Source organism: Oncorhynchus clarkii, chromosome 4, assembly GCF_045791955.1.
Source record: "Oncorhynchus clarkii lewisi isolate Uvic-CL-2024 chromosome 4, UVic_Ocla_1.0, whole genome shotgun sequence".
Classification (NCBI taxonomy): domain Eukaryota; kingdom Metazoa; phylum Chordata; class Actinopteri; order Salmoniformes; family Salmonidae; genus Oncorhynchus; species Oncorhynchus clarkii.
In genome coordinates this window covers 70,077,693-70,149,781 of record NC_092150.1, presented here as the reverse complement: position 1 = coordinate 70,149,781, position 72,089 = coordinate 70,077,693, and the positions used below count along the sequence as shown (strand labels likewise).

At 41.7% G+C, this 72,089-nt stretch overlaps 3 protein-coding genes across 4 annotated transcripts in view; 2 read left to right on the top strand and 1 right to left on the bottom strand.

Annotated features, from left to right (window-relative positions):
- The window catches only part of LOC139407208 (GATA binding protein 4), a 12,917-nt gene extending 9,793 nt beyond the window's left edge, over positions 1 to 3,124 (bottom strand). The window contains exon 1 of the mRNA XM_071150772.1: positions 2,273 to 3,124. Within this exon, the coding sequence (XP_071006873.1) occupies positions 2,273 to 2,798 (526 nt within the window). The 5' untranslated portion in view covers positions 2,799 to 3,124. The remainder of the gene's footprint in view (positions 1 to 2,272) is intronic.
- Positions 3,125 to 23,514: 20,390 nt separating this feature from the next.
- Positions 23,515 to 43,596, top strand: LOC139407207 (nuclear receptor coactivator 7-like). 2 transcript variants are annotated; one of them, XM_071150770.1, is made up of 17 exons: positions 23,515 to 23,681; positions 26,766 to 26,896; positions 30,367 to 30,527; positions 34,764 to 34,825; positions 35,291 to 35,398; positions 35,473 to 35,574; positions 35,668 to 35,793; positions 35,874 to 36,058; positions 36,518 to 36,672; positions 36,852 to 37,481; positions 37,562 to 37,724; positions 37,838 to 37,988; positions 38,179 to 38,307; positions 38,436 to 38,588; positions 38,664 to 38,759; positions 38,887 to 38,960; positions 40,178 to 43,596. In XM_071150770.1, the coding sequence occupies exons 2-17, from the start codon at positions 26,859 to 26,861 to the stop codon at positions 40,311 to 40,313; spliced, it is 2,469 nt and encodes an 822-aa protein (XP_071006871.1). In that variant the 5' UTR covers positions 23,515 to 23,681; positions 26,766 to 26,858; the 3' UTR covers positions 40,314 to 43,596. The 2 variants fall into 2 exon arrangements, with proteins under 2 accessions (XP_071006871.1, XP_071006872.1); XM_071150771.1 differs by having other exon boundaries at positions 23,541 to 23,681; positions 36,551 to 36,672.
- An 11,305-nt stretch (positions 43,597 to 54,901) lies between these two features.
- LOC139407815 (adenosine 5'-monophosphoramidase HINT3-like) lies at positions 54,902 to 62,662 on the top strand. Its single transcript, XM_071151681.1, has 5 exons — positions 54,902 to 55,039; positions 61,125 to 61,242; positions 61,351 to 61,420; positions 61,550 to 61,676; positions 62,360 to 62,662. Exons 1-5 carry the CDS (start codon positions 54,902 to 54,904, stop codon positions 62,450 to 62,452), a joined length of 546 nt encoding a protein of 181 aa, XP_071007782.1. The 3' UTR covers positions 62,453 to 62,662.
- The last annotated feature ends 9,427 nt before the right edge of the window (positions 62,663 to 72,089 follow it).

Below are 72,089 nucleotides of genomic sequence, written 5' to 3'. Positions count from 1 at the left end.
GTAATGGTGGAATTTTTTTCTTCTGATATTTTATCTATAAGTTGAATCGTGTTTCATATTTGTTATTTGAACCTTTTTGCTTCTCTCTGTGATGAACCGTTCTGTCCCACGGTTTTTCATTGAGCTTCGCCTCTTGCTTCAGTTTTACTTTGTGATGATAGGGTTATATCCATTCTTAAATAGAATAATCGGCACCACAAGAGTGATATATAATTATACCATTATTGTATTCCCAATAACATGAGACGTTAAGCTTTATAGGCCTATATGCAGTTGTGTCATCGTGCGTAGCATGCGTTTTATAGATCATGAACATGAGACCAAACTAAAACTATTTGATATTTCTGATTGATGTACCATGCATAATGTAGGAGACATCCATTCATCTTGTGGTCTGCTATTGAAATTCTTATCGGTTGAATTGCGATATCAGTTTAGGTAGAATTAAAAGTGCATTCGGTTTTCATTTTGACTCGTTTGTGGCAGATGACTGAAATAAAATAAATATATCCTACGCTACATTAAAAAAAAAGATATGTCAAATTCATATACATTTAATTTTAACAAAGTGGTAGGCTAAATAGGGATCATAGTTTTGGAATGTATTCACATATTATTCGAAGAGAATTACTTTTAAATTTTGCAATCTCTAATTTATGTTGATAATAACTGGGTGGAATTAGACTGCTTTGATTTGAAATGTAATAACATTTCCCTTTGCTTCTTTTAAAATGTTAAATTTGATTTATGTAGGCCTATTTTAATCTGCCATCGACATAGGATGCAGAAATTCCGAATGGAACGAATGCGTCTGTGAACGATAAATAAGCTGTTGGACAGAAGGGAGTAAATAAATAACACTTATTCTGAGAAACGCGGGGATTGACAAAATACATTTTAATTCCCTGAATATTTGTAGTTCTACAAATGTGGATTTTTTAAAGGTCCAATGCAGCCGTTTTTATCTCAATATCAAATCATTGTTGGGTAACAATGAAGTACCTTACTGTGATTGTTTTAAATTAAAATTGTTTAAAAAAAAAACTTCTTAGCAACAATTTCTCAAGCAAGAATTTTGCGAGGACTGTCTGGGAGTGGTCTGAGTGGGGAGGGGAAAACTGAAAAGGTGCTGTTGGCAGAGATGTTTGGAAATTTCTTTCTTATTGGTCTATTAACTAGTTTACCACATGGTGATATCACCATGGAAGGCCAAACTTCCACCAAAACAGGCTGAAATATCAGGCTCTTTTCAAACAGCTCTTAGAATAAAAGGGAAATATCATAATTTTCACAATTTCACAGTATTATTTAAATCTCATAGTGGGGAAATATATATAAAACACTTTATCATTTATTAATGGTAAAGACTCATACTATAGCCTATATCCTAAACTAGTTCTTACACCTGCCCTAGGTAGGCTAGTCTATTTCCAGCTTCTTAAATGGTTTATTATACAGTTAAACTGTGTTATGGTCGTTTTTTTCTATCTTTTCCTTGGTTTGACAAGGCAAAAATGCCCATTACTTGACCATTAAAATGCTTTGCTCAGTCTGAGACCTAAAACCTACAATTAACAGAAATAAAACTAAAATAAAATCCATAAAATGCAATGTCTTGGGCTGGCTATGCAGTTGGATTTTTTTTCAATGCATGCCCCAATGTGCAATATTGTCGAGCCCTAGGCCTATCTCTATCTACCCCGTTGGCCTATTAGTATTCTTTAATATCACAAATGAAAAATGATAACAAATGATAGAAATATCGTAGGATAGGCTACTCATACGATATAACCCTCCGAACGTGTTCAAGCAATGCATTGACTCTGTTTATTTCAAACCATTGATTAACGTTATCATGAATGAGACCTATACAAGTGTTTCCGTGATATAGGGTTGTATTATTTGTATGGCTTTAATTTGATGGAAACCATGTTAAATAAATAACATTATGTCCGGAAGACTTGGAAAGATATACATGTTCAAAGTTGGATACAAATGTGGAGATATATAACCTATATTGTTACGCACAGTTAAACGAACGGTTGTTCAGTGTTGACCTTTGGATAGGCCTAATAACCAACTGAATCAAGTATGACGTTTACCAATAGCTTTAATTCTAGTAATGAAACAACTGAAATATAGGCCTACTCTTGGCAATGTCTTAATCTGAATCTGAAAGCTATTTTTTTAGCAAAACATTTGTTGATAATGGAAAACCTGACACGAAAATGTTAATGGTGGATATTTCTGACCATGTTTTCACCTGTCTTACCTAGGTTGGGGTGCCGTGTCTGGCCCCCGGACTGCAGGCTATGCAGGACGGAGCTGTCGAATGGAGACGTGGCCCAAGTCCCACCCATGTTTGGGCTCATATAGGCCGGGTACGGACTGTGGTAGGACCCGCCGAGGCTTCGCGTCCCGTAATGATCCCTCCCGTTGGTGGAGATGTTGAGCGGACTAGTAAACGTGTTCGTCTCCCGAGCTACGGCGACACCGGATGAGAGAGGTGGGCTGGTGGAGAAGGAGAACCGCGGGGAAACCGGAGGGTGGTGCGCATTGCCGGTGTTGTAGGAGGGCACCGACTCGGAACCCGGCTGCGCCCAGGCCGAGTGGCCTGACACGGGGTTGCTCTGCTGCGAGGACCCGTGTGTCTGGAGGTAAGGCAGCGTGGGGATCATGGGGGTGACCCGGGTCGTGGGCACGTACACCGGTGAGGTTGTGGGGGAGGCATTGTGGAGGAAACTGGGCTCGTACGTCGAGGGTCCGTGGTTGGTTGTCATGGCTAAACCCTGGTACATATCTGCTCCTCTGGGGTGACCATCAGCGTTGATAGTTGGTTATGATAGCAGCTGTGTCCACAGGCTCCTCGCTAACGTGTGAATGATTGCTGGTAATCCAACAGAAATTCTGTCAAACTTCTTCTGTAAACGGACACTTGTCATGTAGTCAAACATAGGCTACCATTTCAAATTATTTTTTTCCCTTCTTCGCTGAATAGACTATAGCCTAGTGTAGGCTACAATAAAATAATAACCATCTCTCCAGAGAGGAGAGGAGTGGGAAGCCGAGGCACAGTAATGGACAAGATTTCTGCTCTCACGTTATCATCTCTCTCGCGCGCACTCTCTCTCTCTCTCGCTCTCTCTCTACCTTTCTCTCTCTCTCGACCCACCCTTCACCGTGACTACTGAAGCCTACTCTACCCCAGTTTTAGTTTGAATTGTTTCCTGAAGAAGATCATACGATTAAAGAGATTGTCTTTGTAAATACCAGAAGATCAACGGCATATTTCTCAGATGAGATTAAATATGTCACCCAAAACAATAAAATACAAGTAGGCCTACAATGTAACATACGTAGGCCTATAATTTGTTGTGAAGCAACTGAGAAATATATACAATATATTTATTATATATAATATAATATATAGATTTTCCACCTATTTATTTCCCCCTTTAGCAAAGTCAATGTGGCAGTTCATGTATGATCATTTTTGCTCAGACTATCACTTTCAGTTTTTCATTGATTGTCACAATTTGTCAAATTATGGAACACAGTGTATCTTAAAAAACGTGTCGAATGATGTAAACATTTTATGAAAAAAAGCTTTTTACAAAGCCTATTACAAATCAACTCGTTGCGCGTGATTGTATTTGTATGACTCTCACATTTCAAAATGGTTTATGACATTTACCGCCCAAGAAAATGAAAACAAAAATATGAGATATTAATAAAACATTTTCTTTAATTTGATTGAATGAGCCTGGACATTCAATAATATGTTTCACTTGCTGAATAATGAAGATCTTTACGATGAACACCTTTATTATTGTAAATTGTGGTGTTAGCCAGTCAATAATAATAATTATAACAACAACAACACTAGGGCTTACCAGATAATAACACTATTATTAATAATAGCAACGCAATAAACAACACAAATACAACAACAAAAATTAGTCATAATAATAACACAAATAATAATCCATCAATAAAATAGCATAAACACAACGTTAAATATAATGCCATTTTTCTTGACCTAACGAATGTTTCTACCATTGTTAGAGATGATGGAGACTGAGTGCTGGCTCGGTTGGTAACCTATAGAGTCACGGACCGGGCCGATGGTCGACGCCAGGCAAGTCTTTAGTCCTCTTCGTCGGATGTGTCGAGCGTTGTTGTTCTCTCGTAGACAGATTTATACCTGTCATCAACACTTGTGAATGTAAACACACGAGGCCACTTCATTGTCCCGCTCTTCCCCTTGACAGTCATACTTTGAATGATGTGGTTCAACGCACTATGCGTGCTGCCAAGTCAATGCCTGCACTTGTGTGTGTGCGTGCGTGTAGATCAGGAGCAACGTTTTGTCGGTTAAGTCAGTCTAATTTCTGTCAAATTTCGTATTTCTTAAACAAATATAAATTATAAACGAATATAAATTGATGTTCACAAAAAACATACCAATATTATGGCTGTGTGTTAACTAAATGTAAATTAATTAATAATGAGCAATGAAAAATGATGTTATGTAATAATAGGTTATGTAATAATAGGGATTGATAGCTAAAAGGTCTGTTGGAGTGTGTGTCTCTGTGTGTGTGTGTGTGTGTGTGTGTCTCTCTCTCTCTCTATGTGTGTGTGTGTGTGTGTGTGTGTGTGTGTGTGTGTGTGTGTGTGTGTGTGTGTGTGTGTGCATACAGTTAGAACATAGCCTATGTGTTGGTGTGTGTATGTGTGTGATATGCATATGCTCGAATACTCCAGTTTCAGTCTTTCAATGTCACTATAACAATAACTGTGATAAGGTGGCAATGTGTAGTGGGAGTCGCAAGACTTCAGTATGTGTATGTATGACTTCAGTGTGTGTATGTATGACAATTTAGGTTTTGTGTCACTTGCCTATACACAATACCCAATAATGTCAAAGTGGAATTCTGAAAGGATGAAATGTTTTGAGCCAATAATTATTAAACCCCTTTGCTTTGGCAAGCCTACATAAGTTCAGGAGTAAAAATGTGCTTAAATAGATAGAACCTCTACAGGACCAAACAGGATGCTCTTGGCCGTCGTTGTGGCTACAGTGAGGGGTGACCAGTCTTTGTGGATCAGCGAAAATAACAAGACACCACCCTCTGTATCTCACAGGGCTTCCTACGCCTCTCCCCAGGGGCCCTCTCCCCAGGGGCCCTGTTCACCCGTAGGCCTGGTTCTGGTGAGGGCTGACTTCGTCCTGCCTGCCTGGCCTGCTGCCTGAGCACACTCAAAACAATGTAGGGTTTGTTTGGTTGACCCAACTGCTGGCTTGCAGGCCTTGGGTCACTTAGTTGGGTTGTTTTCTTTACAAACTGCTGGGTTATTGATGCTGGGTGCTGGGTTATTGGTGATGAGTTATTAAAATATGACCCAGCAGGTCTGATCAGAAGACTGGAGGCATAGTTTAGTAGGCATGTGGCTTTTAAGTAGTTATTTCTAGCCACCGATTAGAGTAAATGTAATTCCTGTTCATCTGTTCTGTTGTATAGTTTTCATATTGGTTCAATGAGGTTTCTAGAACTATATAAGTTCCCCAAAAACCTATGTAAATCCCATTGTTGGGATACGATAAGGAGGTATACCTTCTTATGCAATAAGGGGGTATACCTTATTATAATATGTAAAAAAACATCTTAAATGTGCAATATGCAGAAATCACTACGCAATTTCCTGGTTGCTAAAATTTGAATAGTTTTCCTAATTTCAGTTTGTGACAAAACAAGCAATGTATAATGTAGAAAATCATTGTACCATCTGAACCGCTGTGAAATATCTTTTCAATAACAAAATATATTGCATCTTCAGCTTTTTGAAGCTAGTGTACAAAACCGAATGTAAAATATGCAAAAACAACATTTAACCTATGTTTGGGTAATCCCAATAACCCAACTTGTTAGGTTATTCACACAACCCAACTGGCTGGGTCAAATAACCCAGCGTGCGTTCTGTTCAATATTTACCCAGCGCTGAGTTATCAAATAACCCAAATTGGGTTGTTTTTAACTTAGTATTTTTTAGAGTGCAGAATGTTTCCACATCTAGACAGCCATACCTGTTTGATGTACACTGCTACAGCAGGTATAACTTTTCTCTAAAATATCCAACTTTCTCCCTCTCTACCTCTTTCTCTCAGTCTCCCTTCTCCTATCTGTTTGTGTAGATGACAGGGTGTGCCCAGCGCAGCCAGCCCACTTCAGTCCAGTCCAGCCCGGTCAGCCCAGGGCAGGGCAGCCCATTACAATATTGATTCTCCTGTTCTTGGCCCCTGGAGAGTCAAGGCAAATAGCCCAGTATTGCTGCATTGGAAAGGAACAGGGCATCATCAATGTGTAACTGGCGGGCTGATAAAGCAGCTAATAACTAAGTCTGCAGCTATTAACCCACAGAGCCTCGCTACATGGGGAAACACTCTGTGACGCGTATCCCAGATGAGTCATCAACTTGCCTGGGGTATATACAGTAGGAGGGGATCTATAAGGGAATCTATAGGGAAGCGGGACAAGGTGTTTTGTGGCAACTTTAGCTGATGTGTAGGTTTGACACTGTGCATTACACGATCGGTTCTGACTGACACTTCATTGATTACTTTGTATGGAAATGAACATATTGGTTTGAGTATACTTGGATGTCTCTTGTGCATGAGTGTGTACAATAGGTGTAGCTGTCTGAGTTGTGTACTTGTACATGCCTTGGCCGTAATATCACTGACAGAATGTGACGGGGGCCAGATCTCACAGAGGCTGGATCTGAGACGGAGGCCAGATCTCACAGAGGCTGGATCTGAGACGGAGGCCAGATCTCTATGTATGTCTACTGCAGTGTGTGTGTATGAATTAGGTGTTGGGTGAAGGACCAGATAGAGATGTTGGTGTGTGTGGGGGATAGATGAAGCTGGAGGGGACTGTTATGTGGGAGGTGTATTTTGTGTGTGTGTGTGTGTGTGTGTGTGTGTGCGTGCGTGCGTGTCATAGGCAGCCTGGCTGTGTGGAGAATAAACTGCTTTCCGTATCCATAAGTATCCAGATATCCATGTCCTTTGAAATGTTTGAATCATTCTCAACTATAATGTGATTTGTGGATTCAAATAAAGTATTTTATATGTGTGTGTGTGTGTGTGTGTGTGTGTGTGTGTGTGTGTGTGTGCATGCGCACGCTTGTGTGAATGTGTGTGTGCGTGCGTGCGTGTGTGTGTGTCTCCATCCAGTCTCGAATGAGTCCGGACTCCAGGAAAGCCTGTCCCCGTCTGGGCTGGGGCAGAGACCTTGTCACTGGGGGGGTCAGTGGCACACTGCAGCCCTTCTTCCTCTGGATAGACCCCCGGCGGATCCCCCTGGCTCCAGGAAGAACACTTCAAATGAGGGAGCAGGAAGAGCCGGGCCAGGGAACTCTGTAACAGAGGACCTGGAGCAGAGGCCATGCATAAGAGAACTGACCTTTCCCTGCAGGACTGGAATTAATGCATGTTGCCCAATGTCTGTGATGCAACCATGGTTTGGTTGCCCTGCCTAGTCAAATTTGAGCATCCTGAACTTTATTGAACTCATCTGTTTTTTGCTGAGCATATTTACCTTTTTTTGATGAGCCTCATTGATTTGAGTGTTTGTGTGAGGGTGTGTGACCAACGGTAATCAATGTCAGGTTACAGAGAGGTTGTTTGTCGTGGCGACAGTTCACTCACACCACTCATTCTCTGGGCTTGTCTTAACACAGGGCTATCTATTCAAATCAATTGGCCAATGATGACTGGAGTGGACAGGTACTTGTGTCTGCCAACATATATAAAAAATAATATTTTGAGTGGGCCTTTAATCAATGCTAATGCAGATACCTAGCTAGGTTGTATCTATGTGTCCTATATGGTTCTCTCTCTCTTGCTCTCGCTCTCGCTCTCTTTCTTTCTCTCTCTCTCTCTCTCTCTCTCTCTCTCTCTCTCTCTCTCTCTCTCTCTCTCACTCTGCCTCACATTTTAAAAATATTTTTCTCTCCTACCCCTATCCTAATACATTGGAGTTCTGTTGGACAAATAAAACATAAAATCGTTCACTATGATGCGTGTGTGTGTGTGTGTGTGTGTGTGTGTGTGTGTGTGTGTGTGTGTGTGTGTATGAGTGAGAATGAGCGGGTGTGTGTTATTTTTAGGTATCTGTGTTGTGTTTGTGGATTAACTTTGTTTGTTCAATTTGGGCTAGGGAGTCGGGAGGGAGAGACGTAGGTCTGCGCATACTCTGTTATCCCGGAGTTTGTCTTTGACTAAATAATTAACTTAGTCCTCCAGCTGTAGCTTCTCATGTGTGATAAATTGTGCTGAATAGGAGTTTAGTCACACCATTATAAGAGCTATGTAAACACACTTCAAACACCGGATAATTAATTACAATACTACACTGCTGAATTCTAGAGGAGTCCTTTTCCCCGTTGGAATAACCTCCCTTGTTTTAAAGCTTTTTATACAGCACAATAATGAATTTTATAATGCTGTCTTTGGTGTGAGTAATAGTTGAAATACCACTTCAGCTTTGATTGCCTGTTTATGATACAATACCATGATGTGCCTCATGATCACTTTCACCGCACACTGCTGGGCCAACCCACCATTCACATGGTGGCCAATCGTATGAATCTAGCTGTTGATTGACAGCCCATCACAGCCACTCCATAAACCTATGTATCGAGGGGAGTTGCCCTGCCTTCTGCGTATGTGTGTGGTTTATCAAAGGTGTATTTTTAGTGGTTGAGGCACAGGGATCCCAGGCAGACCCCAGGACCTCTCCCAGTGATAAGCAATGGCCAAAGTCCGCTAGCCTGGGCCTGGAGAGTGAACAGCACACACACACACACACACACACACACACACACACACACACACACACACACACACACACACACACACACACACACACACACACACACACACACACACACACACACACACACACACACACACACACACAGAGAGATAAGATGCTGATAGTGTAGGCCTCAGTGGCGACACTGCGTGGTAGGCAGCGGGGACAGAAGTGTGTGTATGTGTGTTGGGTGTAGAGAGAGGTAAAGTATGGGTAAGAGTGTGATGGGGTTAGGTGGAGGTGAGGTTGACGTAGGCACAACAATCGATTCACGACAATGAGACGGTGGGTTCATGTAGGGTTCAGATACCAGGTTAAAGACAGAGAGATGAGTAAGAGAAGGAGAGAGTGGTAGAGATACACAGAGAGAGGTTGTGTACTTTTATGGTTGTCACTGTTGTTTTTGTTGAACATATTTGCTTTGGCAATTCAAGCCCTCTCACTTTTCATGACACTTTATTAAAGTTTATTGAATGAAAAACTGTTCACCCCTGTCACTTATAGTGCTGTTCCTCCTAATGTCGAAACAGTGAAAAAGACAACAAAAACAGAACAAGGAAGTGAGAGGAGAGAAGTGTTTCAATCCAGAGATAGATAGGAAGTACGTCACGATAAGAGAGGGAATATTCCTGTTGTGAAAGGATGAGCGTATACAGGACAGAGAGAGAGACGGAGAGAGCGAGTGAGAGCGATAGAGAAGGTGAGGCACAGAGACAGAGTAGGAGAGAAGAGATGGAAGCCACAGGAGGAGCAGTGGAAACAATAGGGCTCCATACTGCTCTTTCTTATCTGTCTGGGGCCTTATCCAGAGGGCTGGCTCTGTTAGTGTAACCTCCCTCCATCCCCCTCTCCTTGCGGGCCACTGGACACCCTTATCAGGCCAGGGCTGACGTCAGGCAGGGGCTAGGGAGCAAGGGGGATGGGGGGGGACAGGGGGAGCAGGGGAGACAGGGGGGGCCGGAGACGGACCCTGATAGTGGGAGAGAGACAGCCTCCTCTGGGCTGTGGGAACCAAGAGGCTGGGCCCTCCCCGACCCACTGACCCTGCACGTCCACCACATACAATACACCAGTACCAGGGTTTGGGCTGGTGCAGTGTGTCTGTCAATAGAGCCAGTAACAGGGTAAGGGCTGGTCCAGTGTGTGTCTGTCAATAGAGCCAGTACCAGGGTATGGGCTGGTCCAGTGTGTCTGTTAATAGAGCCAGTACCAGGGTATGGGCTGGTCCAGTGTGTCTGTCAATAGAGCCAGTACCAGGGTATGGGCTGGTCCAGTGTGTGTCTGTCAATAGAGCCAGTACCAGGGAATGGGCTTGTCCAGTGTGTGTGTCAATAGAGCTAGTACCAGGGTATGGGCTTGTCCAGTGTGTCTGTCAATAGAGCCAGTACCAGGGTATGGGCTTGTCCAGTGTGTCTGTCAATAGAGCCAGTACCAGAGCATGTCGGTTGTGTTCGTGTGTTTTTGTCTGACACTTGCCTGTCCTGACTCTGAGCCTGTCCTGACTCTGAGCCCGCCTGCCTGACCATTCTGCCTGTCCTGACTCTGAGCCCGCCTGCCTGACCACTCTGCCTGTCCTGACTCTGAGCCCGCCTGCCTGACCACTCTGCCTGTCCTGACTCTGAGCCTGCCTGCCTGACCACTCTGCCTGTCCTGACTCTGAGCCTGCCTGCCTGACCATTCTGCCTGTCCTGACTCTGAGCCCGCCTGCCTGACCACTCTTCCTGCCCCTGCCCTCGAGCCTGCCTGCCTGACCACTCTGCCTGTCCTGACTCTGAGCCCGCCTGCCTGACCATTCTGCCTGTCCCTGCCCTCGAGCCTGCCTGCCCGACCACTCTGCCTGTCCTGACTCTGAGCCCGCCTGCCTGACCATTTTGCCTGTCCTGACTCTGAACCCGCCTGCCTGACCATTCTGCCTGCCCCTGCCCTCGAGCCTGCCTGCCTGACCACTCTGCCTGTCCTGACTCTGAGCCCGCCTGCCTGACCATTCTGCCTGCCCCTGCCCTCGAGCCTGCCTGCCTGACCACTCTGCCTGTCTTGACTCTGAGCCCGCCTGTCTGACCATTCTGCCTGCCCCTGCCCTCGAGCCCGCCTGCCTGACCATTCTGCCTGCCCCTGCCCTCGAGCCTGCCTGCCTGACCACTCTGCCTGTCCTGACTCTGAGCCCGCCTGTCTGACCATTCTGCCTGCCCCTTCCCTCGAGCCTGCCTGCCGCCCTGTACCGTTTTGGACTCTGACTTCGTTATGAACTCTTGCCTGTCCCCGACCTGTCTTTTGCCTACCCCTTGGACTACAATAAATATCAGAGCTCAAGCCAACTGCCTCCCGTGTCTGCATCTGGGTCTCGCCTTGTGTCGTTATACACACATAAATTATACTGGGATATAAATCGCTGGAGACTGCTGGGTTAAGGAGGTACTTAGCCCTGAGCTGAGGTATGGCTATTGTCACGTTAGAAATGTTGAAGAACGGAGAGAGACTGTGTGTGTGTTTGTTGGGAGGGGGGTTAACAGGTGCAAGTTGCAAAGAGAGACGGGTAGTGGGAGGTTAAGGTGAAAGTGGCAAAATCTCACGTCATTACTTGCAGGTGCAATCCTCCCCAAATACACACTTTCACACAAGGAGGTGCTTGCAATTAACAACTTATGCACTGTCCTTAATCTTTTCAGTGACTATCTCACAAGTCCTAATCACCTGAACACTGAAACAGTCTTCCACAAAGCCGCACAGTATTTTCTGTCTCCCATCATTACACTCCTTTCTCCTCAGTGAAAGGAGTGAGAACATCAATCTCTCAGTCTCTCCATATGTTCAGGCCCAGCTCCGTCCGGGTCTTCGGGTCCGGGAGATGTTTTCGGAGATGGATCTGTCGGATGAACGAACGGAGACAATGTTATCTGTGTGTTGTCCTCGATAAGGGGGAAGATTTGTAACGGTTGCCCTGGTACTGTATCAGTCCCTCTGACCTTTTCAGACAAACAGGGAGGAGGAAGAGAAGTGTGGCCTTGAACAGCTAGCCGGAGAGAGGGAGAGAATATAGAGAGGGGGAGGCAGAAGGAGGGAGGGGAGGTCAAAATACAGAGTAAAAGAGAGGAAAGGCAGCAATTGATAAAGAAACAGAAAGGGGGTGGAGGTGGAAAGAGGTAACAGGGAGGTAGAGAAAGAGAGGGGGAGAGAGGGAAGGAGTTGTGTCTCAGAGCTGCTCATTTCCTCTTCTCCACCTCCACCTTGTTCTCTCTCACTCTCTTTGTCAGCGGCCACCGCGGCCTTGGGTGTAAATAATTGTAGAAGAAGTGAGAGAAAGAGAGGAGGGAACCATAGGAGAGGAAGCAAGGGAGGAGAGAAGAGGTGAACTGGAGGAGCAGAATAGCCTCCTTTTCTTCTCTTGTTCTGTTTCTGACATTTTTCTAGGCGTTGGGCCTCAAATTCTACTGTATCTGTTGTGATGACTAGCAACAGACATCTAAAGGATCCGTTTAGATTTGACAGGGCTTACATGGTATTGTATTTACACGTGCATTGCTTTTGTCTCCTTTTGCCCAAAATCCTCAAGTGGATGTTTATAAACTCTACTTGGTATCCGTGGCATACGTGTGCATTACAAGAATAAAGATTAGTCACCTCTGAATCCACCACCCTCTAAGACCCTCTTTCTGCCTGTTGAAGTGCCCCCTCAATGCACTCTGTGTGATAGGATAAGCAGTGGCCTCATTAGGCTTTTTAATTGGTCGGTTTATTTAGAATGGGCTGTCTGTGGTCAGATCCCGGACCCGCCTGGCCTCACGCCAATCTAAAGTAAACTGACATTACGCAGGCCAACTAACAGATCACAGAGTACAACATCCAAACGTCATAACCACTATAACAAAGGTGTGTGTGGTGCATGGTGTCTCTCTGAAATGTATAGTGGATTATGTAACATTGTCAAAGACATTCCTCTCTGAATGTGTCTTCTAGGCTACGAGGTGACTTGCAATATGTAATGTGTGTGTGTGTTTTAGCGTTCCGTGTGTGCCTGTGGGGCTGTGGCGTCTATAGCTTGCGGGGGATCCATCATAGCTTATCATTGTAAGTAAACATGACAGGCTGGACAAAACATCTTGTAAGCCGGCAGACCTGCTATCTACCCACAAAGCATATCTGTGATGATGGAGTGATGTGGCGCTAGGATTGACTACCCAGAGTCTGAGTGTGTGAGTGGGGAGTACACACAAACACACACACAAACACAGACACACAAACACAAGGAGTTGACAGACATACGCACGTGTACACACATGTAGACACTCAGACAAACAGTAAGTACACACTTATGTTACCTGTAAATCCTGACCTACTACTTTTACATTACATGGAAAGATTAATTATTGTACTGCAGTAAATTCAAAACCCAGTGATAATTCATTTTCTCTGCAGGGATTTATGACTGGGATTTACTAGCCAGCGGTTGACAAGTCTGTAGTTTTACACCTGAATTCAGGTGTACAGGACTTTTTCTCCTGGAAAGTGAACGTGGAGACGGGCCCTTTTAAAAAAAAAATGGGGGATGAGGTTACGCATCATTAGTGACATACGGAGGAGGTCTGGTAGCTTTAGATCATTCACATTAGCCAGCTAGCTAGCGTGATCCTGAGGATGTCTGTACGGTTAGGGCCATCAGAGTTTACAGGCTTCATTTGTCACACTGGAAAATATGGTCTTTTCATAACCAGCTACTGAAAGAAAATCATTGACCTGTAGGCAACTTAGTCCAGTCAAATATGAAACAAACCGAACAACACCATAGGCACACCACAGGTGTGTGTACATGCCTATGCGCTTGTGTGCACTGTGGTAAGTATGTGTGTGTGTGTATCCTGGGGTCAGAGTCTGTGTGTCATCTGCTTGTTACAACACCATTGATAAGCCGGGTAAACAGCATGGCTCTGATTGCTTCACCACCGTCATGTGACCAAGAACACAGAGGGACACGTCGAGACGCCTTGACACACATACAGAGACATTGGGTGTGTGAGAGTGTGTGTGTCTACCTATGGGTGCCTATTTTGTCTCTGTGTTTGGCTGGATATTTTCAAGTGCAGGCGAGGAATTGCCAGTTATCATACAAGACAAATACAAGACATGACTCAGCAAATAATACTAGAAGCAGAACCCAGAGTTAAACACAACAGTCCACAATTCTGCCTCATATTGATGTTTTGTATTTGAGAGGGGGGAACCATCACAACAGTTCCTACAATGTGTCTCACTCACCTGTGGTAGACTTCAAAGAACTACACTCTGGAAGGAATCTGTACAGCGTAGAATTCAATATACATAGGTCACATGCTGCAATGCTTCAGCTGATTGGCAGATTGACGTTTGGGGTCGTGTCACATGTCAGGATACAGTAGGCTTGTATCTGTATCTGTTATGATTAGGTATCTCTCTATCTATCTCTATCTTTTACCATGCACTCCGTCTATGCCATCCCTCTCTTTACTCGCCTATATTTCCCACCTTGTTCTTCTCTCTCTATACATCTATGTGGGTAGTCTGACTGTCTGGTGGGAGGGGGGGGGGGGGGGGGGGGGTCATTGACCCCCTGCTGACCCAGGAGATGCCCCTCTTTATCAGTCAGAGGCACATCAGACAGGACACTCCCAGACCACCGGGGGAAAAAGACCACTATGGTCAATCACAGACTACCTCTCACACTACTCTGACCCACCACAAACCACTGTGGCTCCCTACAGACCACTAAGGCCCACCACCCACCATGAGTGCTTCCACATGTGTCACTCAGGCCTGTGCTTCCACTATGTTTTATCTGATCTATTCAAGCCATTTATCCCTCCCTCTCTTTCTATCTCTAATGCCATATTTACTAGCAGTGTGTTCTCTCTTTCTCACTGAGGGTCTACAATACTGTGTATTTGACTTCTTATCTCACTCCATCTCTCTCTATCACATCTCATTACCTCTGAACACACCACTAGTAAATCTGTCACAGTTGTATGTTTATGTTGATAAGTGGGGCCACACAAACAGTCTTAATAGAAACCCTTGTCATTGGTTCTCCCTGATCCCCTCTTGACTAGGGTAGCGTGTTACCTAGGAGAAGTACAAGAAACAAAGTACACTAATTATACGTATCAGTACGCAATTTTTTCATAGATTTATTTCACACAAACATAATTTCACAGCAATTCACAACATACTGATTGTAAGCATATTATGAAATATGCATAGACTAAATAATTTTACTACAATCTCTACTGGCAATGAGGTTATGAGTATGATTGATTATGGTAACATTGTGACCTCAGTCCTCTTTGTGACATGTCTTTTTGGTCTGTTTAGCTTTTTTTGGCCTCTTGTTGCCACAATGTACTTGAAGTTATCAGTGGCTGTAGTCTAAGCTCTGTGAGTGTGACGTCTGAGGAAAATTATTTTAAAGATTTTCAAGGTTAACATTTCTGTCTGTCTTCCCTGGGCCAGACCTTGGTGTCTATAACATAATGCTTCGCATAAAGGTCATTTTCAGAATTGAGACTTAGATGTCAGGAGTAGTTTTCCACTGTCTCAAAACCATGTACAGCAGCACAGAAGCTTTGAGGTCTTCCTCTCTTCCCATCCTCTCCATCATTTATCTCTCTCTGTCTATCCTTTCTTGAAGAAATGTGATGGTTTCATAATAAAATCCCCAAAGAACATAATGTGCCTTTATATTATCACATGCCTCTATCAATCAACTATCATTCCAGATGATAAAAGAACGTTGTTTTCAGTTCTAAAAAGATGCTACGTTTGCCCTTTTGTCCCCCTGTCTCCCCTTACTCAACTCCACTCCTCTCCTGCAACATAAATTCCTGTGTGTGTATGTATGGCTTTGATCTCATACTGTATTCCCTCGAAGCAATAATCCTAAAACGCTAGCTCTGTAATGGTACCAAGCTGTTTGTGAGCCCTGGTGGGATGGTACCGTAAAATTCAAATATCAGAGCCCACAACAGGACCAGCTGTATGTATACTGTTCTTATGACCCGTGTATAGACATGTGTAGACTAGGGAGGCAGAGAGAGATTATAGGGGAGATGGGCTTGGACTATTGAACAGAATACAGATGTAGGATCTTAATTTGATCACTCTTTTGTTGATGAGAATTTTTCTGCTCAGCAGGAAATTAAAAAATTGTAGTGTATTCAAGGTTTAAAAAGGCTTGTAAGTTTGTAATTTCCACTTAAAAATGTCAGACTTGATTAGTCCTAAGCTAAAATGCATCATATCCATTAATTATAGTCCACATAATGATTAACATTTCCTGTTGTTGCAGGATTCTTTCATGCTTTAGCAAATTGGGTCAAATTAAGATCCTACATCTGTACTGTAGGGGCCACATCTTGAAGGCATTACTCAGCAAAGAGTCAAAAGTTTACAGGAGCTCATCCTTGTATTTTTAGTACTGTTTGCTTACAATGCAGTTGGGCTATGTTCTGGTCTGGCTTTCGCTCTCTCTTTCTCCCTACTTCTCATCTTTATCTCCATGCAGACAAACTATGGTTCAATTGCCCCTAAGGTGCTCAAATGTTTGGAGCCATGAGACAAACAGCAAGAGAGAGAGCATTTCAAGAGTTAATTTATTAATTAAATCTTGACAAGGTGGCAGGGAGAGAGAGGTTTTGGGGGTGTGGTGTGTGTGGGTGGCGGGTGGCGGGGGTGGGGTTATTGTAGGGTGTGGACAGGCAAGGGAGGTAGGGGTGTATGGTATGATTTTTGAAGAGAAAGTCCCAGAGCCCTAGGGTCTTGCCAACACAAACCCTGTTCCCTACCACGATCCCCCACAATCCTCCGCTGCAGTCAGGGGGCTGGCCGTCTGAGCGGCAAGGGGAAGGGACACACCGGCGCCATGGCGATTCCTTAGACAGCTTATCTCCCCCCACCCCCCTCTGTGATAGTGCTGTCAAAATAACTGCCAAGATACATAGCAGTCAGGAACTGGTTAAAACCTGCATGGCTAGCCGACTGTCTATCTCCGTCTCTCTCCAGAATCTGAGGGCTCTGAGACCCAAGTTTCACAAACACAGGGAATCTCTGTCTCAAGGTTACTCTCTTACTGACTGTGGCCTAGGTCTCTCTGTCTCTCTGTCTCTCTCTCTCTCTCTAATGAAGACACTGCTGCTGTGGCAATGATTTCAAACTCAGAGATTGAAGTGATTTAGGAGTTTGTCATTGTTTGAATTTTTAACTAATTTAATGCAATTCTAATCATTTTGCCATGGGGCGGAGAGAAAAATGTCAAGTTGTACAGCTTTTTTCCTGCACTTCTACAAATCTTGCCAAAGGGTGGAGAGAAATATTTGAAGTTTTTTAAATTACTGACCCAATGCTGTTAACTGCTAGGCTACCAGCTGCTCTATACTGGTCGTAGCACTGGTAAATTGACACCGCTCTGATATCCAATAGTCTTTACTGTGTATGTGTATGTAATAACACTTAAGATTTTCTTGGACAACAATGTAATAAATAATACACTAAAAACAAAATACTGCAAAGTTTCCTAAGGACTAGAAGCAAGGCAGCCCTCTTTGTCGGCCCCATTTTATCTTGCTGAGAGTGACTAACAAATTCAGTGGACCCCACAAAGTTTGGTAATTCGATCATGATACAAGTTTAGATAGCTGGCTAGACTAACTTACCAATCTAAAAAAATGAGGCTGACATGGGCTAATTGTGTGACTGGCAGTGACTGACGTAACAAGATAACAACTGCTGATGCACAAACACATTTTGAAATCACACCTTTTGTATTGTACTATTGTAACTCTCAACAGTAAGTTGAGACACCAACTAAGTTCCCCAAAAAATGACAATATACATATATATATATATATATATATATATATATATATAAAGAAAAACCTTTGAATGAGTAGGTGTGTCCAAACTTTTGATTGGTAATATATAGTACCAATCAAAAGTTTGGACACACCTACTCATTCAAAGGTTTTCTTTATTTGTACTATTTTCTACATAGTAGATTACAGTTTTTCTCAATTGCTAAAACACAACTTCTGAAACCTTGCTCCATTTCCTGAAAACATTAAACACAAAACCTCATCTTCAAGCACTATTTACATAACCTCTGACTGACAGTTTTACCTGTGTTCAAAATCAAACACTGCTCTCAAATCATAAACAAAGTGATCAAAATGATATACACTCAGTCAGTAAACAATACACCGAAAAATAGAAAACACATTGTTCAAAACATACAATTCTCAGGGAGAAGTACATTTTTCATCAAAAAAAATATTCACATTTTTCCCTCATTGTCCTTTGATGAACGAAAACATGTTCTATCATAGTAGCTCAAAATTGATCAGAAATTACTACTCTGCTTTGCTCTTTGCAATTTTGTTTTTTGTTCTTCCTCCTCCTTATACCCCTATTTTTACAGTACTGTACCCTGCATCTCACAAACTTGTCCATTGTCTCTGTGATACTGTAATTCTTGTTCTTTGTTGATATGAACCTGCAACCAGTCAAAATCTATTGAGCAGTCAGTACTGTTAATAAATGGAAAGCACAATGTTCAGGGCCATACAATTTGTCCATTGTACAGTATACAGCCTACAATGCACTGTACTACAGTATCCATTCTCAGACTTTCTCCTTCCCACCTTCAACAACCTGTTTGCTCTCTGAACTGGCTTATATTGGTTGTGTTGCATCATTTGAAACAGGTTAAATCAATTTTGAGTGGTTGTGTTCAATCAATGACATATGTTCTCTATTTGTATTTGATTGTTGCCACTTGTGTTTACCAGTATGGATGACATGTGCATTAGAGTGCAGAATGTGTTTTGAGAATGAGAATGTGTTTAGAGTTTTGCTAAAACGTCTAAGTGAGATCTGCAAATTGTGTTTTATCATGTGAAATGGTTTAAGGTATTGACAACAGACTGCATAATTAGCTAAATGAGTCCAGGCAACTGAGAACTTTGTTCAGCCAATGGGTTTTAGTGTTTTAGCAATTGAGAAAAACTGTAATAGTTAAGACATCACAACTAAGAAATAACACATATGGAATCATGTAGTAACCAAAAAAGTGTTAAACAAATCAAATCCACCCTTTGCCTTGATGACAGCTTTGTACACTGTTGAAATTCTCTCAACCAGCTTCACGAGGAAGTCACCTGGAATACATTTCAATTAACAGGTGTGCCTTGTTAAAAGTTAATGCATTTGAGCCAGTCAGTGGTGTTGTGAAAAGGTAGGGGTGGTATACAGAAGATAGACCAAGCCCATATTATGGTAAGAGCAACTAAAATAAGCAAAGAGATACAACAGTCCATCATTACTATAGGACATGAAGGTCAGTCAAATGTCAAGAACTTTGAAAGTTTCATCAAGTGTTGTCGCAAAAACCATCAAGCGCTACGATGAAACTCTAGGAAGACCCAGAGTTACCTCTGCTGCAGAGGATAAGTTCATTAGAGTTACCAGCCTCAGAAATTGCAGCCCAAATAAATGCTTCACAGGTAACAATCAAATCTCAACATCAACTGTTCAGAGGAGACTGCGTGAATCAGGCCTTCATGGTCGAATTGCTGTCAAGAAACCACTACTAAAGGACACCAATAAGAATAAGAGACTTGCATGGGCCAAGAAACACAAGCAATGGACATTAGACCGGTGTAAATCTGTCCTTTGGTCTGATGAGTCCAAATATGAGATTTTTGGTTCCAACTGCCATGTCTTTTTGAGACGCAGAGAACTGTAGGTGAACGGATGATCTACGCATGTGTGGTTCCCACTGTGAAGCATGGAGGAGGAGGTGTAATGGTGTGGGGGTGCTTTGTTTGTGACACTGTCAGTGATTTACTTAGAATTCAAGGAACACTTAACCAGCATGGCTAACACAGCATTCTGCAGCAATACGCCATCCCATCTGGTTTGCTGGCCTCCATAAGCACCTGACCTCAACTGAATTGAGAGGGTTTGGGATGAGATGAACCGCAGAGTGAAGGAAAAGCAGCCATCAAGTGCTTAGAATATGTGGCAACTCCTTCAAGACTGTTGGAAAAGCATTCCAGGTGCAGCTTGTTGAGAGAATTCCAAGAGCGTGCAAAGGCTGTCATCAAGGCAAAGGATGGCTACTTTGAAGAATCTCAAATATAAAATATATTTTGATGTGTTTAACACTTTTTTGGTTACAACATGAATCCATATGGGTTATTTCATAGTTGTGATGTCTTCACTATTATTCTACACTGTAGAAAATAGTCAAAATAAAGGAAAACCCTGGAATGAGTAGGTGTTTCCAAACTTCTAGCTGGTACTTTATATGTATTATTATAAAAAAGAAAATTGGGGTCGGGGACGATTGATCATTCGGCCTTAAATGGGGACTTGCAGCCTGCTGGCTGCCAGTTGCCCATCCCTGGCCTAGATATTCAAGGTCTTTAAAATCAACAATCCAATGTAAAATCATGGCGCTCATTGTCATCAAAAGCTGGGTCATACTTCATATTATATCAACTGTGCAACTTTCTGTTTGTGAATAACAGCAAGGGGACATTTATTATGACTGAATTCATGAGCTCATCAAGCACCACGCATTTTGATTTCAGCCGAGTAGCAATTGCTGTGATTAGACCGCCATCTAACGGTGAAATCTGAAAAGGAGACAAAAAAATTAACCCAAATCCACCGCTGGGTAAAGGGGATCGTACGCGTTTTTCAATGTTCAAGTATGTGTTAGTTATGGTACTAGCACTGTCAAAAGATAAGATGAGAAATTCTACAATAAGCAGCACTACCAAAACGTATATTCCCTGACCGGGAATCGAACCCGGGCCGCGGCGGTGAGAGCGCCGAATCCTAACCACTAGACCACCAGGGAAAGATACCTACAGCTGCAACTTTAGATTACTTAAATAGTGTATTATGTATTGGATCCTTGAACAATACAACTTTTACATTTGACCTATAAAATGGGCTTATGGTGACGTAGACATACTTGGTATTCATATCACAAATTGTAGCTTTATCTGGGACGCTTAAACCAGACAAAATAAAACGTGCCTATCTATATAATGAATATGAATTGGGTGGGTTGAGATGATTAAATATAAAAGCACTAAACCTCTCTCTAAAAGCTTCACTCATTCAAAAGTTGTATTTTAATCCTAAATGGTTCTCAAGTAGATTGCTAAGAAAAGCTCACCCACTGTTTAAAAATTGCCTTTTTGCCTTTGTGCAGATTGCCACGTATCATTTTCGATTAATTGAAAATGATACTTTGATACTCTCTTTTTCAAACAAGCATTGCAGAGCTGGCTACAATTTCAATTTCAACCCCCTGAAAAGATATAACAAATATTATGGCTGAACTCAAATGTGCAGGTTGATAAAATATCTGTATTTATGGGAAAGATGTTTGAAAAGGGTATTTTGTTCTTAAATGATATTGTAAATTGGCATGGTAGAGTTATGTCCTTCATGGAGTTATCAGAATTGTACGGAAAGGTCTGCTCAATCCAAGAGTACAACCAATTGATTACAGCATTGCCCCCAAAATAGAGGAGGTGGGTGGTAGCGGGAGGAGGTAGGGAACTGGTCTGTCTGCCCAATATAAAGGATCATGACTGGAGGAGGCAGGTGGCAGCGGGAGGAGGTAGGGAACTGGTCTGTCTGCCCAGTATAAAGGATCATGACTGGAGGAGGCAGGTGGCAGCGGGAGGAGGTAGGGAACTGGTCTGTCTGCCCAATATAAAGGATCATGACTGGAGGAGGCAGGTGGCAGCGGGAGGAGGTAGGGAACTGGTCTGTCTGCCCAGTATAAAGGATCATGACTGGAGGAGGCAGGTGGCAGCGGGAGGAGGTAGGGAACTGGTCTGTCTGCCCAATATAAAGGATCATGACTGGAGGAGGCAGGTGGCAGCGGGAGGAGGTAGGGAACTGGTCTGTCTGCCCATGATAAAGGATCATGACTGGAGGAGGCAGGTGGCAGCGGGAGGAGGTAGGGAACTGGTCTGTCTGCCCAGTATAAAGGATCATGACTGGAGGAGGCAGGTGCCAGCGGGAGGAGGTAGGGAACTGGTCTGTCTGCCCAATATAAAGGATCATGACTGGAGGAGGCAGGTGGCAGCGGGAGCAGGTAGGGAACTGGTCTGTCTGCCCAGTATAAAGGGTCATGACTGGAGGAGGAATGAAGATAGCATAAATAGGAAAGTATACCAGTTTAATTTGAGGACCAGGAATTTGAGGGAAGAGATTTTTGATGTACCGATTCCATGGTAGAGGGTGTATGAGTTGATAAATAAACACAAGATTCAAGACTAAAATTATTATATAGAATTCTTGCCAACAACAAAATGTTGAATATTTGGGGCATAAAATCATCAAAGCTCTGCAGATTTTGTTGTGAGGGTAGAGAATCAATAGACCATTTATTTTGGTGTTGCCCTCAGGTAGCCTGTTTCTGGTCTCAGGTTCAGGAATGGCTGAAAATGCATAGCATTGATCTAAAATTGACCCTAGGAATAGTACTGTTAGGAGATCTGAAGAGACCGGGTCAGTCAATTACTAATATACTAATACTTTTAGTAAAAGTATTTATCTTCAACTCGCAATCTGTGGATTCTATTCGATTAGATAGATTGAAATGTATGTTAAACTTCACAGCATAGTTGAAAGATCTCGAATGATTGAGGGACAGCTATTGGTTCACAGGTTTTGGCCTGGTGGTATATTGGTCAACATGCCCTTGAGCAGGGCATTGACCCTGGATTCTTCTGTGTGTCGCTCTGAATGGGAATCTGTTGGATGACTGGTATGATGTAGTTATTGAGCGGCTTCACTGCAAGTATATTGTATGTTTTTCGAATATTCAATAAATAATAAATAAATACATGTAAAAAAGTAGTGGTCTCCCATCCTTTCAGGCTGTTGGCCTGAAGTAGGCCTAAATAGATAAAAAATAGTGGAGTATGATATGTATTATAATTTGAGTGTAGTGTTAGATAATTGGGTAATGGCTGTTTTTTTGTTGATAAAAAAAAGCAAGTATAAGGGAGTACTCCAGTCTAGTAGGTCCCCCCTCCCAAAAAATAAATAAATAAATAATAATAATAACATGTCCACGAAAATAAGACCACGAGGTGAGGAAATTGTTTCTGGAGGTCAATTGGAGTGGCGAATTTGGTCAACCAAAAGTGTAATTGCATATTTTCTACGTGAGCCTCATTTGGTTAGGTTGTTACTAATGCGCTGACATAAGTGGATGCACGTGGCATTTCGGCAAATATGGAGAAGGAAAATAAACGACTAAGTCGAAGTTGTAACACATCTGCCGTCTTATTGGCTAGCATGGGCTCACCTGCGGACGTGCGTTTCCTTTGTTATAGAACATATTTGTCAGGACTGGTCGTATTTGCGTTATTTAGAATTATGAAAATGCATGGTTGCACCTAGCTAGCTTAGATAATATATTTTAATGGTGTTATGCATGTCCACTATTTGCAAGTCGCAACTAACGTTAAAAAAGTAAACATTGTCAACCACGCTATTGAATTCATCTTTTTTTTTTCTCCGCCTTTGTCACTATAAACAAACTGTCTGTAATGACATCAGCTGTCAGTGTTGTCTTGGGTGGACCTTGTCCCGTCTGCGTAGATAACTCTCCAGTTTTGCAGACAGCATACGTTCATGCAGACAGACAACAAACTCCGGTTGCATCCATAGTCATCGGGAAATCTCAGTTTTGCTGCATCACTGCCAGGAACACGTTAAGCAAGAAAAGCAGGATTCAGAAAGGTGGGTAACGTTAAGTAGCTAGCTTTAGCATGACTGAACTAACTACGAAATATATTGACTAGCTACATAACTAGCTCTCATTATAAACCTAACGAGCTAACTAACGGTTAATTGAAAGGTAGATTAGAGCTAAATTAGCTAGCTCATATTTTTGTTGTCGTGTTGCTGTTTAACTTTGTCTAACGTTAGATCTCTTTTGTCTACCGATATCGAAAGGCTCAATGTTGGCTGTTTAATTTCTGCTGCACCTGTTACAGACATCGATATGCAGTTATTGTAAAGTCCCTAACGTTAACTAGTTTTGGCCGGTGTTGACCGTCAATGTAAATGATAATTTGTTCTTAACTGACTTGCCTAGTTAAATAACATAAAAGTTCAAGGTTTTCAGAGATTCCCTGGTTGCCTTCTCTGTTAATCTAATCTGTTCTTCTTCAAATCAAATTTGATTTGTCACATACACATGGTTAGCAGATGTTAATGCGAGTGTAGCGAAATGCTTGTGCTTCTAGTTCCGACAATGCAGTAATAACCAACGAGTAATCTAACGAGTAATTCCACAACTAGAAATGCCACCCTTGTGGGGCCCCCAGTGTTGAGGATCAGCGGGTTGGAGATGTTGTTACCTACTCTCACCACCTGGGGGCGGCCCGTCAGGAAGTCCAGTACCCAGTTGATGAGGTTTAACGGCAGTTGGCATCCAATAAATGTTGCATTACCGCCACCTACTAGACTGGAGTATACCTCCCTTATACTTTTTCCCCCCTAAAAAAAAAGAGTAAAGTAACAAACACCCCATCACCGAACCCTACACTTACTTAAAAACTCCACCACCCTACTCCACTATTTCAATCGGTCTAGTCCTACCTCAGTTCAAAAGCCTGAAAGGACAGACACACCCACTCAACACACCCTATAACTATTTTGACCTCAAGTCTCCTACATCCAAATACCTCTCTGCAGTTGCCACCACAACCTCAATTTTCTGCGACCTAAGTTCCATCCCTGCAGTACAGTTGATAACCATTGCTATAAACAATAAACATCCCATCTTACTGTAGCATACGACAACTTCTGCACTACTCTAACCCTGGAAACCCCAACCTGCCTCTCTCGTACGGACGCCATGGGCACGCCTACAATTAACACATACCACTACTTTCCCCAATGCTACACATTCCTTTGTCTCATGCCCTTCTGCACACTTCTCACACCTAGGAACCTCCCTCCTACACACTGCTGCCACATGCCCATGTGCTTGACACCTGTAACAACGAAATGTATTCTGCGCAAAAGCTTGTATGGGATAACTTATACAGTACCAGTCAAAGTTTGGACACTCCTACTCATTCCAGGGTTTTTCTCTATTTGTACTATTTTCTAAATTGTGGAATAATAGTGAAGCCATCAAACTATGAAATAACACATATGGAATCATCATGTAGTAACCAAAAAAGTGTTAAACAAATCTAAATATATCTTATATTTGAGATTCTTCAAAGTAGCCACCCTTTGCCTTGATGACAGCTTTGCAGTCAAAACATTACTTTTGTCAGGCAAAGACTCAACATCAAAACTCAAAAGAACAGACTCTTCTGTTTCACCGCTCACGCCACCCTGTCTGCGTCGCACCAAACGATGAGCATCACAAACAGAATCTTCCCCTTCAGTTGGTCAACTTTCACATTTACTGCTACCCCAGTAATCACTCCTTTTTTTTATTGAGAGCAAAACAATTCACATCTCTTGTCCCCATTTTGTTTTAACATGGAGAACCTGCTCCATCTGACCAGCAGAAACACAAACAATTATCGCAAGACCACTTCTGGTTATTTTCACCGATTCCACAGCACCCAACTCTGGTTTCACCCACACTGAAACCTCAAATGGATCAGCCAAAAGGCAAGGGTCCACTTCACTCCTATTGTCACAGGCTCATCTTTATCTCAAATCAAATTTTATTGGTCACATAGCAATGTTCATGCGAGTGTAGCTCGGTGCAAGCCTTGGGCTCCGAGAACTTCACTACACCTACCACCTCTGATACTTCGCCCTCGCTCACTCAAATGTTTCCTCCTGTCTTTGATCCCGTGTACAGCTCACTCTGCTTATACTTTCAGACATTTCTTCTTTATTACACCATCTCCCTTTTTTCTGCCATTTTTTACCGATTCAAGCTCACCCTCTTCCTCCCTCTGACCTCCTGTCTTTCTCCCTCCTTCCTCCTCCCTAATCCAAGTACATGTCTCCTTATGATAATACTACAATTCTACTGACTTGCATCTTGTTCTTGCCCTCTCAAGGGATGCCATTTTCCATCAACCCCTCTGATTTTCTCAGTTGCTATTCTGTTAACGTTACATGCCACTCCTTACCTTTGACATAAGGAGTGGATTGTTGGTTACAGACTAATTCAGAGATGCCCGTTTTAGAAATGCAGTTGCTCAGAGTTACTACAAGCCATTTGCCAAGGTTGTAATTGTGAGCTGTTGCAGTGATTCACCCTAGTCAAGTTATTTTACTAGGCAAGTCAGCCAAGAACAAATTCTTATTTTCAATGATGGCCTAGGAACAGTGGGTTAACTGCCGTTTTCAGGAGCAGAACGACAGATGTTTTTCCTTGTCAGCTCGGGGATTCGATCTTGCAACCTTTCGGTTACTAGTCCAACGCTCTAACCACTAGGCTACCTGCTTTCCGTACCTAAACTCCTCCATGGAATAGAGCGCAGACCCGTTTTTGAAATAAACCTCTGACTCCAAGTCACTACACAGGCGACGCTTCAAAAATTCTTAAACCCTTATCGTGTACTTGTTTGTATGCTTTTTGTCTGCTGAAATCCATACTTTATAAGTATTTGGATATGTAGGCCTACGTAATCAGAGATTCAATTGGCACATGCGCTCATTTGCCAAATGCTCAATCGATATGCTTTCAGCTCTACACTTAAGCTGATGGACTTGTGGCATTAGCTATCACTCAGCTTGTTCTAACAGTCTGGTGGAGTCGTTTGCTTGCTATTTGGTACACTGCTGCAGCCAACGCAGTTACTCAGATAATTCTCTTCATTAATTTCTCTCCTCCCTTAGGATAAGGAAGAGGAAAGGAGCGGAGAAGGGATAGTCTTCACGTTCTGCTCAGTGTATGTGTTGGGGTGCATGAAGCTGTAGACCACTGCACTGATGGAGAAGAGGGAGAGGAAGCCTGGCTACTTTTCCAGGTAAGTGAAAGTTGTTTCTGTGTTTAGGCCAAATTCTTTTAGCGTTGTGTTTTCCGAGACGGCCTGTGTTACCAGGATGCGGCAACTATGTTTTCCTTTACTGTGTGCACAGCGTGACAGCACTGACTGACCTCCCATTATGCCATTGTTTGTCACGTTGTGTTCAATTACATTTGTATTAGTCGCAAACACATTTAGCAGATGTTTTTGTGGGTGTAGAGAAATGTTTGTGTTCCTAGCTCCAACAGTGCAGTTATATCTAGCAATTCATAACAGTACACACACCTAAAAGTAAAATAATTGAATTTAGGAATATATAAATATTAGGATGAGCAATGTCAGAGTCCGGAGTATAACTGTATGTATTTAATGGTAGGTATAGACAGTATGTGGATAGAATATGTATATCTTAAAAATATGTAGGATAGAATAGTATATGTACAGAAATAGTTGATTAGGATAGGCCTATAATACAGTATATGAAATGGGTAAAACAGTGTAAGCATTATTAAAGTGACCTGAGTTCCATATCTATGTACATAGGGCAGTATATCTGTAGAATACATAGGATAGAATTGTGTGTGTATTATATATATTATTACACATAGTACCAGTCAAATGTTTGGACACCTACCCATTCAAGAGTTTTTCTTTATTTGTACTATTTTCTACATTGTAGAATAATAGTGATGACAGCAACACTATGAAATAGACAGTGTTAAACAAATCGGAATATATTTTTGATTATTTGAAGTAGCCACCCTTTGCCTTGATGACAGCTTTGCACACTCTTGGCATTCTCTCAACCAGCTTCACCTGGAATGCTTTTCCAACAGTCTTAAAGGAGTTTCAACATATGCTGAGCACTTGTTAGCTGCTTTTCCTTCACTCTGCGGTCCAACGCATCCCAAACCATCTCAATTGGGTTGAGGTCTGGTGATTATGGAGGCCAGGTCATCTAATGCAGCACTTCATCACTTTCATTCTTGGTCAAATAGCCCTTACATAGCCTGGAGGTGTGTTGGGTCATGTTCCTGTTGTAAAACAAATGATAGTCCCACTAAGCGCAAACCAGGTGGAATGACATATCGCTGCAGAATGCTGTGGTTACAATGCTGGTTAAGTGTGCCTTGAATTCTAAATCAATCACCAGCAGTGTCACGGGCAAAGCACCATCACACCTCCTCCATGCTTCACGGTGGGAACCACACATGCGGAGATAATCCGTTCACCTGCTCTCCATCTCACAAAGACAGAGCGGTTGGAACCAAACATCTCATTTGTACCAAAAAGACAGACCAAAAGACAGATTAACACCGGTCTAATGTTCATTGCTTGTGTTTCTTGGCCCAGGCAAGTTTATTTTTATCGGTGTCCTTTAGTAGTGGTTTCTTTGTAGCAATTCGACCATGAAGGCCTGATTGATGCAGTCTCCTCTGAACAGTTGATGTTGAGATGTCTGTTATTTGAACTCTGTGAAGAATTTATTTGGGCTGCAATTTCTGAAGCTGGTAACTCTCTAATGAATTTATCCTCTGCAGCAGAGGTAACTCTGGGTCTTCCTTTCCTGTGGTGGTCCTCATGAGAGCCGTTTCATCATAGTGCATGATTGTTTTTGCGGCTGCACTTGAAACTTTCAAAGTTCTTGAAATGTTCCGGATTGTCTTAAAGTAATGATGGACTGTCATTTCTCTTTGCTTATTTGAACTGTTCTTGCCATATGTATTGGTATTTTACCAAATGGGGCTATTTTCTGTGTTCCACCTCTGCCTTGTCACAACACAACTGATTGGCTCAAATGCATTTTGAAGGAAAGAAATTCCACAAATGAACTTATAACAAGGCACACCTGTTAATTGACATGTATTCCAGGTGACTACCTCATGAATCTGGTTGAGCGAATGCCAAGAGTGTGCAAAGCTGTCAAGGCGAAGGGTGGCTACTTTGAAAAACCTAAAATATGTTTTGATGTGTTTAACACTTTTTGGTTACTACATGATTCCATATGTGTTATTTCATAGTTTTGATGTCTTCACTATTATTCTACAATGTAGAAAATAGTAAAAATAAAGAATGAGTGAATGAGTGTGTGTCCAAACCTTTGACTGGTACTGTACACACACTAGAGGTCAACCGATTACTCGGAATGGCCGAATAATTAGGGCCGATTTCAAGTTTTCATAACAATCGGAAATCAGACCTCTCCTTATCTTGCGCACTGTCTACTTGTTCTCTGTCTGCGTACTCTGACTGACGTTGTGAACACGGAGTAGTGCTCTGTAGCCATCTGGCCCTCATTCAGAATCCAGTAGTAATGATGGAAGCATGAGGAATCCAGTAGTAATAATGGAAGCATGAGGAACCCAGTAGTAATGATGGAAGCATGAGGAATCCAGTAGTAATGATGGAAGCATGAGGAATCCAGTAGTAATGATGGAAGCATGAGGAACCCAGTAGTAATGATGGAAGCATGAGGAACCCAGTAGTAATGATGGAAGCATGAGGAACCCAGTAGTAATGATGGAAGCATGAGGAACCCAGTAGTAATGATGGAATCATGAGGAACCCAGTAGTAATGATGGAAGCATGAGGAATCCAGTAGTAATGATGGAAGCATGAGGAATCCAGTAGTAATGATGGAAGCATGAGGAATCCAGTAGTAATGATGGAAGCATGAGGAATCCAGTAGTAATGATGGAAGCATGAGAGCCTGGCTCTGTCTGTCCTGTTGCTGTTGTTTTTGGAAGAGTTGTTTGTTTTGCATTATCTGTGGTTGTGCTTGAGTGGGTACACAGGCAGAACAAACATTTCTCGGTAACCAGGATAGAGAAAAAGCAAGAGTGGGACAAAATGGTAGAGCGCCGAAAGAAATCTATACATTCCGCTTGTGGAAATGTCTCTGTGTGAAACAGGATGGTGGTCTAGCATTTTGCTGGTGAAATCCTGAAACGTTTACTAGATGTCGGTTGCTCTGCAGTATCCGTAAGAAGCTATTAAAAGACCAGCGCTGTATCCTTTTGTCTCGTGTCTCCAAACGTATTGATCCACTGCCCAGTGCTCCTCCATTAGAGATGCTCTCTATCTCTCAGCTTCTTCATTTTCACACATCCTTTTGTCTGTACAGCATTGGTTTTCCTTGAATGTTGACTTCCCTATCTCATCTCTCTCTTTCCAACTTTCTATACTGTGCCTACACTGCCTGGGCCTTGTTTACAACCTGTTTCTGTCAGTCCCATAGGCCTAGCACTATCCCTGTGTACACTGGGTGACTAGCTTTGTTCTAGCTTCCCCTGTTAATGAACCTAGGCGGGGGTGGGAGATGCCATGACGTCATCGCCTGACCTATCAATGGTTAATCAGGGAAAAGGGGAGCAGAGAGAGGGAGGTAGGGAGAGAGAGTGAGCAAGCAAAGGAAATCAAATGTTTATAAGCCTGAGGAAACAAATTGCCCTCTTTATCCATAACCTCAGGCTGAAGAGGCGGAGACAGCTCAAGCAGAGCCAATCAGGGAAGGCAGTGGCTGAGCAGAACCGGTTGGATTTGTCCTCAAAGATGCCCGTCATCTCCTGCCCAGACCCTGCTTTTTCTGAACCCCTGGAGAGGATTAAACCTAACCTGCCTGGAGTCTCAGGTAAAACTCAGTCACACATAGGAACTTTCCCTAGGCACTGAGGCACATGACCCCCTGTTATGAACAGAGGGCCAGAATGATCATCTTATCAAGGAAGTTTCATAACTGACTAGATTCTCTTCTGTTTTTAGTTTTGGCAGTTGTTTTTGGCAGCTTTTAGGACAATGTGATGAATATCCTCAGCTCTCCCTTCAGATTCCTGTGGTTGGATGGAGGAATAGCCAGTTGGCAGGTGGAATTTTCCATGTTTTGCAATATGGCATACCACATTATCATGATAATATTAGTGTGCTGCATAAGGAGTAGCTAGTATACATCAATCATTTGTGAACCTATATTACTGTCACAAGTAGCCTAATAAGTGTCTTTATTCAACACTAATATATCTAATCGAATATTTTAATCTAACAGTATTTCTGTCAGTGTTGTTTTTGAACTAAAATGGCAGTCTCCTTCAATGGCCAACAGGTCTTCTATAGCTAGTCTAGGCCTTGACCTGTAACTTTTTTGCCACTTATTAGCCACATTTTTTAAAAAGCGTAAAAAAAAAAAACTCTGAAAGCTCAAGTCACTAGTCAAAAAATAAATAAAGAATTGTATGATGCAAGGAACCACTTTACAATGCATTACGATCATTTTTACCATAGAGCATCAGACCAACATGTAGGCTCCACTCTTTGCATATTCAAGCCTATCTCAAAATATAACACTGCCCCTTTAAAGCTATCCTGAAGGAAGGCTGGCCACCCTTGGTAGCCTGTAAAATATTACAATTACAACCAAATGCAAAAAAAGTATTTTTATAAAATAATGAAGGGCGTAAAAAATATCTAGGACGGTTCAAAACACTCTGGGACTGTGACGACAGTCAAAATTCATAGACTGCATATACAGTGGGGCAAAAAAGTATTTAATCAGCCACCAATTGTGCAAGTTCTCCCACTTCAACTATGCCAGACAAACTGAGAAAGATCAGATTTATATCAGTATAAAAGACACCTGTCCACAACCTCAAACAGTCACACTACAAACTCAACTATGGCCAAGACCAAAGAGCTGTCAAAGGACACCAGAAACAAAATTGTAGACCTGCACCAAGCTGGGAAGACTGCATCTGCAATAGGTAAGCAGCTTGGTTTGAAGAAATCAACTGTGGGAGCAATTATTAGGAAATGGAAGACATACAAGACCACTGATAATCTCCCTCGATCTGGGGCTCCACGCAAGATCTCACCCCGTGGGGTCAAAATGATCACAAGAACGGTGAGCAAAAATCCCAGAACCACACGGGGGGACCTAGTGAATGACCTGCAGAGAGCTGGGACCAAAGTAACAAAGCCTACCATCAGTAACACACTACGCCGCCAGGGACTCAAATCCTGCAGTGCCAGACGTGTCCCCCTGCTTAAGCCAGTACATGTCCAGGCCCGTCTGAAGTTTGCTAGAGAGCATTTGGATGATCCAGAAGAAGATTGGGAGAATGTCATATGGTCAGATGAAACCAAAATATAACTTTTTGGTAAAAACTCAACTCATAGTTTTTGAAGGACAAAGAATGCAGAGTTACATCCAAAGAACACCATACCTACTGTGAAGCATGGGGGTGGAAACCCAGAAAAATTGAACATGTTTCATTATTTATTTGAGGCTAAATGGATTTTTATTGATGTGTTAAAATAAGTGTTCATTCAGTATTGTTGTAATTGTCATTATTACAAATACATTTTTTTTTTTTTTAATCGGTTAATCGGTTTTAATCGGTATCGGCTCTTTTTGGTCCTCCAATAATCTGTATCGGCGTTGAAAAATCATATTCGGTCGACCTCTAGTGATGTGCGGTGCGCAACAGGCACTGTCCTCTCCGGTCTTGTGACAATTTGATCTGAACAAGCCAGTGTCTCGTATGTTGACAGAATCAAACCTTTAGACATTAATGTTAATTATACTTCCTTTTATTTGTCAAACATTACTGGAGTTTAGCCTATTTAATGCATTGGGAAAGTATTCAGACCCCTTCACTTTTCCTACACTTTGTTACGTTACAGCCTTATTCTAAAATGGATTAAATAAAAACATGTCTTCATCAATCTACACACACTACCCCATAATGACGAATTGCAAACAGGTTTTGAAAATGTTTGCACATTTTATTAAAACTAAAACATATTTACATAAGTATTCAATATCTTTGCTATGGGACTTGAAATTGAGCTCAAGTGCATCCTGTTTCCATTGATCATCCTTGTTAATTCTACAACTTGATTGGAGTCCACCTGTTGTAAATTCAATTGATTGGACATGATTTGGAAAGGCACACACCTGTCTCTAAAAGGTCCCACAGTTGACAGAGATTGTCAGAGCAATAACTAAGCCATGAGGTCGACAGAATTGTCTGTAGAGCTCCGAGACAGGATTCTGTCGTGGCACAGGTCTGGGGAAGGGTACCAAAAAATTTCTGCAGCATGGAAGGTCCCAAAGATCAGTGGCCTCCATCATTCTTAAATGGAAGAAGTTTGGACGACTCTTCCTAGAGCTGGCCGCCCGGCCAAACTGAGCACTCTGGGGAGAAGGGCCAGGGTCAGGGAGGTGACCAAGAATCCTAAGATCACTCGGACAGAGCTCCAGGGTTCCTCTGTGGAGATGGTTGTCCTTCTGGAAGGTTCTCCCATCTCTGCAGCACTCCACCAATCAGGCCTTTATGGTAGTGGCCAGACTGAAGCCACTCTAAAGTAAAAGGCACATGGCAGCCCGCTTGGAGTTTGCCAAAAGGCACCTTTAGTGGCCCAGCCAGAGCCAGAACTTGAACCCAATCGAACATCTCTGGAGAGACCTGAAAATGGCTTTGCAGCGATGCTTCCCATCCAACCTGACAGAGCTTGAGTCGATCTACAGAGAAGAATGGGAGAAACTCCCCAGATACAGGTGTGCCAAGCATCATACCCAAGAAGACTGGAGGTTAGTCGCTGCCAATGGTGGTTTAACAAAGTACTGAGTAAATGGTCTGAATGCATATGTACATGTGATATTTAGTTATTTTTTTGTTGAATACATTTTCTGTTTTAGTGTGTGGGGGGGTGTAGTCAATTTTAAATACGGCTGTAATGTAACAAAGTGGAAAAAGTGAAGGTCTGAATACTTTCCAAATGCACTATATTTATGTAATTAAAGTCTCATTAAAGTTTGACTACGTACTTCACCTTCCTCATGTCATGTCATCGGTTTGGACATGAGGCTGTAGCCATATGCATATCACCTACACTTTGACATGTAGGACTTTTTATTTGTGTACATGAAAAATAGATTTTAATATTACGGCAATGTTGATCCAATTCTGATTGGAGTAATGGTTTGATATAGTTTTTCGGACAATTTACTGTAAATCTATTTTTTGTCAGAACAATTTATTTTCTTGTCCCAGACGAGCGTTGTTGTCGAGGCCTGTAGTCTGTAAAGCTTAGAGACCTTTCATTAACCCCGTGTTAATCTACTAGCCACAGTACTGTCAGTACCAGGCCAGCTGTGTAACCTGCTGTCAGTAATCTAATTAAACCTGGTCATTTGTCTCTCCAGCCCAGTGTGGGCATCTAGACAAAATAACCCACATAACCCTGACAGACAACTCACTGAAGGACAGACGGATATCTGTGTTATTGCTGTGTCTGTCTGTCTTCTCCAGGCCTGGTTATAAAGGATTCAAGCTAAGGCCTTTTACCGTGTGCAGCCTTTTAATTTAGAAGGTTGTTGCATATTGGCTTTACAAACAATGAAATTCAATCAGAACAGATATCCCCATAATCCTAGGTATGCAGTTACTGACCAATGAGTCTATTCAGTCCTATACGGCATTCACTCAGAGCTACAACAGGACACAGAAAGAAAACAAACATATCTTATGACTATTTCTTGATCTGATAAAGCTACCAGTCACTATGCAGTAGTGAATAAGTGACAGCTCTGTACCAAAGGTGATCTCTGAATGTACAGTGACCCACGGCTGGACTCCTCACAGCTGTACAATGCTGAGTCATCCCTCCACTGTTTCTGTAGGAGCTGGAGTAGAGGACATAGTGGGAGGGTGTTTTTAAGAAACTGGCTCTGGCAATTAGTGAGAGATTCCAATATAGCTCAATTTTAAAGCACTATTGTGTTTGTGCATATATGCTTTTGTTTCTGATTGAGCTGCTCTAAGGCGGTCATCTCTCTATACCGTGTCAGTGACCTGTGGCTGTCTTTCAGATGGCAACAGGAGCAGCCAGGCCAAGAGAGAGAAGAGGCCCCCCGGGACAGTGGAGTATACCGTCAGTACAGGCTGCCTCCGTGATGCCTCACTAACTCCACTCCCTCACACTACAACTCCCATAAACCCATGGGTTTCTGACTTCAAAGACTCTAGCTTAGGAAAGCAATGTGGACAATAAACCTCAAACATTTTCTTCAGAAAATACAGGGGTGTATTCATTACGCCTAGCAATGGAAACCGGTTTCCATTTTTTTAAGAGCCAAATGGAAGCAAACTGAGTGAACGAACAGAGGGACCTACCTGAATTTGTCCAATAGAAACTAATTTTCATGGCAAAATCTTTTCCGTTTTGGAGTAAAGTTTCTGTTGCAAAACGTTTTGCGACAAAATCGGCTTAATGAAGACACCCCAGTTGTATGCTTTGCAAGATTTCTGTAGATTTAGTCTCATGCTCCATTTTGCTTTGGGTAGGTTGATACTTTTGGTAATCAAAAATTACTAAGGATTTAACTTCATGTTACAGGTGGGACTCCAGGAATCTCTAAGCAGCATTGCTCTGAAGTTTAACATCACCCCGAACAAACTGGTGCAGCTCAACCGTCTCTTCTGCCGTAGTATCTATCCTGGACAGGTGAGGTTTTAGCACATTACACACCACTTCATGCTGTAAATCCTGGCTAACATGCCTGTATTTCACCCTTGCAGAAGCTGTTTGTTCCTGACGTGGGCCAATCGGGTGCCGACTCTCAGTCTGTGGGTTCTTCTGACCCCGCCTTCCCCAGCGGCCTATCAGAGAAGGTGTTACAGGTAAGTCAGTTCTCCTTTTTAAGATGACCCATACTCAAGTAATCTTTGATCCTGGTTCTGTGCTTGTCCCTGCTGCCTGGCGATATGTTTCAGGATGGAGACTCCAGCGGCAGGTCAGTAAGACCATTACGACGGGTGCTGTCGCCCCCGTCCGAGGACGAGAGCCCCGCCACGGTCAAGTTCATTAAGATGAGCTGCAAGTACTTTACTGACGGAATGGTAAGTGGCCAAACCGTAGGCCATTTTGCATTAAAGACCACCACAGCAGACTCAAACTGCTGTATTTTATTGTCTCCCAGGGTGTGGTGGGAGGGGTGATGATCGTGACGCCCAACAACATCATGTTTGACCCTCACAAGTCTGACCCCCTGGTGATTGAGCACGGCTGTGAGGAGTACGGCCTCCTCTGCCCCATGGAGGAGGTGGTGTCTGTGGCCCTCTACGACGACATCTCCCGCATGACGCTCAAGGACGCGTTGCCGTTGTAAGAACCCACCCTGCCATCTTGAGAAGCTCTTTCACACTGTCCATCTTTCCCTATTTAAACTAGCCCTTTTAGCTCTTTCTTGGTCTTATCTTAACCTTGCTTTTCTTACTGACTCTTCAAGCGTCACACTTTTTCTTCTTGTTATTTCTACCTCTTTCTGCACTCCTCTCTCTCGCTCACTTGTTCTTTCTCCTCCCTCTCTGAGGTGGAAACTGATTTCCGGTACCAGATTCTAAGGGCAGATGACTCGGATTCGTTTTTGTCTTTAGTTTTTGAATAATCTATTATATTTTATTTTGAACTGGTTCATTGTCTCAGTTACTATTATTTGTAGTATTATTTTGCCTTTTGAAATCCCTTTTTATTTCTGTTCTGTTTTTCAGTTGCATTTTCTTTTTGTTTATTTATTTTTATTTTCCCATCCTGCTTTGTGGTGTGCCCCCTGACACAATACAGAGACCCACCCCAGGATCTGTGTCCTCTGTACAGGCCCGGGGAGTGGGAGGAGCTGCCCTCAGAGTGCGACCTTAACCCCTTTAGCCGCTACGAGGCGCTGGACCCCAAACGACCCATCGTCCTGGACGACATCAACTCTGCCCTGTCAGAGACTGGTATGACTGGGAGATAACACATAATGACTTGTATTGGATCAGGGTGAATCATGGCATATCAAAATGAATCATTATACACGTCAAGTTAAAAACAAATTAGCTTGTGCATAATAATAATTTAGCAATATTTTGATCCATGTGGTCATTTTAATAAAACAGCATGGTTTCTTATATCCCAGTCATAGCGAGAGCAGAGTGTGATCCAGCAGACAAGTCTCCATCAGATGAGTGTTTCACAGAGCTGGAGCTTCCATTGAAATGGAGCGCAGAGGAACCGAAGAGCGGATCCAGACCGCCTGCCAGTGCTACAAGCTCGGACCAGCAAGGAGAGCCTCCAGGATCTAATACCCCTAAACGAGCAAAGTCCCAGGACCAGTCCCCCTCTGACTCAGTCCCACTGACCTCGCAGAGAGGGGAGGAGGAGGATGAAGGACTGGTACAGAACAGATCCATTGAGGACATGACAGAATCACTGCCCGTCTCATCAGAGACTGAGAAAGACGGTGAACTCTTGAAGGAGAAGCTTGCTAGCCTAGCCACAGGCCAAGACGACAACTCTACAGGGCAACTAGTGAACAGTGTTAGCATTAGAGAACAATCAGAATCCGCAATGGACCAAAACAGGAAGCTGAGCTTCAGTGAGACTGCCGAGGCTCCGGGAAAATGTATTTCTTGGGAACCCAGCCCTGCAGGCGAGCTGCAGAACGGACCAATGATAGAGGGGCTGAGTGAAGAAGAGAAGCGGAAGAGGAGAAACAAAGCGGAGGTGAAGTCCTGGCTGCTGGAGCGGATGCAGGCGCCCATCCAAAGTGAGTGTTCACAAACACTTCAAGCATTTTGTGTCGTTTCTTGTATTGCATTGTTTCAAATTTTTCAAAAATCTCTGCAGACACGCTTCTGTCCACGGAGAGGAAGAGTAAGACCCCTCCCATGTTCCTTTGCCTCAAGGTGGGCAAGCCCATGAGGAAGTCCTTCGTCTTTAGCCGGTCATCCAGCCCCGCTCACACGAGAGAAAAGCAGCCGGAATACTGGTTTGCTGTGCCCCAGGAGAGGTGAGAGGTCAACCAATGAGACCACAGCCAGAACCTCGATGACAACTGGTGTGTTCACAATTTTATAAACTTTCAATAAATATTCTGAAACATAAAAGTGTGGTGTGTTTCAGGGTGGACCACCTATATGCGTTTTTTGTCCAATGGTCTCCTGATGTGTACGGTAAGGTGGCCAGGGAGCAGGGCTTCGTGGTCGTGGAGAAGGACGAGCTCAACATGATTGATAACTTCTTCAGTGACCCCGTGACACCTCACAGCTGGGAGGTGAGTTCACACGGCATGATCCCTCGGATGAGTGCATTTTGACTGTGATGTTATGTTAACATTGTGGTCAAGTATTTTGTGGGTGTGTGTGGACCAAGCTGTCTTCAATGTTTGGACTATGAGTTTTATCGGTTAAGTATGTTTTGACTGTACGGTTAAGGTATCTAACAGTACATGGTTGTGTTCGTAGATCATCACCATCAACGAGGCGACGCGCAGGCAGACTTTTGGCAGTTACGAAGGGGAGGAGCCTTCGGGGGATCTACTGCCCATGCTCAGTGACCCTAGCACTCTGTTACAGGACACACACATAGAGAAGGTACACACACGCCATGACTCACAACACTTTCAATCAAGAAAACAAACATGTGACTTTACCTACACAACCTATGCAGAAATGCACATCGACACACACTTCCCAGAATTTGTTTTTCTCTCTCCCCACAGCTTGCGCGTCTGCTGCCGGCGCGGGCGCAGGGGTATCCATGGAGACTGGCTTACAGTACGGCAGAACACGGGACCAGCTTAAAGACCCTGTACAGGAGCCTATTGGATGTGGACAGCCCTGTGCTACTGGTCATCAAAGACATGGGCAACCAGGTACACAAACACTGACAATGGTGCCCAATTTTTATTGGAATCTTGAGTTTTTTTTAATTCTCCCCCCCCCATTAGTTGTTTGGGGGATACTCTACCCATCCTTTCAGAGTAAGTGAGCATTGCTATGGCACGGGAGAGACCTTCCTCTTCAGCTTCTGCCCTGAGATCAAGGTCAGACATAGTCATATTATACTCTGTGTGTTATCCTTATAGCCATGTTCAAGTGTAATGCTTTATATGAGCTGAATGCCATTGCTTTGCTCCCTGACTTCCAATGTGTTGCTTTTCCTTTGCTCAGATGTACCACTGGACTGGGCAGAACTCCTACTTTGTTAAAGGCAACATAGATTCTCTTCAGATGGGAGGAGGAGGGTGAGTGTATTTAAATATGTGATTGAGCAATGTGAGGAAGCGTGCAACTGGCATGCTGACTGCAGAAATGTCCACCAGACTGTTGGCAGATAATTCAATGTTCATTTCATTACCATAAGCCACCTCCTTTGTTTTTGAGAATTTGGCAGTACGTCCAACCGGCCTCACAACTGCAGACCACATGTTTGGCTTCGTGTGGGCGAGCGGTCTGCAGTGACCCATGGTAGCGGTGGGGTTACGGTATGGGCAGGAGTAAGCTACGGTAAACGAACACAATTGCAATTTGAATGCACAGAGATACCATGACGAGATCCTGAGGCCCATTGTCATGCCGTTCATCCGCTGCCATCACATATTTTGGCGTAAACAACAGCGTGTTCCAGTTCCTGTCAATATCCAGAAACTTGGCATAGCCATTGAAGAGGAGTGGGACAACATTCCACAGGCCACAATCAACAGCCTGATCAACTCTATGTGAAGGAGATGCTGCATGAGGCAAATGGGGGTCATACCAGATACTGACTGGTGTTCTGATCCACGCCCCTACCTTTTTAGAAACAAAAAAATGCATCTGTGACTAACAGATACATATGTTTTCCCAGTCATGGGCAATCCATCGATTAGGGCCTAATCAATTTATTTTAATTGACTGATTTCCTAATATGAATTGTAATTCAGTAAAATCTTTGGAATTGTTGCGTTTATTTTTGTTCATACAAAACTCGTTTTTGACTGCACTGGGCCTTATAAGAATGACAACAAATGGCAGCTTATATACACAAAAGCTCTGGTGATCAGGTTAGGAAATGGCATGACAGATATTTTGATGTCTGTGTATCACCTGAAATAGCTAGCCTATTAAATTATAGGCTGTGGCTACGAAGTTTTAGCCCCTGCCCCCTACGGAAACCTCTTTCTGAAAGCTAAGGATCCAGATCATGTTCTGCGCATGTGTTATTTTATGCACACTATGTAGCCACTGCTCACACTCCACCTCCCTTTACGTTTACCTCTTTACTCACCCTCTTCTGAACCATGATGATGTAGCCCATCTCTGCCTCATATTTCTGTACGCAGCGTTGTACCCTCACTGTCATGCTTTGCTTGACAAAAAGCCATGTAAGCATCTTTGTGTGACCTGCTCTCTGTTGAAGTCAACTTGTAGTTGCCATGTCGTTATGAGTTTGTCTGAACTTTTTTCCTGTCTCTCTCCCTAGAGGTCAGATAGGGCTGTGGGTGGACGCTGACCTGTACCACGGCACCACCTCCAGCTGTGCCACCTTCCACAACCAGCCCCTCGCCACCCAGAAGGACTTCACCATCCACAGTGTGGAGGTCTGGGCCTTCGAGTAGCCTCCCTCCACCTCCAGTCTCCGCTAAACCCCACCCACACTTGTGGGAACCTAGACCTAGCTTCAACGCCCACCCCTTTATCAGAATGCGGAGCTGATGATTTCAGATGGTGTATGTCATGGTTTATGCCAGCCGGTTTGATGTGGTTGGAACCTGGTTTGTTCTGAGTGTGGCAGAGGTGTGAAAAGCTGTGGCTGGTGTATTTCCCTTTCTCTCTATTTGCTGCCTTAAGGTTCTCGCATGCTTCCTAGTCAAAATGTGGCGCGCTGGTTTACTCATTTATTATGACAAGATTTTGTGACGTTAGTTTTGGTGTTTGGCAGGATTTTTTCCAGCTGTTCACACACATTTGTTTTCTGAGACAAGTTTAAGTTCACTAGCTGAAGTCTACTCGCCTTTGTCAGTGATTGGTCAAAAGTAGGGATTCTTCAATGAAGTGTTTGTCATTCAACGAGAGACGACAACCTTTCATGCACATTTGTTCATTTAAAATACTGCACCAAACATCTTAGCTAGATGTAAAATTGCGTGACGAAGACCTCGGCAAAAAATAACTACACATTTGTTAATTTCTCTGATTTATTCAAACTATTTTGAGGAAGTGTATATTGACTATGTTGCTACGGCATCTCAAGAGGGACAAAACATAATATTGCTGCTTTTTTTCTTCATTTTCAAGCAGTCATTTAAAGGGAGTATGTGAAGCACAGATGTGCGTCTAGCTGAGTTCTGCTAGGAGCAAACCGAATCTAGTATGCAGGCACCTTTTTATACCTACCACGCCACAGCTATCCCAGCATGCAGCCTGCGTGCAGAACTCAACTTCTACCCACTCGGAGGGGGAGAAGTAGAGTGACTCAAGTTCCTGGAGGATCAGAGGCGATTCTGATGCAATTGTCCTTGCTAATGAAATCCGTCATAGCTGACTGTAAACCACAATACTAAAACAATTCATTGTGAGATTTTTGTATTAGGGAAGTGTCTAATAGTGGGTACAATGCCCATCAAAAGGGAATAAGGCATCTGGTGAAGTGAATAAACAACCATCAATTCTCGCCAATCAGATTGCTCCTTTTTGTTATCAACCAGAATAATCTGATTTCCCTGAGATTAGGAACTGATGTGAAAAGAAAAGGCAGGTGAAAGGGAAGAAGTTTTAGGTAGTGCTTTTGAGACTCATTTCTCGAACACACACATTCGCCCCAAACCCACTTTAAATATAGGAGTAATTGTTTACAAAGAGAAGAGGTTTGCATTCACTGAAGGTTGTATTGTTCTCATGTCTCCAGTCCTATATAGACTGAATGAGAATGTTGCATTTCATGACCCTCGCTTTCCAAAACAACTGCCCACTAAGGGAACATACAGTGCATTCGGAAAGTATTCAGTCCCCTTCTCTTTTTCCACATTTTGTTATGTTAGAGCCTTGTTCTAAAATGGATTTAAAAAAATGTTTTTATTCCCCATCAATCTACACTCAATACCCCATAATGACAAGGCAAAAACAGATTTAGACATTTTTGCAAATGTGTATATATTTAAAAAAAATATAAGTAAAAAAAAAATATATAAAAAAAACTAAGTATTCAGACCCTTTACTCAGTACTGTGTTGAAGCACAGCGTCGCTGCATAGCTATTTTCAGGTCTCTCCAGAGATGTTCAAGTCCAGGCTCGTTCTGTTGGAAGGTGAACCCCAGTCTGAGGTTCTGAGCACTATGGAGCAGGTTTTCAACTAGGTTCTCTCAGTACTTTGCATTCAGGCCAAAGAGTTCAATCTTGGTTTCACCAGACCAGAGAATCTTGTTTCTCATGGTCTGAGAATCCTTTGGGTGCCTTTTGGCAAATTTTCAAGCGGGCTGTCATGTGCTTCCGTCTGGCCACTCTACCATAAAGGCCTGATTGTGCTGCAGAGATGGTTGTTTCTGGAAGGTTCTCCCATCTCCACAGAGGAACTCCAGAGCTCTGTTAGTGACCATCACATTCTTGGTCACCTCCCTGACCAAGGCCCTTTAGTTTCGCTGGGCAGCCAGCTCTGGGAAGAGTATTGGTGGTTCCAATCTTCTTCTATTTAAGAATGATGGAGGCTATTGTGTTCTTGGGGACCTTCAATGCTACAGAAATGTTTTGTTACCCTTCCCCAGATCTGTGCCTCGACACAATCCTGTCTCAGAACTCTACGGACAATTCCTTCAACATCATGGCTTTGTTTTTGCTCTGACATGCACGGTTATCTGTGGGACCTTATACAGACAGGTGTGTGCTTTCCAAAGGGTCTGAATGCTTAAGGTATTTCAGTTTTTTTAAATTTGTAATACATTTGCAAACATTTCTGAATCTGTTTTCGCTTTGTTATTATGGGGTGTGTGTGTAGATGAGGAAACATTAATTCAATCAATTTTAGAGTAAGGCTGTAATGTAAGTAAATGTGGAAAAAGGGAAAGGGTCTGAATACTTTCAGAATGTACTGTAAAGAGAGAGTTTTTGTAATGAACAAATGTTTTATTATACTTTTGTATGTTTGTATGTTTTTTTTGTTTTGCGTTTAAATTTTCTGTTTTGTTTTAAAGGAAGTCCCGTCATCGGCCACAAGGTTGATAAATCCCAAGCAGGAAATAGATTGAAGGTTCTCAAGGCAGTATTAGTTTGTCACATCTCTGACCAACTGTACCTTCTCTTGGTTTTGTATGCGTTTCTGTAAGTAGGGTGAGTCCTACAGAGTGTGAGGGTTTAGTCCATTGAGACAAGGGAAGTAGGGAGGGATGTCGTTTTGCACTGCAGGCTTGTGGGACAGTTCAATAACTCGAGGTGATTGGTCTTGTCTGTGGAATTAACATCAATCACTATTGTCACTTTCTACCACTACGACAGGGAAGGATGGGTCACCACTGGTATTTTATTTGGGAAAGAAAGGGATATACCTTTTTTCTCAACACGTTCTGTTGATCTCATGCAACTGAGGGTTCCTTTTTATTTTCCAAACCGATGTCGATAAAGGGAGTGTTCTGTCTCTAGTTACTGTAAGATGACTAGGTCTACTGCATGATATGACTACTGTAACTGTTGAATCTGTTCCTGTGTTCCCACTATCCACAATCCTTACAGGTATGGCTTTGTTTTATGTATTTTGCCATATAGATGTTGCGTGTTCTTCTCATTGTGAATGTTTCCAGTGTTTTATTTCCTGTGAATCCAAAAACCATAGTATCATATGTGAATACCACCAAGGATGTATTTATTCTATTGTTGCCACGTTTAAAACGAAATAAACAAATAATAGCGTTCCATGCTGAGAATTGTTTCCCCCCCCCCCCACTTGCTTACTTGTCCAAGGTTGGCTTGCTTACTTACTGTCTTATGTGGGCTACATAGGCAAATGCAACTTGTGTATTTATCCCATAGGCTAGTAAGTAAAGCTGACTCAATTTTGACAAGTAGTTTAGGATTTAACTGAGTAAATTGCTCAACATCTAGGGGGCGAACGGTCATGACTAGAAGGGATCCAGCATTTGGCAAGTTAACGTCAGAAGTAGAAACATTTAGCATTTTAGCTAACCCTTTTCCTGACCTTAACCTAATTATCCTAACCTGCTACGAAAAGTAAAATCTGACATTAATTTGACAAATGATGGATCCCTTCTAGCCATGACCAAGGCATTTGCGCTCAACTTGCGGCCAGGGACGAATTAATGCAGGCGTTTACCGGGGCTGAAGCCACTGGGCCTAGTCCAGTGGGAAGAAAAAAATAATCATAGAAGGAAATGTGTACTGTGTATATATAATACTGTTAGGTTCTAATTTCGCAGAGTAAAAACTCTACAGACACTATGAAAGCTTAACCAAGTTTATTCTTCCCAGAGGATCAATACAGCTGTATTAGACAAAAAACATTTTCACACAAGCACTGATGTTTAACTGTTCCTCCTAGGCTGAGTCTCCTCCTACCCATCTGTACAAACATTGTTCTTTACTGCTAGGCAGGACACTAGTGATACAGGCCATAAACTTTTATTTCTCTCTTAACTTCTTGGTGACACGGGGGCAGTATTGAGTAGCTTGGATGAATAAGGTGCCCAGAGTAAACTGCCTGCTACTCTGTCCCAGATGCTAATATATGCATATTATTAGTAGTATTGGATAGAAAACACGGAAGTTTCTAAAACTGTTTGAATGATGTCTGTGAGTATAACAGAACTCATATGGCAGGTGCAAACCTGAGACAAATCCAACCAGGAAGTGGGAAATCTGAGGTTTGTAGTTTCATTTAAGTGATTGCCTATCCAATATGCTGTGTCTATGGGGCCAGGTTGCACTTCCCAAGGCTTCCAGCAGATGTCAACAGTCTTTAGAAAGTTGCTTGAGGCTTCTATTGTGAAAGGGTGTCCAAATAAGAGCTGTTTCAACAAATGGACTAGGCTGAGGCCTATCAGTTGTTTACTGCGCGGTCACGCCGTTCCTTCTTTTTCCTCTGTAATGAATACGCTATTGTCCGGTTGGAATATTATTGAAGATTTATTATAAAAATACCCCAAGGATTGATTGTAAACATTGTTTGACATGTTTCTACAAACTGTAATGAAGCTCTCTTGACTTTTCGTCTGGATTTTGCGCTTGCACATTGTGCCTTTGAAATAGTGAGCAAAACAGGTATTTGGACATAGTTTTGTTCGATTACGTCCATATTTAACATTTCTTGTGGGAGTCCTGGAAGTGCATTCCGACGAAGATCAGCAAAGGTAAGTGAAGATTTATAATGCTATTTATGACTTTTGTTGACTCCACAATTTGGCGGGTAACTGTATGGCTTACTTTTGTGGCTGAACGCTGTTCTCAGTTTATTGAATATTGTGCTTTTGCCGTAAAGCTTTTTTAGAAATCTGACAGCGGTTGCATTAAGAACAAGTTTATATTTAATTCTATGTAAAACGTATCTTTCATCAAAGTTTATGATGAGTATTTATGTTATTTGATGTGGCGCTCTGCAATTTCTCTGGATGTTTTGGAGGCATTTCTGAACATGGCGCCAATGTAAACTGAGGTTTTTGGATATAATATGAACTTGATCGAATAAAACATGCATGTATTGTGTAACATTGAGTCCTGGGAGTGTCATCTGATGAAGATCGTCAAAGGTTAGTGATTAATTTGATTTATATTTCTGCTTTTTGTGACACCTCTCTTTGGTTGGAAAATGGCTGAATGCTTTCTGTGACTAGTTGCCGACCTAACATAATGATATGTTCTGCTTTCGTCAAAAAGCCTTTTTGAAATCGGACACTGTGGTTGGATTAACGAGAAGTGTATCTTTAAAATGGTGTAAAATACTTGTATGGTTGAGGAATTTTAATTATGAGACTTCTGTTGTTTTGAATTTGGCGCCCTGCAATTTCACTGGCTTTTGGCGAGGTGGGACGCTAGCGTCCCGAATGATCTCAAAGAGGTTAAGGTGACCCTGACCTGACCTCAACCCCCCTCAATCACTAATCCATGGCTCTCTCCCCTTATCAATGCCTGCCACATGTAATTGCTCCCTTTCACATTCCAACCTTAATTGCACCCACTATATACCTTCCTCCTATAACCATTAACTTCTGGTGTAGACCCTCTAAACCTCAGCACTCCATCAGTGACATGAACAAGTATATTTTCATATTCTCAGAACCCAAAAATATGTAGTGTTGTATTATTTTTTTTAAACTGCAACCGCCAACCACTGGGGGACACAGGAGCCCGCTCTCAATGAGTGGGTGATTCCGCTCTGCTAATCATCAGATGAGGGGAGGACGTAGGGGACCCACGTGGGTAATTGCGGAGCCCTGCCTTGATTGGGTAATTGATTAATAAAATAAAAAAACATTATAAATAATTGTACCTGGTCAATTGTGTGAGTCGGGCTGGGCACAAGCCTGTGTATATATATATTTTTTTAGACCACGGGCCCGCTCTCAATGTTCAAAAATATATCAGAGCATAATTTAGCCACAGGATCAATAGTTTATTAAAAAAAATAACTGGATTAAGTTTAATCACAAGCACATACAGGTATCTACCAAAATAAAGGAAACACCAACAGTGTCTTAAAAGGGTGTTAGGCCACCACGAGTTGCCAAAATAGCTTCAATGCACCTTGGCATAGATTATACAAGTGGGCCAGGAAAATGCACCCCACACCATAACGTATACATTGTTTCCCTTGTTTACTCAAGGGTTTTCTTTATTTTGGCAGTTAACGGTATGGTTGCAGTTTGGGCAGCATGCACACAAATATACCCCTTGTTGCATTGTGGCCATAGACACATAGCCAAATCTTTTAAAAATATTATTTTGTAAATATTTTTTTCACAAAAGAAATGCACTGGGCCTTTACTAGTATTAACAGACCAATATAGGTATCTGCAGCAAGAGCAAAAAAAAATATTTCAGTTGAACAGTGTTTCCAACACACTGGGGCGGCTGGCTTCCGGGTTAAGGGAGCGTGTGTTAAGAAGCGCGGCTTGGCGGGTCATTTTTTGGAGGACGCATGACTCGACCTCCGCCTCTCCCGAGCTCGTTGGGGAGTTGCAGCGATGAAACAGGATCGTATTCACAAAATTGGGGGGAAAATTGGGTAAAAATCTAAAGTTGCAAAGGCACAACATCCACATCAAGTTAAATATTTTTCTTGATCAAAAAACATGGAAAACCACATTTTGTGCAGTATTAATTTACCATCCTTACAAACCACAATGTAAAATGTATATAACGGTATTGTACAGAGGCTAGTCATCTAGGTTTGTACCTGTAGATTTTCCATCACCATGAAGATAATGACCTATACAGTAATTTAGTACATGGAGACAGCAAGTGGTTTGTGATGTGGCTCAGTTGGTAGAGCATTGCGCTTGCAATGCTAGAGTTTACTAAAAAAAATATTGTATCAAAAAGTAAAAAGAAATGAACATAACAATAACGAGGCTATATACAGGGGGTACCGGTACCGAGTCAGTGTGTGAGGGTACAGGTAAAGTATTTCAAGAAACTGGAAAACATATCAATCAAGTATTTTTACATTCAACAGGTATTTTCAGATGAAACTGTTTTGTACAGATAATTATCAGACTCATGTTACAAATGATGGTAATCACAAATGCATATAGTTTACATTTTTTCACAAAAGCAGTGCACTGGGCTTTACTAGTCCTGTATTAGCAGACTGATATACCGAACAAAAAATATAAACGTACCATGCAACGATTTTAATGAGTTACAGTTCATATAAGGAAATCAGTCAATTTTAAATAAGTTCATTAGGTGCAGAGTTATCAATGTTCCAAAAACTTATTGGAAAAAGGACCTTTTGGGTCAAACAAAATAACTGTTTTTCCCACGGGAAATCCAAGAAAGGACCATGGGAAGATGTCTCATGAAATCTTTGACTTTCAAGAAAGTGTTCTTGAAGGATGGCATAACTGTGGGAGAACTGTATACACAGTACAAACATTTGGTGTGTTGAGATTTTACCTCATCGCCAAGGAGCTGAAACAGGAAGTTGTTCATGATGCAGAATGAGTTACAGAAACAGTAGCTATCACTTTAACCTACACTGAATGGATGTTCGCTGTCTCTCAGACCTACAGTTGAAGTTGGAAGTTTACATAAACAAGTTTTAATGACTCCAACCTAAGTGTTTCAACCACTCCACACATTTCCTGTTAACAAACTATAGTTTTGGCAAGTCGGTTAGGATATCTACTTTGTGCTTGACACAAGCAATTTTGCCAACAATTGTTTACAGACAAATTATTTCACTTATTCACAGTATCACAATTCCAGTGGGTCAGAAATGTACATACACTAAGTTGACTGTGCCTTTAAACAGCTTGGAAAATTCCAGAAAATTATGTCATGGCTTTAGAAGCTTCTGATAGGTTAATTGACATAATTTGAGTAATTTGCAGGTGTACATGTGGATGTATTTCAAGGCCTACCTTCAAACTCGGTGCCTCTTTGCTTGACATCATGGGGAAAATCAAAAGAAATCAGCCAAGACCTCAGAAAAAGAATTGTAGACCTCCAAGTCTGGTTCATCCTTGGGAGCAATTTCCAAATGCCTGAATGTACCACGTTCATCTGTACAAACAATAGTACGCAAGTATAAACACCATGGGACCACGCAGCCGTCATACCGCTCAGGAAGGAGACGCGTTCTGTCTCCTAGAGATGAACGTATTTTGGTACGAAAAGTGCAAATAAATCCCAGAACAACAGCATAGGACCTTGTGAAGATGCTGGAGGAAACAGGTACAAAAGTATCTATATCCACAGTAAAACGAGTCCTATGTCGACATAACCTGAAAGGCCACTCAGCAAGGAAGAAGCCACTGCTCCAAAAACCCCATTTAAAAACCCAGACTACGGTTTGCAACTGCACAAAGATCGTACTTTTTGGAGAAATGTCCTCTCGTCTGATGAAACAAAAATAGAACTGTTTGGCTATAATGACCAATGTTATGTTTGGAGGAAAAAGCGGAGGCTTGCCAGCCGAAGAAAACCATCCCAACCGTGAAGCACTGGGGTGGCAGCATCATGCGGTGGGGGTGCTTTGCTGCAGGAGGGACTGGTGCACGTCACAAAATAGATGGCACCATGAGGATGGAAAATTCTGTGGATATATTGAAGCAACATCTGAAGACATCAGTCAAGAAGTTAAATCTTGGTCGCAAATGGGTCTTCCAAATGGACAATGACCCCAAACATACTTCTATAGTTGTGGCAAAATGGCTTAAAGACAACAAAGTCAAGATATTGGAGTGGCCATCACAAAACCCTGACCTCAATCCCATAGAAAATTTGTGGGCAGAACTGAAAAAGCGTGTGCAAGAAAGTAGGCCTACAAACCTGACTCAGTTACACCAGCTCTGTCAGGAGCAATGGGCCAAAAATCGCCCAACTTATTGTTGGAAGCTTGTGGAAGGCTACCCAAAATGTTTGACCCAAGTTAAACAATTTAAAGGCAATGCTACCAAATACTAATTGAGTGTATATAAACTTCTGACCCACTGGGAATGTGATGAAATAAATAAAAGCTGAAATCATTCCACTATTATTCTGACATTTCACATTCTTAAAATAAAGTGGTGATCCTAACTGCCCTAAAACAGGGATTTTTTACTAGGATTAAATGTCAGGAATTGTGAAAAACTGAGTTAGACAAATACATTTAAGGTGTATGTAATCTTCCGACTTCAGCTGTATCAGAGATAGTTTGTGCCACACATTGGAGAACCCCTTCCGTATCAGCTGGATGACATACTGGTATTTGTATATAGCCAACAGAATGAGCTACACAACCTAGACCCCTTACAGTACAGCACAGCCAGAAGAGGACTGGCCACCCCACATAGCCTGGTTTCTTCCTAGGTTTTGGCCTTTCAAGAGTTTTTCCTAGCCACCGTGCTTCTACACCTGCATTGCTTGCTGTTTGGGGTTTTAGGCTGGGTTTCTGTACAGCACTTTGAGATATCAGCTGATGTACGAAGGGCTATATAAATAGATTTGATTTGATTTTGATTTGATTTACAGTACCTGATGGCTTTTATAATTGATACTCCTCCAGACAACAGATGTCACATCACATGCCCTGCAGATGTCAGAAGTTACTCCACAACCCTTCCGGATGTTAGATTTCACGCCACATCCGCTCCAAACATCAGAGTTCATTCCACAACCCCTCCAGACAGCGTTCACTCCACAATCCCTCCGGACATTGAAGTTCACACCACAATAATATGATAATGTGTTGGATGCTGCAAGAGAAGTGCTGTCACAAACACTAGAGGAAAAAGGATAAGCCGGCACCTAGAAAACTGTTGAAGTTACTGAAAGGCATCCCCACAAAATCAGGCAGAGATTCAGAATTTCCGATATTTCCAGCTACAGTGCCTTGCGAAAGTATTCGGCCCCCTTGAACTTTGCGACCTTTTGCCACATTTCAGGCTTCAAACATAAAGATATAAAACTGTATTTTTTTTGTGAAGAATCAACAACAAGTGGGACACAATCATGAAGTGGAACGACATTTATTGGATATTTCAAACTTTTTTTAACAAATCAAAAACTGAAAAATTGGGCGTGCAAAATTATTCAGCCCCTTTACTTTCAGTGCAGCAAACTCTCTCCAGAAGTTCAGTGAGGATCTCTGAATGATCCAATGTTGACCTAAATGACTAATGATGATAAATACAATCCACCTGTGTGTAATCAAGTCTCTGTATAAATGCACCTGCACTGTGATAGTCTCAGAGGTCCGTTAAAAGCGCAGAGAGCATCATGAAGAACAAGGAACACACCAGGCAGGTCCGAGATACTGTTGTGAAGAAGTTTAAAGCCGGATTTGGATACAAAAAGATTTCCCAAGCTTTAAACATCCCAAGGAGCACTGTGCAAGCGATAATATTGAAATGGAAGGAGTATCAGACCACTGCAAATCTACCAAGACCTGGCCGTCCCTCTAAACTTTCAGCTCATACAAGGAGAAGACTGATCAGAGATGCAGCCAAGAGGCCCATGATCACTCTGGATGAACTGCAGAGATCTACAGCTGAGGTGGGAGACTCTGTCCATAGGACAACAATCAGTCGTATATTGCACAAATCTGGCCTTTATGGAAGAGTGGCAAGAAGAAAGCCATTTCTTAAAGATATCCATAAAAAGTGTTGTTTAAAGTTTGCCACAAGCCACCTGGGAGACACCAAACATGTGGAAGAAGGTGCTCTGGTCAGATGAAACCAAAATTGAACTTTTTGGCAACAATGCAAAACGTTATGTTTGGTGTAAAAGCAACACAGCTGAACACACCATCCCCACTGTCAAACATGGTGGTGGAAGCATCATGGTTTGGGCCTGCTTTTCTTCAGCAGGGACAGGGAAGGTGGTTAAAATTGATGGGAAGATGGATGGAGCCAAATACAGGACCATTCTGGAAGAAAACCTGATGGAGTCTGCAAAAGACCTGAGACTGGGACGGAGATTTGTCTTCCAACAAGACAATGATCCAAAACATAAAGCAAAATCTACAATGGAATGGTTCAAAAATAAACATATCCAGGTGTTAGAATGGCCAAGTCAAAGTCCAGACCTGAATCCAATCGAGAATCTGTGGAAAGAACTGAAAACTGCTGTTCACAAATGCTCTCCATCCAACCTCACTGAGCTCGAGCTGTTTTGCAAGGAGGAATGTGAAAAAATGTCTGTCTCTCGATGTGCAAAACTGATAAAGACATACCCCAAGCGACTTACAGCTGTAATCGCAGCAAAAGGTGGCGCTACAAAGTATTAACTTAAGGGGGCTGAATAATTTTGCACGCCCAATTTTTCAGTTTTTGATTTGTTAAAAAAGTTTGCAATATCCAATAAATGTTGTTCCACTTCATGATTGTGTCCCACTTGTTATTGATTCTTCACAAAAAAATAGGTTTATATCTTTATGTTTGAAGCCTGAAATGTGGCAAAAGGTCGCAAAGTTCAAGGGGGCCGAATACTTTCGCAAGGCACTGTATATAGACTCTCCTTTTTTTCTACTGTGTTATTGACTTGTTAATTGTTTACTCCATGTGTAACTCTGTGTTGTCTGTTCACACTGCTATGCTTTATCTTGGCCAGGTCGCAGTTGTAAATGAGAACTTGTTCTCAACTAGCCTACCTGGTTAAATAAAGGTGAAATAAACAAATACAAAAAATAAACTGGTAGCTTGTGGGTGCTTTATATGCTCTACAGTCAATTATGATTGCATGTCTACTTATATTAACTATATAATTATTAATATATGCCTACTGTATGATAGCTATCAAATGAATTAGCTAACTAACGTTAGCCTGCCTAGCTGGAACTTCTGAAGGAAAATGTCTAATTTTATTTCTACAATTTCCAAAAGCTAACCAAGCAAAAACATCAGTACTTTTATGAAATGTTTGTGCATTAGTAGCATCATTTCTAACTTATTTACATTTGTTTTTACTTACTCCTCTTGACTCCATATTGATTTTGAGGTTAAGTTTTGGCTGACTTTTTCTTAGCGGATGTGTAATTATCGTGAATTGAATTATGGTGCGTTTCAGGCCCCAAAGTGAACAGAATTGTACACTCGCAAACACCATTTAAAAAAGAGGGCTGAGGGGCTTACTTTGCAAACTTCCATTGCTTGGCGGCGGGGATTCCCTCAAGGGCAAAGGTGAGGGTAAATGGACGAGGGTGTGTCCACGGTCCGAACACTTAAAAGACACACCCTATCCCTTTCAGCCCTCAAATTAAGTGGACACTTCTGATGATGTATCATGACGTTTGACGAGTATACACTTGCAGGGCATGGGGCGAGGGAGGGAGGAAGGAGTGATTTTTAAAAGGACCACCCTTGGCCGGGAATTCGTCACTCGTTCCTCCCGCAATGATTGTGTTTCAGCCACTTGTAGCTTGTGGGTGCTTTATATGCTTTATATGCGTACATTCTGAGTATGTCTACTTATATTAAATACATAATTAATATACTCCTACTGTATGATGGCTATCAAATGAATTAGCTAACTAACGTTAGCTCCCTTAGTTCCTTTTTGCAAGAGCAAAGAAATTGCTTGTGTTTTCTCACCCTCCTCAACCCATTTTGCTCTAGATCTAATAAAGGCCCCTTTAACTAAATCAATGTACATTTGATCTAGTTCTATTCGAAATGTATACAAATCTGTTTCTTCCTCGGCTGAAAGGGTATCCTTTTCTAAAAGAACATTCAATTTATTCATAAGCTCATCTTTTTTCAAACATTTTCTTTAGTTCCTTACTGCGTGTAATGGCGAAAGATCTTACCTTGAATTTAAATATTTCCCAGTTACTTCCATGATTTGGTTCTAAATCATTTGAGTTAAACGAGTCTATGTTCAAGTTATTTGTGCTCTTGTTAAAGACAGGATCATTTAGGAGTGAATTATTACGTTTCCAGTATCCTCAAATGCCACTGGAATTTCAGCAAATTATAACTTCAATAATATAATTTTATGATCAGTCAAAGAAGCATGTTTACATACTGTAAAAGTGGGGGAGAAATGAGAAAGAGATCAATTCTGGATCTCCATGTATTGATCACTGTCAGTTTACTGCAAAATGATGTGATGTCACTATTCTGAGATCTTTGAGCTATTCTAGGTGGACATCTATCTGAAAAGTTATCAGGTGTTTCATTAAAGTCTCCAGCTATTATGAGCCATACTTGTTTTGCAGCTCAGTAAGCGTATCAGCAAGATCCAAAAATAAAGTCCTATTTGAGGTGTAAGTGTTGTACCCATAAACATTGCATATAATAAAACAAGCATTATCTAGTTTTGAGAACAATATAACCCTTCTCCCATCTTTGGAAAAACAAGACTGAAATATCACCTCTAAACTTATAAAGCAATATTATATAACCAGCTGAGTGGTTACACCGTGACTATAATAAACAGTATTTCCCTATTTTGATTTCCAAAAACTAGAATTTGAATTGCAGGAGTGAGTCTTGGAGTAAAATGAAATCTGCATTTACTGTTTACAAAATTTAAAAAAATAGCTTTTTCTTTTAGTTATGTTTCGTAAACCCCTGGTATTTAGAGATACAGTATTTTGTGCATTGAATTCAAAACGTTGCATAACCTGATTAAAAATAAGAAGACAAATACAGTGTAGTGATATGAATATCTGGTTAACTAGTAAGCTAGGTTTCGTCCCCTTGCCTGCAATTATCAACTCGTCAGACGTCTTTATACGTCATCAGAACTTAATTTGAGGGCTGAGGGGAGAGGGTGTGTCTTTTACGTGTTTGGAATGCAGCCCGTATTTTGGCTAAGGTAATACGACATCCGGGAATTTTTGGCATACTAACTATATACATACTGTGACCAATAAGAATACTAAATACTCAATGTACTTTAGTATGAGTATACGAACACAGATGTTGTTTTCCCCTCCCGAGTTCCAAGTTGTCTTGAAAGCGCAACTGTATACACTACAGTATCACCATGATATATGGGAGCTATACAAAGCAGACGGACCGTTAGAGCTACTACGTCAACATATCCACAGATTTGTATAACTAAACCAAGATAGACCATATCCTTTCGTTTCCAATGCGAACAAATGTGTCATAGTGTGCAGAACAAGTAAGGAGGTGGGCAGAGTCAAGCACGAGCTAGCAAGATCATATTTGCCTGTTCGAGCATTCATCTCCATATTTCCGTGAATTCGCATTTTCACTCCTGAACAACATGATTTTTTAAATATTTTGGCAAATGGCAAAGTCTACAAAACTCTGTCCACTCTGTTAACAGATTTTAGTTTGAGATCAAATGTTTCATCGATTAGAAAATTAGCAGAATGTCGTCCAAAATCTATCTTCTCCCACTGCTGGCCACTGGGCTTCTTCTCAATACTAAATTTGGTAGTGATCGGAAACGCCAAGCGGATGCTTCACATTTATACATCAGGTAAAATATATATCTCATTGTTCTATCTGTGACATACCTGTTACGGAAGCGGTAAATCGAAAACGGCTGCCATCAGGAAATAGATCTCGGGAACCGGACCGGCTAAATGGAGAACAGCGCAGGGGACACTGTACAACAACGCCACGATGATACACAAAGTAATTTATCCAGCGACATGGAAGACAACTGCGTGTTCTGTATGATTGCTGAAAACCAAGACAAGGACACAGAAATTGTTAAACAGGTAATAATATATCGTGGGGATGGGCTCGTACGCAAGCATTTCGCGGTCAAGTCAGGGTTCGGGTCTAAAAGCACTGTTTCGGCTGCTGCTACAGTTATGCTTCGGTACTGTAGTTATCTGACGCAATTTCCATAAACGTCCACATAGAGATGTGAAAGTTCTTAATAAGACATACTAGATATCATCTTTGTGCACAAAACATTAATGTAATTATTCAAATAACTTTTTCATCACACATAGCCGTAGATAATAACAATTTATATTTTATATACATCCAACAGAGTACTACAGTAGGAGTCATAATACTGTAACGACCCTGGGTTTATAATCGCGGAAAACGACTTTGCCGCACGAGCATGCTTTTGCGGCACAGTCGATAGCGCGCCGGATCTCGGGCTCGAAGATCGAGGGTTCGAGCCCTGCTCCCTGCTGTTTCATTACAATACCCATAAAACTTAGAGGTCAAACAAGGAAATGGTTCCCATTGTTTCTCCCCCATTCATTTTTCCCACAGACCTCGTTTTAAAATGATGGAAAGAACAATTGGAACCGTTTATGTGTCTGACTGCTATGTTTTGTGGGTATTATGAGTGGAGGTGCCATGTTTTTGGATGACGTGATGACATTGTCACTGAACCCTGTGTGATGTTGGTCAGTATCAGAGTGACCGTTAGGGAAATGTGGCCCACTGTGCTCAGAATGGCAGAAATCACATTTAGTTTATGGTAATTTATCTTAACAGTAAAATAAAAGAGAGCCGCACACTCTTGGAGCTCAGATGCAAAAATATAATACCAACGTTTCGACAGCCAAGCTGTCTTCTTCAGGGTAATTTATCTTAACAGAACATGCAACTCTGATGTAACAGCATTCGTCATTCTTACTGAATTCCGATGAGCAATTTGAAGATGTTAGAATACATAGGCGGCGCGTCCACAAGGCTCGGGGAAGCTTTCCCCGGAAGTGAATTGAATTAAATTGCCAAAATGATATAGCCTAAATATAGCTTACTCCTGTCTATACTAGAGGTCGACCGATTATGATCTTTCAACGCCGATACCGATTATTGGAGGACCAAAAAAAAACAATACCGATTAATCGGCATATATATTTATTTATCAGTTGAAGTTGAAAGTTTACATACACCTTAGCCAAATACATTTAAACTCAGTTTTTCACAATTCCTGACATTTAATCCTAGTACAAATTCCCTGTCTTAGGTCATTTAGGATCACCATGTTTTTTTTAAGAATGTGAAATGTCAGAATAATAGTAGAGAATGATTTAATTCAGCTTTTATTTCTTTCATCACATTCCCAGTGGGTCAGAAGTTTACATACACTCAATTAGTATTTGGTAGCATTGCCTTTAAATTGTTTAACTTGGGTCAAATGTTTCGGGTAGCCTTCCACAAGCTTCCCACAATAAGTTGGGTGAATTTTGTCCCATTCCTCCTGACAGAGCTGGTGTAACCGAATCAGGTTTGTAGGCCTCCTTGCTCACACACACTTTTTCAGTTCTGCCCACAAATTTTCTATGGGATTGAAGTCAGGGCTTTGTGATGGCCATTCCAATACCTTGACTTTGTTGTCCTTAAGCCATTTTGCCACAACTTTGGAAGTATGCTTGGGGTCATTGTCCATTTGGAAGACCCATTTGCGACCCAGCTTTAACTTAACTGATGTCTTGAGATGTTGCTTCAATATATCCACATAATTTTCCATCCTCATGATGCCATCTATTTTGTGTAGTGCACCAGTCCCTCCTGCAGCAAAGCACCCCCACAACATGATGCTGCCACCCCCGTGCTTAACAGTTGGGATGGTGTTCTTCGGCTTGCAAGCCTCCCCCTTTTTCCTCCGAACATAAGGATGGTCATTATGGCCAAACAGTTCTATTTTTGTTTCATCAGACCAGAGGTCATTTCTCCAAGAAGTACGATCTTTGTCCCCATGTGCAGTTGCAAACCGTAGTCTGGCTTTTTGTGGCGGTTTTGGAGCAGTGGCTTCTTCCTTGCTGAGCGGCCTTTCAGGTTATGTCGACATAGGACTCGTTTTACTGTGGATATAGATACTTTTGTACCTGTTTCCTCCAGCATCTTCACAAGGTCCTTTGCTGTTGTTCTGGGATTTATTTGCACTTTTCGTACCAAAATACGTTCATCAGTAGGAGACAGAACGCGTCTCCTTCCTGAGCAGTATGATGGCTGCGTGGTCCCATGGTGTTTATACTTGCGTACTGTTGTTTGTACAGATGAACGTGGTACATTCAGGCATTTGGAAATTGCTCCCAAGGATGATGTCTTAACCGACTTGCCAAAACTATAGTTTGTTAACAAGAAATTTGTTTTAATGACTTCAACCTAAGTGTATGTAAACTTCTGACTTCAACTGTATATATATATTTATTTATTTGTAATAATGACAATTACAACAATACTGAATGAACAATGAACACTTTTATTTTAATATAATACATAAATAAAATCTATTTAGTCTCTTATAAATAATCAAACATGCTCAATTTGGTTTAAATAATGCAAAAACACCGTTTTGGAGAAGAAAGTAAAAGTGCAATATGTGCCATTAAAAAAGCTAACGTTTAAGTTCCTTGCTCCTTGAAAGCTGGTGGTTCAATGTTCCCAGTTCTTCAATATTCCCAGTTGTAGTTATTATAGGAATTATGACGCGTCAACTATTTCTCTGTATACCATTTGTATTTCATATACCTTTGACTATTGGATGTTCTAGTAGGCACTTTAGTATTGCCAGCTTAATCTCAGGAGTTGATAGGCTTGAAGTCATAACCAGTGCTGTGAATCAAGCATTGCTAAGAGCTGCTGGCAAACGCAGTAAAGTTGAATGAATGCTTACAAGCCTGTTGCCGCCTACCACCGCTCAGTCAGACTGCTCTATCAAATATGAAATCGTATACTTAATTCTAATATAATAAACAAAGAAATACAAGCCTTTGGTCATTAATTTGGTAAAATCTGGAAACGATCATTTAGAAAACAAAACGTTTATTCTTTCAGTGAAATACGGAACCGTTCCGTATTTTATCAAACGGGTGGCAACCCTAAGTCAAAATATTGCGTTACATTGCACAATCTTCAATGTTATGTCGTAATTATATAAGATTCTGGCAAATTAGTTCGCAATGAGCCAGGCGGCCCAAACTGTTGCATATACCCTGACTCTGTGTGCAATGAACGCAAGAGAAGTGGCACGATTTCCCTAGTTAATATTGCCTGCTAACATGAATTTCTTTTAACTAAATATGCAGGTTTAAAAATATATACTTCTGTATTGATTTTAATAAAGGCATTGATGTTTATGGTTAGGTACATTTGTGCAACGATTGTGCTTTTTTTGCGAATGCGCTTTAGTTAAATCATCACCTGTTTGGCGAAGTAGGCTGTGATTTTGATGATACATTTACAGGCACCGCATTGATTATATGCAACGCAGGACAAGCTAGTTAACTACACATGGTTGATGATATTACTAGGTTAACTAGTGATTATGTGAAGATTGATTGTTTTTTATAAGAAAAGTTTAATGCTAGCTAGCAACTTAACTTGGCTCCTTGCTGCACTCGCGTAACAGGTGGTCAGCTTGCCACGCAGTTTCATCGTGGAATGCAATGTATTCGGCCATAATCGGCATCCAAAAATACCGATTACTGATTGTTATGAAAACTATAAATCCGCCCTAATTATTCGTCTATGCCGATTAATCGATCAACCTGTAGTCTATACAGAAATAAATACAATCATTAAAAATAGGCTAATACACCAGAAAGCATGATTTGTAGTAATGATGATCATTAGTTTCTTTTCTTTTTTTTACTGTGGATTGTTTTAAATTCGGATTGCTCCTACAGTCGGAAGGGGCAATTTGTGCAAAGCGCATGGCAAATACCAAATAGATTATTGTTGAGTTGTGACTGTCAGTGAAAAGCAGAGAGACCCAGCCAGGCTCATCTCAATATTTAAAAATACAATCACGTGAAAAACATTTGGAAAGCGAAAAGGCTATTGCTGTAGCTAGAAGACAATGTAAAGGCCCCAATCTGCCTTTTTAATTCTAAAAATTCTCAACTGAATTGAGCTAAAAGTAGCCTATCGTATTGGCACCCATGGACAATATCTGTCCATATCCCCGTTGAGTGTGCATATTGATTGTCTTTATCATTGGGTAAATCAGTGCCACTTTTGTTTGTTTTTGGACAATATTTTCCTCCTCCAGATTAGATGGACGTCATATATATATATTTATATGTATTTGCGTCTTCCCCTTTAATAGGCCCAGAGTAGACTACCCTGTAATGTTTGTTTCATTAAAAAAACATTCTGCTAATGTTTCTAGTCATATAAATGTAATAGAATTGCATGAAATGTGTTTTCCTGTGATATAGCCCAGGCCTTCTCTACGCCACTACACCCTGCATTGAACAATATTGTTTCGCAAACAGTGATTGAGTTATATTATTAACCTAAATTCTGATTATCCAATCTAGTCATCACATTAGGAATAATAGGCTATCTTACGTAAGTCTGAAAATGTGAGGATGCATGGAATGCTTTATTATAAAGGTGCATTTTTATGGTGAAAATGAGCTTCCCCAAACTTGAAACCCATGCACCGCATATGTTAGAATAACTGTCCACATTGACTTTTCCTCAGCCAACAAGACAAGTAATGAACAGCAAAATCCCTAGGCAATGTCAATCTACTATCCCCCATTGTAGAAAAGTTGACCTATTCTATTGGTCAACTTGTCGTTTTGTGCAAGAAATAAATGGCCTTTTCCAAATCCAAGCAGACTCTGGGACAGTTGTGGGATGATAGACCCCAAATTCATACAACCACTAGGCTACCCCCCCCCCCCCCCCCCCCCCAAAAAAAACAACAACAACAACAACAACTTAAAAAGCAATGGTGATCATGCAACAGATCAGAACGTTTAGCTTAAAATGTTGATATTATTTATTCACATTATAAGCACAGCAATGCACACAAGGCAGTAGGCTATATAGGAATGTTCGTTCCATACTGCAATTAGCAGGAAAACAGCATTGTGAAAAGTGCACTGCACATGCGAGCGGTTTCATGTGACTGTTCATATCTGTTAGAAAGAGTGGAGATTTGGAGATTCAAAAACTAGCATGGGTTGCTAATATGACTAGGATTATGCTTGTGCCTTTGGCTACTGGACAGTGAAAGACAGTTGAAAACCAATAGAACATGAGAGAAATTAGCTTCTGGTTTTAATGGCATATGGAAGTCTTTATAAAAGAATTGCCTCCAAGTTTCTATGGTCAGATTTTGGCTAGGCTACTTTGATGCAGGTAAGACTTGCCTCATCATATGATGTAAAACGTTCAGATTTCAACAGTTACGTAGGCCTATATGTTTTATAGATGCATACTGCCTCCTGTTCATTGCAAAGTGGTGTGTGATGTGCTGATGCCTGCCTACCGTTGCCTGTGCACTTGGCGAATGGGAAGGGCGCTTCAATTACCATTTGAGAAATAAAAATAGTAGTTATTTTAATCGTGGCCATCAAGACTGTTTTTAATAAACAATTGCGTTTAGAATTGTTGTGCAATGATTAGGATTATAAAATAATACGTTTCAATCCAGAAGCAACAAATAAGCTTTTTGAGGAGATGTAGCAGCAGCTCTTGTGCTGTCTGGTAGATTTTCTGCTCAAAGTAGGCTCTATCTGTATGCTGTGTGCGTGTGATATATAAGATGCATAACGACTAACAAAAATACACACGCCCCAATTTAATTCCCCTAAATTATGCAAAATAACCTGTAGACCGATAAGCATGACCGGTCAAATACATTTATATTGACTGGTATTTACATCAATGAAGAGGCTAAAAGGCATTATTTTGCATTGGGATTTTTTTCCTTCTCGCTGACAATTCACCGGTACCAATTGTATTTATTGGCTTTTCATTTTTTTTACCTGGCTAACGGAAAACCTGACCCAAAATTTAGAACAGTGTTTAGTGGTAACTTCTTCCTACTCCATTGAAGGTCTCCATTTCTTTTGTTAATCTTCTTTACAGGATTCTGAACTAGTCTGCTTTCGGGACATTAACCCCGCTGCACCACATCACTACCTGGTTGTGCCAAAAAAACATATAGTGAGCTGCTTTTCTCTCTTTAAGGAGCACGTAAAGCTAGGTGAGGAATGATTAATCCAATAACTAACGTTACATGAAATACTGTTCATTATTCATATGCAAATACACAGTTGAATGTTAATTGATTATGTATTTGTTTATGTGGCAGTTGAGAGGATGGCTGAGATGGGGAGGGCTGTGTTGCAGGAAAATGGCATTGTCAATCCAAATGACATCAGGTATAAAGTATCCTGTGTTTGCACGTGTGTGTGAAAGAGAGAGAACGATCACGTGAACATGTATGTTCTTGCTTGTATTTGTATGCCGCTGGTCTGGTAGGTTCAGTGATCTTGTCTGTCCATCTACAGGATGGGGTTCCACAGACCTCCATATATCTCTGTACCTCACCTCCACCTCCATGTCCTCGCCCCGACAAGTGAGATCACTGACGACATGGCACACAAGTTCACACCAGGCACAATGAGGTTCGCCACAGTGAGTGCAAATTTTGACACACTCAGAGCAGATACAGTAGGATATACACACACAGTGACATACAGTATATACTGAACAAGTATATAGACGCAACATGCAATAATTTCAACAATTTTACTGAGTTACAGTTCATATAAGGAAATCAGGCAATTAAAATAAATTCATTAGGCACTAATCAATGGATTTCACATGACTGAGCAGGGGCGCAGCCATGGGTGGCCCTGGCAGTGCAAAGGCTCACCCACTTGGGAGCCAGGCACACCCAACCAGGCCCAGCCAATCTGAACTAGACTTTCCCAACAAAAGGGCGTTATTACAGACAGAAGTACTCCTCAGTTTCATTATCTGTCCGGGTGTCAGATCTCAGACGATCCCGCAAATAACAAAGCCGGATGTGGAGTTCCTGGGTTGGCATGGTTACAAGTTGTTTGCAGTTGTGAGGCTGGTTGGACGTACTGCCAAATTCTCTAAAACAACATTGGAGGAAGCTTATGATAGAGAAATGAACAAGCTTTTTGTGCGTATGGAACATTTCTGGGATCTTTTATTTCAGCTCATGAAAAATGGGACCAACACATGTTGTGTTTACATTTTTGTTCAGTATAGTTGCAGAACACACTTTCATATACAGGTACACATACATAATGTGTCTTCAATTAGTGTAAAATGTAAATTTCCTGCAGGAGGATTTATTGCGCAGGACCCTGGTCAGTGGAGTGGATCCAGATCATTATCTGATGCTTACATGCATCAGTGGGAGAGGGCTCTCTGAATGAGGGGCAGCCTGTCTGCGGGGTCAGAGATGTTAGAATGGGAGAATTTAGCGAAAAGGGCTAAAACCATACTTTTTTTAATGGATAAGTTGCATTATTTAGGGTCCTAAACTCACAATTATGAAAACATAGTATAGTCTATCAAAGAATATCAATACATTTGTATATTAAGACATCTGCTCCATTTATTTTTTTACTCTGAAGTTCACTAAATAATTAATAAACCTGATCAGTTCACTTCATAATGAATACTGTGATTTATACAAGTTAAAGCCCCAGTGCAGTCGAAAATTGGATTTTCCTGTGTTTTATATATTTCCACACTATGAGGTTGGAATAATACTGTGTAATTGTGAAAATTATGATAATGCCATTTTAGTGTAAGAGCTGTTTGAAAAGACCCCCTGAAATGTCAGCCTGTTTTGGTGAGATGGATTTTTGGCCTGCCTGGTGGTAAATTAGTTAAAAGACCAATAAGAAAAAGAGTTCCAAACCTCTCTTCCAATAATAGCTAATATTCAGTTTTCCCTTTCCGATCAGAACACTCCTAGACAGTACTAGAGGTGCTTAACTGATTTGATATTGAGATAAAAACAGCAGCATTAGACCTTTAAGGATAGGGCCACTAGAGTTGACTGCACCAACCAGTTTATCTACACAGGTTGACAAAATACCAGGTAGGTTAAAGGTCCCGGGCAGATATCCTGATTTCCATATAAAATAGCCTTTTGTTTGGTTAATGTGACAGCATCAATATATACAAAATGCTTTTATAATTTAGCTAGTGAGCTAAAATGGAATTGTCATTACTGTTTAATCAATGCTAGCTAGTTAATTTTGGACAATTTCATAAAAAAATATATATATATTTACTGCCAGACTATGTTCATAAACCAAATATATATATATATATATTATATACTGTATACAACTCCCATTTGGCATGTCTCTTCTGTTGCATTTACAGCAGCACTGACAGATGTGTTGACAGGACAAGTTCAACTGCATCTGAGTTTTAAAGGACCCATCCCCCCTTTTGTTCCATCCTAGCTAGCCAGTAACTAGCTAACATTGGAGTAACCCATTCGAATTCAATCACTTTTTTACAGCATCTCTTTTGATTTAAACAAAACTTTTCATACCTGTTTGCCCATGGAAGAAGAGGTCAGAAAGGGACTTTTTGGATCTGAATGCAGAATATTCAGGAGATAAAGGTGCTCATACTTGATCAATTTATTAAATAGTTTGACAACCCTGTTTTGTAATCTTTCACACATATCAATCTTAACTGTTTATCTTCTTCAGTGACGAAGACATGGATGTCTCATGGTAAGGTGGGTTAGGCAAAATAGGTCAACTTTGAACACCTTTATCTCTTGAATGTTTTGGCATTCAGGTCCAAAAGGTCACTTTCGGAGCACTTCTATAATGGGACAATATGTATGGAAGTTTTTGTTCAAATCAAAATGGGTGCTGTAAAAGAAAATTGAATTCACCCAGCATTTACAGACACACATACATTTACAGACACAGAGGAAAGGAGAAACCCGTAAGAGTCTTTGCCATAGATGAATAGGGGAAACATCTAATTATATTTGCTGACACCCTGCAGTCAAATTTTGGCACCAGTAGACTACCTAGCTATGTAAATGGTAAAGAACAGGGGGGCGGCAGGTCGCCTAGTGGTTAAGAGCATTTGGCCAGTAACCGAAAGGTTGCTGGTTTGAATCTCTGAGTCGGCAAGGTGTAAAAATGATGCCCTTGAGCAAGGCAGTCAACCCTGGGCACCGTGGATGTCAATTAAGGCAGTCCGCCGCACCTCTCTTCAGAAGGGTTGGGTTAAATGTGGAAGACATTTAAAACAGTTCAATGCATTCAGTTGTGCAACTGACTACATATCCCCTTTCCCTAAAGGAACTGGGTGCACAAAATTGACATCTGGGGAGGTGATCACATTAAATAAAAATGTGTAGCAATGTTTACTACTGAATAATAGAACCAGTGAGGAGGAGGCATAGGCTAGCTTTCAGTCAATAATATTTATTTTATAAAGCCTTTTTTAACATCAGCAGTTGTCACAAAGTGCTTGAAAGATACCCAGCCTAAAACCCCAAGGAACAAGTGTAACTGACATAAGGCTGATTGCTTTAGTGAGTACCATTTCCTCTTGATTCTGCTCTTACGAGGCTCGCACCCAGGAGTAAGTTTCACACATCCCCATGTGCTACATTCACCCCCCCCAAACTTCCTCTACACCGAACCCAGCGTTGTGCTGAGTTCAACTGCAGATCCAGGTCACGGTACCATTTGTAATGGATGTCACGCTGCTTGCTTAGTGAGTACCGCTTCCTCCTAAATCCGCTCATATTGAGGATCGAAACCCAGAACCTCTGCCTTGCCACCACGTGACCGCCCTCCTGAAGCATCTTACCAGTCGGCACCACTGAAAAGTGAACAATTCAGCAGAAGAAGTAGCAACACTTCAGGCTGAGGATTAAGTTTCACACATCCCCATGTGCTACACAAGCAATGTAAAAGCAGAAGCACGTGGTCAGGAAAAATTAGCCTGATCCAAGAGACCGCTCTCGTTCTGCTGTGTAGCAAAACATATTTATGTAAGCTTGCGAGATCCGGAATCATAGTACGAGGCTAAGGAAAAACTCCCTACAAGGGAGGAACCTAGCTGAACTAGGCTCACTCTCAGAGGAGTGGCCAGTCCCCTGGCTGTACTGGTAGGTGGTGGGCCGAAGCCTTTGAACTTTAAGTTGATCGATCCCTGTTGAGGGAGGAGCTTATTTTTGTTAATGACAGTAAAACATTATGGTGACTAACATTTGTTGGCACCTTCAATTCTTAGAAAGAAGTAGAATGTGCTCAAACAACGTGAGTAGAGGTGCAACCTAAAAATGTGTAGATATCATTGGACAGGAAAAGGCGCAAAGCTCACTCGCCATTAAAAATGCATAGTTTTATTTGACAAGTTTAAAAGATTGACATTTTGGCCTTCAAAATAATCACAGAGGGAATGGACAAGTTCATATAGGGCATGGGGAAGACAATTAGGGAGAAAACACTCTTCAGTTGGTGGTGCTAATGAGAGAATGTGGTCGACCATACAGGTTGGTACTCGATGTGGTGTGCTCAATGTATTCACCTAGTGATGAAATACAGAAGTGAAACCAGTAAATAACAATTAGAAAACTGGACAAGCTTTTTTTCAACTACAGTAGGTGTAATTGATATACATGTTGGGTATTGAAAAAATTTACAGGGCTAAGCAAAACTAGGGATAACAACAACAACAAAAAACATAAAAAGCTTAGGCAAAAATGCCTGGATTTTTTCAATTTTGTTAATTCTCTTAGAAAATGGGTAAAGAATATGTATAGTAACCCCAGGTGTAAAATAGTAAATAACGGCTACTTCTCAGAGTTTTGAATTGTCAAGAGGAGTTAAACAAGGGTGTCTGATGTCACCATATCTATTTGTTATGGCCATTGAAAAACTAGCTATTAAAATCAGATCCAATAACATTAGAGGATTAGAAATCCAAGGCTTAAAAATAAAGGTGTCCATGTATGCCGATGAATCAAGTTTTATATTAATTCCGCAAGATAGATCCCTGCAATGTCTCATTGAAGATCTATATAACTTTTCTGTACTCTCTGGACTAAAACCTAATTATGATACACAAAGTACACAAATTACGTATTGGATCTTTTTAAAAAATCAACTTTTACATGACCCTGCAGTTTACCTATAAAATGGGCTGATGGTGAAGTAGACATACTTGGTATTCATATCACAAAATATATAAATAAGCTCTCCACAATGAATTTCAATAGAAAACTTGTTAAAATAGACAAGATCCTGCAACCATTGAGAGGTAAATACCTGTCTATTTATGGAAAAATTGCCCTGATTAACTCCTTAGTCATATCTCAGTTTACTCAATTACATATGGCGCTGCCTATTCCTGATGATTCGTTTTTCAAATAATTTGAGCAAAACATATTTCACTTTATCTGGGATGCTAAACCAGACAACATAAAACGTGCCTATTTATATAATGAATATTAATTGGGTGGGTTGAGATTATTAAATATAAAAGCACTAAACCTCTCTCTAAAAGCTTCACTCATTCAAAAGTTTTATTTTAATCCTAAATGGTTCTCAAGTAGATTACTAAAAAAAGCTCATCCACTGTTTAAAAATGGCCTTTGTGCAGATTGCCATGTCTCATTTTCGATTAATTGAAAATTATACATTTTTCAAAGGATCTCTATATTTGAAACAAGCATTGCAGAGCTGGCTACAATTTCAATTTCATCCCCCTGAAAGGATATAACAAATATCATGGCTGAACTCAATTGTGCTGGTCGATAAAATACCTGTATTTATGGGAAAGATGTTTGAAAATTGTATTTTGTTCTTAAATTATATTGTAAATTGGAATGGTAGAGACCTCGTTAGGTCCTTCATGGAGTTATCAGAATTGTACGGGAAGGTCTGCTCAATCCAAGAGTACAACTAATTGATTACAGCATTGCCCCACAAATTGACGACTCAGGTGGCAGCGGGAGGAGGTAGGGAACTTGTCTGTCTGCCCAATATAAAGGATCAAATCTGGCAGAGGAATAAAAATATCATAAATAGGAAAGTATACCAATTTAATTTGAGGACCAGGATGTTGACAACTGTGCCATACAGATTGCAAAATATTTGGGAAGAGATTTTTGATGTACCGATTCCATGGTACAGGGTGTATGAGATATTATATAAAACAACGCAAGATTCATGACTTTGTGCTTTTCAGCTAAAATTATTATATAGAATTCTTGCCACCAACAAAATGTTGAATATTTGGGGTATAAAATCATCGAAGCTCTGAATATTTTGTTGTGAGGATACAGAATCAATAGACTATTTATTTTGGTATTGCCCACAGGTAGCCTGTTTCTGGTCTCAGGTTCAGGAAGGGCTGAAAATGCATAGCATTGATCTAAAATTGACCCTAGAAATAGTACTGTTAGGATATCTGGAGAGACCGGGTCCATCAATTGCTAATAGACTAATACTCTTAGTAAAAGTATTTTTCTTCAACTCACAATCTGTGGATTATATTCGATTAGATTGAAATTGTATGTTAACTATCTATCACAGCATAGTTGAAAGAAACAGTGGGGTAAAAAAGTATTTAGTCAGCCACCAATTGTGCAGGTTCTCCCACTTAAAAAGATGAGAGAGGCCTGTAATTTTCATCATAGGTACACTTCAACTATGACAGAGAAAATGAGAAAAAAAATCCAGAAAATCACATTGTAGGATTTTTAATGAATTTATTTGCAAATTGTGGTGGAAAATATTATAACTAACCTGGTGAAAGCTAGCTAGCTGGAGCGATAGTCAGGTAAGTAAGTTAGAGCCTTCAGTAAGCGAAATGTAAATGCCTTCCTTCAGTGGTTGGTAGCTTTACTGACAGACAAGACGGGGAGCTTACATTAAAACCCACAAAGCATCGAGCTCAAGCTAGAGAGCTATCATATCAAACAAGTGTCTGTGTGTGCGTCTGTGTGTACACTGTCCAATAATCATTCAAGTCTAGCCAGCTCCAGCTAACACGGCTTGACATACCAAGTGTTGACCATCACCCTCTCTCTGCCATCAGGTGAGTATGAATTAATTATCAGCAATTGTCTATATGGTGTAGGTAGCTAGATATAGCTGGTCCTTCCCTCCACTTAATAATGGCAGAGATGAAAGGAATTCAAATGGATTGTTCACTTATTCAATTATGCTCATTGGTAATTAGTGAGTAAATGTGAGTATACTCTATATCTGTAGAGCAGTAGGTGGACATATGCATGGCCACCACTACACCTGCACCACTGGGTGCGATTGAAGCTGGCGGTGTTGACAGTGACACTACACATATAGGCAGGCACAACACTGCTGCCCTTCCCTGCCTTGCATGGTATTGCTCTGTATATACTAGAGTATAATGACATATTTCCCTATGTTTTTCCAGAAAGGGACAGTGTGTAATGTGTGATTAACTAAACTGGCTTTACCTTTGACTCTCTCAGTGTAGAATCTTCATTCTCTATAGAGACGCTGGATATAGTCCCTTACATCCAACACATGTTCAGTATAGAAGAAGAACATTCATACACACGGAACTGTGAGGTAAGGAGGTGTGTGTCTGTGTGTGAGGTAAGGAGGTGTGTGTCTGTGTGTGAGGTAAGGAGGTGTGTGTCTGTGTGTGAGGTAAGGAGGTGTGTGTCTGTGTGCGAGGTAAGGAGGTGTGTGTCTGTGTGTGAGGTAAGGAGGTGTGTCTGTGTGTGAGGTAAAGGAGGTGTGTGTCTGTGTGTGAGGTAAAGGAGGTGTGTGTCTGTGTGCGAGGTAAAGAAGGTGTGTGTCTGTGTGTGAGGTAAGGAGGTGTGTGTCTGTGTGAGGTAAAGGAGGTGTGTGTCTGTGTGAGGTAAGGAGGTGTGTGTCTGTGTGTGAGGTAAGGAGGTGTGTGTCTGTGTGTGAGGTAAGGAGGTGTGTGTCTGTGTGCGAGGTAAGGAGGTGTGTGTCTGTGTCTGAGGTAAGGAGGTGTGTCTGTGTGTGAGGTAAAGGAGGTGTGTGTCTGTGTGTGAGGTAAAGGAGGTGTGTGTCTGTGTGCGAGGTAAAGAAGGTGTGTGTCTGTGTGTGAGGTAAGGAGGTGTGTGTCTGTGTGTGAGGTAAAGGAGGTGTGTGTCTGTGTGTGAGGTAAGGAGGTGTGTGTCTGTGTGTGAGGTAAGGAGGTGTGTGTCTGTGTGTGAGGTAAAGGAGGTGTGTGTCTTTGCGTGAGGTAATGGGGGCAGAGTGTGTGTTTCCCGATGTGCTCTGTTAGAGGGTATGTATCTGAAAGCACTAACCTGTGTGCGTGGACGTGTTTAACTATACTATAATATACTATAATAGTAAATGAACAAAAATGTGACCTTTTTGTTAGGACTCTTTGTTAGTCCCCGCAAGGTCAAATGCTATTTCTACTGGGTTTAGGGTTAAGGTTAGAGCTAGGGTTAAGATTTGGTTTTGGGGTTAAGGTTAGGGTAAGGTTTAGTTAGGGAAAATTGGATTTTGAATGGGACTGAATTTTGTGTCACCACAACATTTTGTGAGATTTTCTGCTTAGACAGTTACTAGAACCCTCTTTTCAAAAAGTTGCTTCCACCATGTCTCTGTCCCCGGGCCACAGTATCCTCCCATCTCCCTCCCTATAGCCTCGTTTATACCTGCCGCTAACACCTGTCCTTTGTCCTGATCTTGTCCACATTCTGATTGTGCCCACATTTTCCTGATTGTGCCCACACTTCCTGTAGCAAATTATTTGACAGCTATTCTTTCAAAATAATATTTATTTTATTGATGCCCTAAGTCAATGGTGCCACCTGTCAATGATTTTAGAAGGCATGATAGATCCATCCATCCACACAATGTGTGCCTGACTACCTCCGAAGGTGGTCAGGAAGATCACAATCAGACCATAATGCATCTTTTAAATCGTCCACACATGTCTGGTGGGCACAATCAGAATGTGGACAAATTGTCTCCTTGGGCGTTCTGGGCCACCCTGACCTTCTACCCCACCAAAACAAACTTCTCTGGACTTCTCTGGATTTTGCTCTGGGGAAGCAATGCATCTTTTAAAACGGGAAGAAAAAAACAAAGCAACTTCATACAGCATTGGCACCAACTGATTGTTGAATATGTACACATGGAACAAATCACAATTTCAAAAACCCATCAAACAGCTGCATTCATTAAGGTCTGGAATAAATTACTAGCCCATATGAATCTCATCTCCAACTGATTGTTACATTCCCCAGTTTCTGTGTTATAGCTTGTGTATTGGAGTGTGTGTTTAGGCACACTAGGTAAGACCTGGGCGGACCACCCCCTTCTATTTTGGTTAGCGCACCAGGTGGTGCTAAGTTAGATGTGTAGGCAGGTTATATGGGGGTGGGGGGGGCTTTGACATTTAATTTCTTTGCTTTGGTTCCGTCCAGACCCTTTTCTCCATATTACAGTGTGATGGAATAAATTCCTTGTAAACGGTACCACATTCTACCTTTTGTCATCCTTACTCGCACCTACAGTCCAAACCTCTTTCACTTCACGGGGAGTTGTTGTAGCAGGGTGTTGCGTTCCCTCTTCATAGAGGCGTAACATAATGGGGGCTCATCCGGGATCATTAAACCCACTGGACCCTGCTGCTCTGAGCTCTCTGTGGTTAGTAATCGAGGTGTGATGATAGGTTGTGAGTTTGGATGACTTGTTTAGTTTATGTGTGTCCAGTAGATTGCTGTGTACAAGATGGCTGCCTTAGCCATCCAAGTTTTTTGAAGTGCCCTCTATTGATTGTTTGGTGAGGTTTCGTAAAGTAGACCTTATAGCTATAGCTGACCATTATGGATTTGTTATCCCTGAGAAAGCCCTAAAGGCTGAGCTTTTGGTGCTAGTCAGGGAGGGTTTAGTGAGATAACGAATTCTCTCATTGCAAGGAGAGGAGACGGGTAGACCTTCCGACGCCAAGTCGGACAGGGCGGAGGAAGGGGCTGCTCGTACCCCCTTTACCTTGCCCAGATTTGACCCTTTATCTTCTGCTTCAGGTCGTTCAGACGGGACCGCTAGGCTGAAGATGAGGCTGGCACGTTTAGAAATGGAGCAAAAAGATAGAGACGGATGAATTTTGAAATTAGGAAAATAGAAGCTAAGGAGGTGAGGAAGGAAGGAGGTGAGGATGCGACAACTAGAGCTAGATGCTGGCTCCAGTTCGACTCCACAAACTGCTTATCATCAAGTCCACTTTGATGTAAGTAGAAATATTGCTTTAGTCCCTCCATTTCGAGAGTCGGAAGTTGATGTCTATTTCTCTGCGTTTGAGCATGTGGCCGCTGCGCTGCATTGGCCACTCGAGGTTTGGCCACTCCTGTTACAATGTAACTTGTCTGGGAAAGCCCAGGAAGTAGTAGCTGCTCTCTCCCTGGAAGACGGTTTACACTACGATACAGTTAAACTACCGTGTTGCGGGCTTATGAGTTGGTGCCTGAAGCTTATAGGCAGCGCTTCAGGAACCACAAGAAAACATCTCACCGGACGTTTGTTGAGTTTGCTAGAGACAAAGAGTCTCTGTTTAATCGCTGGTGTTCAGCCAGCAAAGCTAACACCTTTGCTGATAATTGTGAGTTAATGCTGTCGGAAGACTTTAAAAGCAACCTCCCAGATAGAATTGTAGTTCATTTAAATGAACAGAAAGTGGCGACATTGGCCCAGGCAGCAGTGTTGGCCGATGAGTACGCCTTGACACACAAGACTGTCTTTGGTGCACCTCGTTTTGCAGGCCGGACGATTACGTCATCAGTTCCTCGTTCAGGTCGCTTTTCCTCTGACAACCCTAAGCCTTTTCATGAGATCCGTGAATGTTTTTACTGTCACCAAAAGGGTCACGGGATTCCAGACTGCCCGGCTTTTAAAAATAAACCGAAAATAAAATGAAAAGTTTGGGTTTAGTCAAGTCTTTGGCTCGTCCGTTGGCCCGAGGTATTGATGCAGCATTTGAGAAACCGGATCCGGTCTATGCTCCATTTATCTCTGCTGGTTGTGTTTCCTT

What these genes read in the sequence shown, in the direction of transcription:
- LOC139407815 (XM_071151681.1), top strand. Translation starts at nt 54,902, where the DNA reads ATGGAGAACAGCGCAGGGGACACTGTACAACAACGCCACGATGATACA. An exon ending in ACACAGAAATTGTTAAACAG is followed by an intron (nt 55,040 to 61,124) that starts GTAATAATATAT and finishes TCTTCTTTACAG; the next exon opens with GATTCTGAACTAGTCTGCTT. An exon ending in GTCAATCCAAATGACATCAG is followed by an intron (nt 61,421 to 61,549) that starts GTATAAAGTATC and finishes GTCCATCTACAG; the next exon opens with GATGGGGTTCCACAGACCTC.
- LOC139407207 (XM_071150770.1), top strand. Translation starts at nt 26,859, where the DNA reads ATGGAGAAGAGGGAGAGGAAGCCTGGCTACTTTTCCAG. An exon ending in CCGGGACAGTGGAGTATACC is followed by an intron (nt 34,826 to 35,290) that starts GTCAGTACAGGC and finishes TTCATGTTACAG; the next exon opens with GTGGGACTCCAGGAATCTCT. An exon ending in CTTCAGATGGGAGGAGGAGG is followed by an intron (nt 38,961 to 40,177) that starts GTGAGTGTATTT and finishes CTCTCTCCCTAG; the next exon opens with AGGTCAGATAGGGCTGTGGG.